Source organism: Heterodontus francisci, chromosome 30 (assembly GCF_036365525.1).
Source record: "Heterodontus francisci isolate sHetFra1 chromosome 30, sHetFra1.hap1, whole genome shotgun sequence".
Classification (NCBI taxonomy): domain Eukaryota; kingdom Metazoa; phylum Chordata; class Chondrichthyes; order Heterodontiformes; family Heterodontidae; genus Heterodontus; species Heterodontus francisci.
Window position 1 is genome coordinate 26,781,913 of NC_090400.1, and position 72,089 is coordinate 26,854,001.

General features: G+C 44.3%; 1 protein-coding gene across 1 annotated transcript; it reads left to right on the forward strand.

Moving 5' to 3' along the window:
- The first annotated feature begins 23,920 nt into the window (after positions 1-23,920).
- LOC137346639 (complement C1q tumor necrosis factor-related protein 2-like) lies at positions 23,921-39,762 on the forward strand. Its single transcript, XM_068010259.1, has 5 exons — positions 23,921-23,984; positions 24,676-24,754; positions 32,157-32,221; positions 34,605-34,763; positions 37,620-39,762. The coding sequence occupies exons 1-5, from the start codon at positions 23,927-23,929 to the stop codon at positions 38,369-38,371; spliced, it is 1,113 nt and encodes a 370-aa protein (XP_067866360.1). The 5' UTR covers positions 23,921-23,926; the 3' UTR covers positions 38,372-39,762.
- Positions 39,763-72,089: the final 32,327 nt, after the last annotated feature.

A 72,089-nucleotide genomic window follows, 5' to 3' on the forward strand; every position in this document is an offset into this window, starting at 1 on the left:
ACACATTCCCGCCACCAGGGCAGGTTCCCAGGGCTGGTCTGAGAAATGATTGGTTGCCTGCTAATTTGAGGGGTAGCTAATTTTCATACTTAAGGCCGCAATTAGGGGTGATTTTGAAGCACTACTGGCATTTAGAGCAGCCCCTTGCTGTGTGTGGAGGCTGCCAGCTCCATGGAGGCAGCCTCCCTACTGCAGGCCAGGAGGCTATTGGAACCGGAGGCTCCATGCCTCAAAAAGGGGACCACTGGCAGGAAAGACCACACTCACGGCCCCAACACTTCCGCCAGAGGAGATTCCCTTCCAATCTGAGGGGCCTAACGGCTTGGCCCCTCTGAAATTTTCATTTAAATTTTTGTCTCCAAGGGCGCCTGCTTCAGCAGTACATGCCTATCACTGTAGGGCTGTCGAGGCTTGAGAGCTGCTGGCCCTCTGATTGGGCCAGTAGCATTGGGAGAATGCCCACCATTCTTAATAGGGCAGCGAGCAAGGAAACGACCTATTAGGAAGTCGCCTTTGGGAATATTGCTCTGCTGGTCTTGCTCCCGACAAGGACAGGCTCAGATTGCCCATTTGGTCCCGACATCAGGGTACCGAAGTCCATGGGAAAATCCAGCCCTATATTTCAGTTATAAAGCAGTTAACATCTCTGTCAGATGTTTATACTGTTAAAAGTTTGGGTGAAGTCAGGTTAGAAGTAATTTCCTTTTTGAATTACCTGACTTCCTCCAACCCTACTAATAACAGGCAGACTACATAACACATAGAAGCACGTGCCAAACACTGTTTCTTTCAGCAAGATCAGGAACTAGTTTAACCTCCTTCAATTAAATTTCATAAAATGTCACAGGTCAGATGGTCCTTATCTATGGTGGCTTTAGATCTATGGTTTGCTTTGTGGTGCCACTCAGGCCAGTCCAGTGTGAGGTAGCTGTGCATTGTCTAAGGTTGCACTACATTTAGAGTTATCCCAAGCCATGATAGAGCTTCAGGAGATTATAAGTTACAATGAATTAAATCTACTTCACAGAATTGCATAGGCATCTACCAAAACATATTACATAATCAGTTTTATTGCAACTTGTGTTCATCGATCTGAGATTTTTTTTGGTCCAATCCCAGATTAGAGCAGTAGCTCATGGCACAAAAGTGATCTTAATTCACCAATGATTGGTTAGTCTGAGCTGTGGAAATATCATACTGTTACAGTAGGGCTAGGCTTCCCGTCCCAGCCTTGACTCACTATTGAACTGGCTGACCCCAGACAGCTAGTTCTACTGGCTCCTGGAGTTTTACATGGCAGCAGGGTGTCCATCTCTGGAGAAGGTGGGAGGGAGAAAGTCTTCAATATCTCGGCAGCAGAAATTCCTCTCCTTTTGATTGGTTTTATTAAGTATGCGTCAGTGATTGTGATATGCTGGGGTTCCCATTCTCCACAATACAGTCCCACCCTGAATCTAACACTGTTACTGTGAGTGTCACCATTTACAGACAACCATGTGTGAAAGCATGGTCATTGAGAGAAATACCTACTAGTCGTTCAGGAGTGATCTCCCCACTAGTCCAATGGTTTCATCAGATTCTACAGAGAGATTAGAAATAGGGCTTGTAAGACTCACAACACAAGATTCAGAGATGCAACAACCAGTTTGATGTCAGAGATTGTGTTTCCATTTCTTACCTTAAGTTATGGGAGATGGTTAAGGTGTAATGTTTCATCTAATTTAATCAATCAATTTGAAATTAAATCACTTATAATGTAACAGCACAGAGAAAAAGGAAATATAACTCACACAGGTCAACTCTTAAGTTGAACAGTCTCTGTGAATTGATTACTGAATCGTAACCCAACACTTTTTTCTGTAAGATTTCCCTCAATTGTCACTGCACTGACTCTACAGTAACCTCACCAGAGCTCACTGATGCTCAGTCTAGGTTCTGCGACGACCACTTGACTCCAGACCTCATTGCAGCCTTGGTCCAAACATGGAGAAATGAGTTTATTCAAGGTGAGGTGAGAGTGACTGTCCTTGACAACAAGGGCAAGATTTTATCCTGGCCTTGGAGACGGGTACGGAGGTGGCGGGGGGGGGGGGGGCAAACAAAATGGCACGGGGTGCTGTCTCTGATGTTGTTCTGGCCTACGACCATTTTGTCCGGGCCAGGCAAGGCCAAGGATGACTAACCCGCCCCAAGCCAATTGAAACCCTTAAATGGCCAAATAATGGCCCCTTAAGGGCATATTCTCATTTCCACTCCAATTTTGTGGAGGACGGAGAGGTCTTCCGCCACATGGAGGCGTTGCCAGATAAGACCTGGTGGCCTCCTAGTGGGGTCGGGGGATGGGCCACCTTTAGGGGCAATCCATGGGACCCCGGATTGCCCCCTTGGCAGAAACAGTCACTTCCCAGAAAGACACCCCCCACCCTCACCAACCATTCCCTGCCCACACAGTCACAGGCCCACTAAACCCCACTCCACTCATCTGTCCTGTGATCACTGACATCTTCTCCTTTGCAGGCCTCCTGCAGTACCGGTAGTGGCCACCGCTGCCAGTGGCATGTGGGTACTGCAGAGCTGCTGGCTCCCCGATTAGTTGGCAGCTCTGGAGGCGGGAGCTCATCCCTTCAAGGGACAGCATCCCCAACAACAGGCAGTTAATTGGCTGCCTGCTGTTAAATTGCATCAGGAGTCCAACAGAGGGCTGAGGTGGGTTCTCCCTTTGGCTCCTGGCCCGCCACTGGGACTCACATCGGCAGTATAAAATCTGACCCCAATGCAGCATTTGACGTCGATTGAAGTCAATGGGAAGCAGAGGGAAAACTCTCCACTGGCTGAAGTCCTACCTAGCACTAAGAAAGCTGGCTGCATAGGTTATATGGAAATACATAGGATGTATAACATCGACTGGTCTCTGCTGGTGTTTACCTTCATCTAAGTCTATTAGCATACCCTTCTATTCCTTTCTCCTTCATGGTTTATTTAGCTTCTCCTTAAATGCCTCTATACTATTCACTTCATCCACCTTACGTGGTAGAAATTTCCACATCTTGTGGTTGTTGGAGGCCAATCATCTCAGCCCAGGATTTTGCAGCAGGAGTTCCTCAGGGCAGTGTCCTAGCCCCAATTGTCATCAACTCTTTCATCAATGGTCTTCCCTCCATCATAAGTTCAGAATGGGGATGTTCGCTGATGATTGCACAGTGTTTAATTCCATTTGCAACTCATCAGATACTGAAGCAGTCTATGCCCGCAAGTAGCAAGACGTGGATAACATTCAGACTTGGGCTGGTTAGTGGAAAGTAACATTTATGCCGCCATCAACATCCTGGGGGGGTCACCATTTGCCAGAAACTTTGTTGGACCAGCCATATGAATACTGTGACTGTAAGTGCAAGTCAGAGTCTGGGTATTCTGCCAAGAGTGGCTCATTCTGATTCATTTTGTTAAGGCTTGGCATCTATAAGGCACAAATCTGTGACGGAGTGTTATGGAATATACCTCACCTGCCTGGATAAATGCAGCTCCATCAACACTCAAGAAGCTCGGCACCATCCATGTCAAAGCAGCTTGCTTGATCGGCACCCCATCCACCACTTTAAACAATCACTCCCGCCAACAGTGGTGTACTGTGGCAGCAGAGTGTACCATTTACAAGATGCACAGCCACAACTCACTAAGGTTTCTTCAGCAGCACCTCCCAAACCCTTGACCTATACTACCTAGAATGAATAAGGGCAACAGGCATATAGGATCACCACCAACTGCAAACAGTCAACATAAGGTAGAGTTTCTGATTCATTGATATGGAGTGAAGACACTCTCCCTATTTTTGATCAGATCCCAGAGAATGTGTTAACCAATGCTTAGAGACCCACAAGCCGAAACAGTATTGGAGTTTGACTGACTAAAACATGCTGAAGTACTGGAGTAGAGAAATGGTAACTTTCTCATTTGTTGTCCAGCTAGGATCATCCACTCACTAAACTACTAACTTTCAGGGGAATCTGAAGCATATTGGGAGGAATCTCTGTTCTCAGTGACGGTTCCAGTTTTCACTATTGAGTGGAGCATGCCAAAAAAACTGCAATTCATGAAAAAGATCCAATTGATACATGCTTTGCACAATGTAATTGTAGTCAGACTGTGTTGCCATGAAGGGATAAGGATCAGTACTCCTTTCATCCCTTCTCAGCACAATCCTGGAGAACCATGTCCAAGTCTCCAGCAGAGTCTGTATGTATTGACTTTCTTGTGCACACACATTCTGCTTTAAGCTGGTCTATATTTAAATAATCAATCATATCTGTAATGAGGTGTCAGCACAAAGATGTCATTCAATCTCTTTACTCCCAGAGGCTATACTCAGAAGAAGACAAATCTGAGGAGTTGGGCTTTGTCTCTTACCTGCTAGGGATGCATCACTCTGACATAGGGAAAACCCAGTGAGAAGCACACCCAGGAACCAAATAGGCGCCATGCTGAAAAAAGCAAAAACATTTAGTACATGAGTTAGGCTGAGAGTTCAGAAATGGAGCTGTGAATAATGGAAATGAGCTGATTTTGAAATTAAAATAATCAATTAAGGAACCTAAGAAAAATTGACTCTTCATTTCCAGTTCTAGGTGCCCTAATTCTAATTCTAAAATTCATCCCAAGTATGAAAATAGAATTTAGTTCTTCAAATTCTTGTTTCAAATGCCATTATCCCAGCTATCACCTTAAATTCTAATGTCAATATAGCAGGGCCTGCAGGTTGTCAGCGAGTGACTGACACAGCCCCCAGACTGGGAGGCAGAATGTCACTCACCTCAGGCTTTCAGAATCTCTCTGAACATGTTTCAGAAACTCAGTCTTTTAAATAGCTTAGCCCCTCCTACAATTTGCATAATATGGTACCTTTCTGGCTTGTCACTTTGCACAGTGAGTTATAAGGGTTTATACAATGCCAGACACTTAGCAGAATCAATCACGGTGTCAACAACTTTAAAGAGACCTTTCTTCTGATTTAAACCCTAGATTGAGTATTAGAGGCCAATTCCATTTAAGAAAACTTCTGTAAACAAAATGGTAAATGTGCTGCTGTCTATCCTACTGGTGTCAGCCCTTCATGATTCCTTGGGTTATCAGATAGTTTTAGTAACATGCCTGATACCTCGTAAATGTTGGGGGGTTGAGGGGGGAGTGGGGTGGGGGGTCACTATATTCCTGGTAATGAACTGCATGATGAAGGTTTCCTCCAATCAATGAAATGGATTAGGCCGCTGAATATGGAACAGAAGCAGGTGCTGAAGATAAAGCAATGAACTTGTTATATTGGGCGGATTGTGTCTGCATTTGCTCTGCAGTGCAATAGTTTTAAGAATCTGGTCATAGAACCATGGAATGATAGAAGGCTCCAACACTGAAACGGACCATTCGGCCCAATGAATCTGCACTGATATTTTTTTCCACATTAACTACCTAGTTTAATTTCACTCTTCTGCTCACTTCCCACATCATTTAATGTACCTCTTTTCCAACTAAATATTGGGAAAACTGAAGCCATTCATTTCGGTCCCCATCACAAACTCTGTTCTCTAGCCACTGATTCCCTCTCCCTGGCATGCTGTCTGAGAATGAAACCAGACTGTTTGCAACCTTGGAGTCATATTTAACCCCGAGGTGAGTATCTGATCAACCTTCTGTGCCATCACTAAGAACGCCTACTTCAGCCTCTGTAACATTGATCAACTCCTTCTTGTCTCAGCTCATCTGCTGCTGAAACAGTCAATCCTGCCTTTGGTACCTCTATACTTGTTTATTCAATGCACTTTTGGCATGTCCCCACATTCTGTCCTCTGTAAAATTAAGCAACACCTCAACATTAAAATTCTCATCCTTAACAATGATCTGCCTAATATAAAAACCCAAAAGGCATCTGTGTGCATATGAACTCCTTGTCACTGGGAATGATGGAAGTAAATATGGCACCGCAGGCCCCCTCAGCCTGGCTAATTTAACCTTACTAGGGTTAATGGCTTGTTAGAATGATCCCATACAGGATGGGATTTGCCTGTCACATGTAAACCAGATTGTCTCTGCCAATAAAATAAAAGCAAAATACTGCAGATGCTGGAAATCTGAAACAAAACAAAAAGTGCTGGAAATACTCAGCAGGTCTGGCAGCATCTGTGGAGCGAGAAGCAGAGTTAATGTTTCTGCCAATGCTAGCTCCTGACTAATATATTCATTTGTTCCTTTCTTTTTCTAACGTTTTCCCTATTTTTGGAATGCTTATCATTGTCATTGCTCTTATTTGGAGAAGTGCAACATTTTTTTCATTTTGGATATCAAGCATTCTCAGATCAAATGCAATAAGACAGATTCAAAGTTAAGGTGACTTCACTCTGCCCAAACAAAAGGTGTTGAGCACCAATGCTGCCTGTTCAAGTTCTTTTTATTTTTGCAGACAGCCATCTTCTTTGTGAGATTGATAATTTAGTGCAAACTGGGTTAAGCAATTTGCACTGTGAGCCAGATCGTTGAGGAACTGGGTACAGTTTTCCCAAAGTCATTTCAATTAGGCTTGTGCAGGCAGCACAGCATGGACACCTTCATAACATTATGGTCTGGGTTAGATTCAAAGTCATATCCCAAAGGACAAATGAGACTGCACAATCTTGCTGTGCACCAATACCCTTAAACCAATTTCTTTCAACTGCATAATAGCCATAGTTAGGATTATATGAATCTACACATTGCAAGGCTTTCTGGGCAGAAACTGTAAATTATGTCTGGAGGTGTTCTGAGAACAGTTGGAAGAACTGCTAGCTGACAGTCTGCAGACTACCTCCTGGCAGAGTGCTAAGTATACTACCAGTGATGCCACCAAATACTTCAAAATCTCAGACCTCACACAGGTGCAGACAAGAGTATTACCTTCTGTACCTTCTCAAGTTCTGGTACAATGCACCATTAGTAAACACATATCCCATAAAAAAGAATTAGAAAACTATAAACAATTACTTAAACCAGTACTTTCTCAAGCATTCAAAGGCTTGTTCTATTTGAGGATACAAAGTTGCATCAAGGGTGACAATTTGATCATAATGTACTGATTTCCAGAAAAGACTCATAGAACTGGGAGCACCCTACACTGCAGTGTACATGCAACATTCACAGGGCAAAGATACTTTGCTTCTTTCTAATGAACTAGTTTTTCAGAAAGTTAACTGATCACATTCACACTGAGAACAAGCAAATACAAAATTTCATGTGCCCCTCTGTCAAGATAAATGAGCCAAGCAGTAATAAACGACCAGCTATAATAATCAATCATTCAATCAGACTATGTCTAGTATCTATGGATGGTTTCTGGGATTGTCTGTATTTTGTGTTCCACCAGGCACATTATGTTGACTTCTAGCTGGTTATCATGCCCTCAATCAGACACAGATGTAACAGATTATATTCTGATTCTCCTGAAACATTGTGCAGAGGTTCCCAACCGAGACTTGTTCACTGGGCTTTATCGATGGTACAGTTTGTGACCTACAGGGGAAATTTCTTGCCCCAGTAAGCACATTATTATTGTATTTCATCCAATTATTCTGACCTCAGTCAGGCATAGTTATAGTAGTTCAGATTAATATGTACCTGTGGCATAATGTGCTGATTTATTGTTTTACCAGATGATTAAATAACTGCTGTACTGCTGAACACCAAAAAAAACTGGAGGCAAAATATTCTCCCATGAGATGTGGTCATTTTCCCAGGATGTGTAGTTTTCACTCTTTGCCACAGGAGGAGAATGTGCCTTACAATTCTCTGCCGTGTGCCTTTCTATTGGGATATTTACTGGTTTGTTACTGATCTGTATATGAGGAGATGGTTTCTTGATTATAGACTATTTCATCATCGCACTCTGTAACTATCTCAATAAAATGCTGCTCCCTCCTAAATAGTAGAGTGTTTTCCCATTGATCCCCTTTCCAAGGAGGCTGAGAAAAAGTGAACGTTTATAAGACATTTGGCGACCTAGTCAGGAACCTGGATAGCCAAGGCGGACACCAATTCTGCTGCTTGGCAAGCTAACACATGCTTCTCTTAGCTTACTGGGTGACTGATGACTCATCAAGCTGAAACGTAGAAATACCCACCCTGAGATTTGCTGCCACCCCAACCATACTATCTCATACACCCATGTCCGTGTTGGGACTAGGAAGCAGGGATTCGATTTCTAGCAAGGCTCCATGGAAACTGTTGGTGAAACCTTTATTGCAAAAGGATTTGAGTGCAGGAGTAAGGAAGTCTTGCTGCAATTGTGTAGTGTCTTGGTGAGACTGCATCTGGAGTATTGTGTACAGTTTTGGTCTCCTTACCTAAGGAAGGATATACTTGCCACAGAGGAAGTGCAACCAAGGTTCACCAGACTGATTCCTGGGATAGCAGGATTGTCCTATGAGGAGAGATTGAGGAGACTGGGCACTTATTCCCCAGACTTTAGAAGAATGAGAAGTGATCTAATTGAAACACACAAAATTCTTACAGGGCTCGACAGGGTTGTTGCAGGAAGGATATTTCCCCTGGCTGGGAAGTCTAGAACTGGGGGACACAGTCTTAGAATAAGAGGTAGGCCATTTAAAACTGAGATGAGGAAGAATTTCTTCACTCAGAGGGTGTTGTATCTGTGGAATTCTCTACCCCTGAGGGCTGTAGAGGCTCAGTCATTGAGTATGTTCAAGACAGAGATCGATAGATTTCCAGATATTAAAGATATCAAGGGATATGGGGTTGGTGTGGGAAAATGGTGCTGAGGTAGAAAATCAGCTATGATCTCACTGAATGGCTCGAGGGGTTGAATAGCCTAATCCTGCTCCTGTTTCCTATGTTCCTAGGTTCCCATGTTCCTTTCACCTCAGGGCTTGGAGGTTAGCACACTGAGAATTCTCCCCCTTTCTTCCATGCTCACCCAGGGCACCAGCTCACTTTTCACATTCTTAAAGCAACATTTCTATAACTAAACCTTCACATTCCACTCTGGTTATGGCCTGCTCTAACTCCTTATGCACTATGGTTACACTACTACCTTAACACCAATCACTTGCATAAATAAACCATAAACACCTCCTTCCACTTTAACATCCACATTCCCCCACATTTCTTACTTCACCATGGCACACATTTCTTAACTGCTAGCCTTAATTTTCATTTACTGGAGCTTGTAGGAAAAATTGGCACACAATACCTGCCAAAGGAATCTCCACTTTTCAATCTCGAACTGACTTTGAGGACAGTGCCATGGGCACTTAATTGGTTTTGATGTGGAAGATGGGAAGATTGGCAGCATCTTGTCAACATCGGGTTAGTAACTGAGCACCTACACATGCCCTAGCATCCCTCGAAAGCACCACAGAAACAGAGCCTTCCATCTCCTTTCTCTGTCTCCCTCATCCCAACGGGGTAATGCTCACTCATCCTTACCTTATTCTGTTGCTTGCAGATCCACCACGGCAATTGGGGTACAAGAGGAGGAAGGTGTGATGATGATTTTGATGATTTGTGAGGAAGAGGAGCTCGAGTTCTTTATCCCCCTCATCAATTACAACAATGGTGATGAAAAAGAGGAAGATGAGGACCAGGTTACCCACCAATTTGAGCAGCTTTATCCACCTGTCTTCCTCTGCTCCTGCCCTCCAATTGCTTAGCACAGTAGAATATGCATGTCTTTAGGCTTAAAATAACACTTCCAAGCAGAAGAAATCAGTGTCAACTTACCACCTGCGGCACTTCTTCCCTCTCTCCCAGGCATCAGCACAGGGACTTTCTCCTGGGCAAATTAGACTGTGGTAGTGAAGGTGTGGCATCACACGATTCACAGAGCATCAGGGAACCAAAGCAATGGGGGAAAGTGTGGGCATGTGCCACCCAGTGGCAACCAAGGAAAAGACTACAAATAGCTTTGCAGTTGTGTGACTCAGAACCTGAGGGTATTCACCTGGAAAGGAGGATGTCTGAGGAACATCATACCTGCATACAGGTTCTGAGATCAATCTCCAAGGATGGGCAGCAAGTGACACATATGATTCTTAAGTCTACAGCTGTCCTTTGTGTCAATATTACAGAAAGTTTGCCTTCCTTATAGGCAGCAGAGGCAAAAGGTTTTGTTCCCTAGGGGTGACAGGGCGCAAGTAAAGTAGAAGGTCAGAGGTTTGACAGAAGATTGAGATGCAGTCAATGAAAGCAGTGTTGTTTAGAAGACCTGGATATAGTGCAGGAAAAAATTCAATGCCATTACCAGAGGTGGCAGAGTAGAGGCATGCACTTCAATATTATAACTTCACCCATTGTGACTGAGCAGAGCTGCTCAATCCTGTCCATGGACTCCTCAAAAACATTTTTGCTTGCCATAAGTGACCATCACAGTACACATACATTCATTTCCAAAAGCTTACTTTTCCTGCACCATATCTTTCAATCCAAGAGTACAAATCTAGCCCTTTCAGTTCATTTCATGCATGCTGTATGATTCTGTCAGAGCATCCTGACTCATAAGGTACCCATGAGGACATGTCAGTAGTGGTAATTTTTTTATACGTATATTCAGTCACTGGATGTGGACATCGCTGTCAAGGCCAGCATTTGTTGCCCATTGTGAATTGCCCTTGAGAAGGTGGCACTGAGCTGCCTTCTTGAACCATTGTTGCCTGTGTGGTGTAGGTGCTCCTACAGTGCTATTAAGAAGTGAGTTTCAGGAATTTAACCCACTGATGATGAAGGAATGCTGCTTTATTTCCAAGTCAGGATGGTGTGTGACTTGGAGGGGTGATGGTGTTTCCAATTGCCTGCTGCCGTTGTCCTTCTAGGCGATAGAGGTTGTGGGTTTGACAGTTACTGTTGAAGTCTTGGTGAATTGCTGAAGTGCATCTTGTAGATGGTACACACTGCAATCATGATGCTCCAATAGTGGAGGGAGTTCATATCTAAGGTGGTTGGTAGGGTCCCAATCTTACAGGTTGCTTTTTCCTGGATGCTGTCGAACTTCTTGAATGTTGTAGCTATGTTCAACCAGGCAAGTGGAGAGTATTCCATCACACTCTTGACTTGTGCTTTGTAGATGATGGAAAGCCTTTGGGTAGTCTGGAGGTGAATAACTTGCCGCAGAATACACAGCTGCTGTATATTGTAGCTACAGTATGTATATATGTGACTGGTCTAGTTAAGTTTCTGGCCAATGGTGACCCCCAGAATATTGATGATGAAGGATTCGATGATGGTAATGCTGAAACAAGCAGCAAGTCTGCTCCATTTTCTGATGCTACTTTGGACATCATATTGCAGATTTTTCAAAAAAGGACGGTAATCCCCTTTTGCTTTCCAGAGCAACACTCCCACGCTAAGAATGCTCAGACTCCTTGGCAAGAGGTGGCAGACTGAGTTAATTAAAGCGACCAACATCTAGAAGAGCTAGATGCAGATGTGTATAAACATTTATTCCCTCAGGAAGTCTGCCAAGGCAAGACTAGCCAACATTGCACTATATCAAGTAGATAAGCAAATTTTCCAGCTCATTAACTGCTTCCTCTGACTGTGTTACATCCTGACTGAGGCTGCATTCCAAGTGATCAGAAATCAGCTCTTTTCATAGTTTCACATGTGCCCTCATACTGCAGCGGGGCACACTTTGTAGGGATTGTTAACTGGTTGCAGTTTTTGGAGAAATGGTAGGGGGAGTGCAGGCTAGCACCAAAGCTCAGGAGGATTCCTCAGTTCATAATCTCAGCTGGTACAAACAGGCTCCACTGGAGGTGTTTTTGGCAGAGAACATTGAAGATATGGGGGCCGGGGAGGGATGTGGCTGGATATCAAGGATTGCATTACCCTTCTTTTTATTATTTCTCTTCCCTAAAAACTCTTTCATTTATGTATTTACTTATTTACTTGTTTGCTCAATCACCCATTTGCTCACACACTTACCTACTCATGCATGCATTGCACCAAAGTGCTACATTATTAAGATTGCCAGCTCTAGTTCATTGGCTGCTTCTCAGTCACCATTGTAACTTATGGCTCTTGTGTTTCTCTAATGGTTTCTGAAGAAGAATTTGCAAGACGAGAGGCAGCACCGAAGCCAGCAATTCACAGCACTACCCAGCCTCAGAAAGAAGCAATGGATTTCAATTAACAAAATGAGCTAGGTCCAGTGGGTAAAATAGAAAGCATAAGTGAGCAAAAGCAGTTGTTGGAGGCAGAAAACATACTGGAACCTGCTGATCAGGAAGCCAAGGGCTTTGTGTTGCTGTGTTTAATAGAAGATTAGAGGGTACGCCAAGATCTGATGACTAGTGCTGAGGAGTCTACTAATCATATTTGTGCAGACATGTACAACTGCTATAGACAATGGAGTGCATGGCAACTTCAGGGCCATCTGCAGCACAGCTCCAGTGGCAGAGGTTCTTCATACAATGAGACAATCTCTTGTGAATGCTCCAAATGCTGTTAAGTAGGCCTTGTGTTTCAATCTCCAAGGCATTCTCTTCTCTGAGGATTGGATAGAGCTAACTGTTAAACAGGGTTTAAGTGTCTTAATTGGTGCCGTAGGTCTGCTTCTCTACTTGCTGAGGGAGTGCCAAACATCAGAGACCGTTGCCTCTCAGAGCAATGGAACATCAGGCCCTCCGGCCAATCTGCTCAATTGTTTGAAGATGTACCAGAATGCTAGGAGGATCAAGCAGCACCACAGCATTAGGAGCAGTGCAATTAGTTTTAGGATATGTCATGATCTAGGACAAGGAGGTAGAGGGACATTCACTCAGACCCAACATTCAGCCTCTCAACTTACTCCTGCCACTGAGTGGGTGCCAAGAAAGAGCAAGATGTTCACTTCTACAGTGCACAAATTCTAAATTGTCATAAGGGGGTGCCCCAAGTAAGAAAAAACTAGGCATATAGAATGCTGACATTTACAGAATTACATTTAATTACAATTTATTTGAACCAGGAAATTTTCTTGGGATGGTGCAGTATAAGGTTCTATAAATGAAAAGAATGTGATACTGTTTGTTACTACAGAGGTCTGTCATGAAGTGTGCTATGCTGAAAGATGATTTTAATTAACCTAGATTAAACTTTTAAAAAGGAAAAATGGAATCCTATATTCAACATTTAAAAAACTGGCAGCTAAGATGGCCACCACAATTTGCATTGAAATACCTCAAATTCCAAGGCATCAAAGTGGAGACGCATTCTAAATTGCTCTTGTCCAGAACAATGGCTTGAACAATTGAGTGAATTATTAGATATTGCTCTCATTAGCAAGACATTCAAATCCATCTTGGAGCATTCACACTTGTGGAGAAAAACCTTCAGGGAGTAAATATTTAAACAATAAGGCCTGAGCATGATTGGGATTCTGAGACTGGGATCTCATTAAAGTGAAAAATAGAATACACTGAAAGAATCATGTGACAGTGCCCCCAGTCTGTGTGAAAATGCAGAGTTTCTGTTACACACAGCAAACAATTGCTGAGAGCTAATCAGTGCAGGACCCCAGTGGAGCTCTCTCTCTCTCTCTCTCTCTCTCCAGGTAACACTGTAAGTTTTGAACCCTGTCCAAGTCTATCTTTGCTACAGGAAGATACCCTGGGGAGAAAACCATTTACATCACTGTCTCCAAGAAAACCCTGAATCAGGTGGACCAGCTGCAAGTGTACTTCTACCAGCCAGGAACTTCAGGATCACGACTTCATCTGGAAGACAACTGAATTACCAGACTCCACAGACTGTATATTGCTTTAATTTATTCTGGACTCTAATCCAACCAAACTATTCTTTATCACTCTGTAACATATTAGTGTGTGTGTGATTCTCGTGTATGCGTGTGTGTGTGTGTGTGTGAAGGTTGGAGCATAGTTTATTATTTTACTTAGATTGGGTTTTGATTTTAAGTACAGTAAACTAACCTCTTTCTTGTTTAAACTCAAGAAAACCTGTCCAATTTGTTCTTTTATGATCATAGCACATAAAGGGTTAAACACACAATGAATTGGTAAGCATATCCACTGTTTAAAAAGGAATAAACCCTGTTGCTGTCAAACAAGGAGAGGGACAAGAGGGGAGCCTTTTGACCCCTCCTCACCTAATCGTAACAGGTCACTGTTGGGGCATTTGGCCAAAGCAGAGTGCAGATTTGATGAGAATTGTTAATGCATCGGGAAGATGGGTCTATGAGAGCTTGTTGTATGGCTCTATTTGCTTGCAACAGCAGGAATCTTTTCTTAATTTTTGCCTTCATTTTGTTTGGCTCCTGGTTGTTACATGGTATTCTCCTCTGTCAGCGCCATAGTTATACCTCTTTGGATGGTAAAATTGTATAGCGTGCAGTGCACAAGGATGGTCTTGGTGGAGTTGTATTGTATGGCATTCCTGATCTTGCCAAGGGTCTGAAGCAATATTTCAAGAATTCGACTATGCATGGATTTGCATGACTCGCATTGGGTGGAATCTTACCGCCTTAAATTTTAAAAGAGGGAGGGGACCATTTCCTGCCCACCTGCCCAATCTTACTGGAGGCAAACAATTAAGAGGTTGTCTCCGGGAACCCTATCCAATTAAGGTTGGCAGGCGGCTGCTCAGGTGGGTGGGCCAATGGGAGCACACAAGGTTGTGGGGCGAGGTGGGCACTGCTGATGTAGGTGGGGAATCAAGAGGGCGCTCAAGGTGGAGATGCCCTCTGAAAGCTGCAAAAAAAGATTAAATAAACTGTGGCCACCGCTGCCAGGCCATCATTGTGGACGGGGAACCCCTCCACAGATTAGCATGCAGGCGCAGCTCTGGCCCTCTGGCACCCGCGGTTCTGGAGGAGGGGGGAATTAAAGCAGGTGTTGCCGCCACCCACAGCCTGCCACCAGGAGGCTGCCCCCGGGCACCTGATGGGCTACTACCTCAGCAGGGGGCCCATCTGCCACTGGTAAGATCAGAGTGGCGTCCCCAATCTGCCCCTAAATGGCATCTTAATTGTCATTAATTGGCTACTTGTTGCTGTTGGGTGGGTAGCTGGTGCCAGTAACCCCCTGCTTTTGGCAACATTGCTCAGAGGTGGGGTTGTGTGGGTTAGATGACCTGATGCGCATATTTCTGATTCCCCTCCAAATCCCGCCTCCAATCCCACCTCCACATATCTCATAAGATTCCAACCATTGCATGTGCACTCTGCTGCTGTGTGTGACTGCTTCAGAGTTGCCATGAACGGTGCTCAAGAGGGGAGCCTTCAGTTTCTAGGAGCCAACTTTGTACCCTTCTTCATAGGTCAAATAATCCTGGCACCATGGACAGGCTTAACAAAAGGACATTAAGACGCTGCCTAGGAAGCGGGCATTCACTTGTATGACACTATTTAGATTGACTCATATTTCTGGAGCCATTTGTGACAGCTTAGACTTGTCAGAGGCATAAAAGCTTAGGGCTGTGGTGATTGACTGAACCATTCCTCTGGCAGAGGTTGGCTGGAGATCCATTTCTAAGAGATAGCTGCTTTATTTCTTGTGAACTACGCCTGTCCTCAGCCATATCAGGGTAGGTGTGCTGTAACAGTGCTGCTGGCAATCCAGAGTAAACTACTTGGCATCACTCTTGTTGTCCCCTTCTTATTTCAGCAATTACAAAAAAAAGATATTTCCACTGAATGCAAACTTTGTAAATTATAATTGCAGCAACTGATAATGTGTTAACCAAAATTCCTGACCCAAAACAGGAAATAAAGCAGCAATGAAAAAACCTTATCATAAATCTTAATTTCCTTCATCCTATTCTCACACTTCTAACTGCAAACTGAGGACTGCTGAGTCTCAGCTTAGTTCTGTGACCATCTGCTTCTCTAGGCTTGGAATCTCTGCAGACTTGACACACCCATCTATGAAGGCATCTAAGGTGAATAAGAACAGAACTCTTTGGTACTGCTGTCTTGAGGGAAAGCAGAATCCTTGGATCCATTTTCTGCCTTCTCACTAAGCATAGATCAAGATATTGGTTGTCACCAGATCTAAGGGAAAGCAGACCATATCAATTATTAGTATCTCTTAATTCTCAAGAGAAAGCATGCTGACTACTCTGTAAATTCTCTGAAATGGTGCCTTTAAGATCTTGCAAACAACGAGATGAAAATTGACCCCTCGATGCTTTGAGGACTGAACAAACTCAAACGGATATATATATATAAAGCTTTCAAAGTCATTCGCATGTTTCTTACCTATTGCTAGCTGGGCTACCATTATTTTGAACTTGACAGTATATTCTACTTGTATTGAAGTCTGCCATTAGTTCCTACTAAATGTGCTGGAGTCAATACGGGTGAATACTTTTGTTACAGTTCTTCCTTATCAAGAAGCCTTGGTAACCTCATAGAACACTAGCAATGAATTTACTTTAAGAGGGTTCTTCTGTGTAAAACAGTCCATTCTCAAACTCCAAACAATCCCAAACTATAACAGTACCAGGAAATCTTCTGGTGACTGACCTTGGAATTGAAGGTATTTATTTAACACGGGAGCAGAGATGCCCTAGAACACATTAGATCTATCCCTGCACAATGTTCTACCAAGGAAATAGAGTCAATTTATTGGGAGGGGGCACAGATACTGGCTCAGCAGAAATAAACATAGGAACAGGATTAAGTCATTCAGCCCCTTGAGACTGCTCCACCATTCAATTAAATTCCATCTATCCACCTTGATTCTGTAATGTTTGCTAAATCAGTCACTCTCAGTTCTAAAATTTTTAATTGACAGCCTCAAAAACGTTTTGTGGTGAGACTTCCACTATCCTTTGTGTGATGAAGTGCTTAGCTCGAATATTAAGGTTATCCCTGGACTTCCCACCTGAGGAAATAGTTTTTCTCAACTACCCTATCAAATCTTTAAATCATCTTAAATACTTCAATTAGATCACCCATTAATCTTCTATACTCAAAAGAATACAAGCTTGGTTGATGCAAATTGTCCTTGTAATGTAATCCTTTATCCCTGGTATCATTCTGATGAATCTTCTCTGCACATCCTTCAAGGTGATCTAACTAAAGCTCTACGTAACTGCAGCAACCTTCCACCCCTTTGTATTCTGCCTCCTTCAGATAAAGGATAAGATTCCATTAGACTTTTAATCAATTTTTAAACCTGTCCTCTAGTTTTCAGTGATTTCTGTACATGAACCCCTAAATTTTTCTGCTCAACCATAGTTCCTAACTTATCACCATTTAGAAAATACTCTAATGTATCTTAGATCAAGTTATTTAGATCCAAAGTGGATGATCTCACACTGCACGACACTGAATTCCATATGCCACAGTTCTGCCCACTCAGTTAATCTATCAATATCCTATTACAGCTTTCTGCTTCCATCTGCACTATTAACTGTGCCATCAATTTGGGGTCGTCAGTAAACTTGGATATACAGTTCTCTATTGCTTCATCTAAGTCACTGAAAAATATAGTGCAAAACTGGTCACATCCCACCAGGTCTTTTGGGAGACCAGATCATTCCCCTGCTTTTCAAAGGAATAATTTAAAAACACATGGGCCAGAAAATTCATCGGAACTGCCCCAGCTGCACAGCCATAACTTAGAGCATAACTGTGGCTGAAACTATCATTTACATGTGCAAACTGGGTTTGCACCACACTCATGGAGAAGTTACAGTGCCAAAGCCAGAGTAACTCTGAAGAACTTCCTGGCTGTAATTTAGAAGGCTAAAAAATGTACACAACATAAATGAAAAACAACTAAGAATAAAGAAAAAAGCTGAACAGGTGAGAAAATGGGGCAAAGAGTAAACATGAAAAAAAGACTTGCATTTATACGGTGCTTTTCACCACCACCGGATGTCTCAAAGTACTTTACAGCCAAAGAAATACTTCTGAATTGTAGTCACTGTTATAATGTAATGAAAGGTGAAAACATTTATTCAAAGTGTTTGCCAAATATTTACATTTATAGTTTAAGGTTCAAATTAAAGTAGTCAATCTGTACCTTATATTCAAGTAACCTTATTACAGTCATATTAGTGTGTATTTCAGAGGCTCAGTGTGGGAAAGTTTTGAAATAAAAACAGAAAATGCTGGAAATGCTCAGCAGTCAGGCAGCATCAATGGAGCATGAAACAGAGTTTAACAGGCGAAAATTTCCCGCCCCCATGGAGACGGGTTGGAGGCAGCTGCGGGGGGACTGGGAAAATAATGGGGAGGCATGTCAGGACCACTCCCCAACTCATTCCTGCCTCCGGGGAAACTTTCCCAAGGACAGACTGGGAACCATGTCAGCCGCCCACTCCATGGAGGCGAGCAGCCAATTAAGGCAATACAGAGCAGTGGAGCAACAGGGCACAAGCATATTGGTCTTATCCCTCTGTGAATGAGTACACATAGCAATAATTGCATGTCATGGGAGAAATGTCCTGCCACAATTATTGGACATCACTGTAATGTACAGATTATTGCATTCAGTCTTGTAAGCTTTTGAATAAAATGATAAAGTACTGTTTAATTTCATTGACACAAAAGTAGCCGATTCAGCATATGATAATTCATTGGCACCTGGTCCACAGTTCACTAAAGTGCTTATGGAATCTAGAAATATTCCTCCAAGTCACAGACTGTACTATTAATAGAGCCCAGTGAACTAGTCTCAGTTGGGAGACTCTGTACAATGTCCCAGGAGAATCAGAATCTAATCTGCTACATCTCTGTCTGATTGAGGGCATGATAACCAGCTAGAAGCTAACATAATGTGAAACACAGTGACTGGTGAAGCACAAACACAGACCTTCCCTGCCAGAAAATGCCCATGAAAACTAGTCATCGTCTGACTGAATGATTGATTGATTATATTTGGATCAAGTCACTGTTTGGCTTGTTATATCTGGACTGATGGGCACATGAAATGTTTATTGCTTGTCATCAGTGTGAACATGATTAGTTTAGCTTCTGTAAAACTATTTCATTAGAAAGGAGCAAAGTGTTGTTGCCCTGTGAATGTTCTATGTATTTTACAGTACTGCATGTGTCAGTTCCATGCATATTGCAACACTGGATGCTCTCAGTTCAATGCGTGTTACACCACCGGATTCTGTTAATGCCATTTTTAATACATTATAGGATGCTTTCAATTCCAGCTATATTACAGCACTGGATGCTCTCAGTTCCATATATATTACTCCACTAGATGCTGTCAGTTCCATGCATATTACACCTCTGGGTACAGTCAGTTGCATGAATATTACAACACTGGATGTTGTCAGTTTCATAAGTTTTTCCTAGTAAACTGATTGCTGCATTTGTTTCTAAAGATTGCCATCTTTAGTACAAACTTAGCAGCCAACTTCAGCAGTCTTTATATGATTAAAACCACTGGGGTTAATTTTCACCTTCACCGCTTGGGCGATAAACTGCCCACTTGTTATAGAACCTGCCAATTTACCAATACGCCAGCTTAATGCCCAAGCAGTGAAGTTGAAAGTATAACTGGTCCCTTGTACTCTAACATGAGACATTGCTTTAGACTGCAGACAATTTGTCAGCCTTTGACTTCTGCTGCAAGTCTTCTGCAGTCTCTAGAGCTGGCTTAGCAGAATTCATCCATCTATTTGTGTTGTACAAAGATGTGTATAACTCTTCCAATTATACTTCTATTATCTCTGTTCTGTAATAGCTGATGAATTAAGTTCATAACAGTCACAAAGAGAATTGATCCATGTATGAAATGAAATCATTGACCAACATATTGTTTCTTCAGTCTCCTCACCAGCACCATATTTGATAAGCCATCAATGACATAGAAGAACCAATGCCCATGGAAAATCCCCATTGACCTTGGCTCACTGGTTCAATGGTAAAAACAAAGGGCTGAATTTTCCCATGGGTCCCAACCCCACAGGTTTCAGATACGCATGTGATGGCCTTATTTTACAGAGGCAGCCAATTAACAGATCTTCTCCATGTTTGCAGAGATTAGGGACAGTGGGTGGGTCCCAGGGGTGGGAGCACAGGACATTGCAGGACTCTGCAATGGAGTCCACTGCCCTCATTGTGAGACTAGTGGGAATGATGCTGAGGGGCAGGCAGATGGAGCGGCAGGGAAGCATTGCAGGGCCATCAGTATCAGTGGAGTGATGAAAAGTAAAATGCATATGGCTATCAGAGACATCTGTCTCCACAATTTCATTACTCAATGGTAAGGCTGCGATATGGTCAGACTGCAGGCTTGTCATTTGCTGCCAGTGAGCTCGTCAAAAGACTCAAAAGTAATGAGGCTGTGACCTCTGGCTGTGAAGCCACCTCCTCTCGCCTGCTAGGGGGCAGATACATTAGGGCCGGCCGTGCATTGCTCAAATAAATTTCAACTGTGTCCGAACATAGGGGCTAATTCCCTTTTTAAGTGCCTTAATTAGCTACCCACCAGTGCCATGAAGGTAGCTGCTGTCGATGGGGGCCCACCTCCGAGAAAGGTGCATGGAGGTGGGAAGACATTGTGGAACTGACCTGATATGTGGCATTCCAAATTTCCACACCCACCCCACCCAGCCTCCAAAACCGTCCCTGTGGGCCTGGGAATATTCAACCCAAATAGAGCTTAACTCCTTTGACTTTGGAATCAGATAACCCAAGACAATGTCCAGGATGTAAATATTAACTGGAGGTCAATAACTCATTAAGTCTTTAACTCCAGTATTCTTCAATCTCTTACCTTTTCTGTCTTACAGATTCTGATTGAAATTTCTGTTTTTGTGCTTGCCAGTCTGTAATTTTCCATCAGTCCACTTTAATGGGTGGAAAGCTGCTGCCTGGTGAACATGGAAATGGAAAACCTGAGCCTGTGAGACATGCTGGGGTATGGATCAGAGGTGCCAACCATCATTGTGTTGCTGCAACTGGAGATGAGTAGCACCCAAAGATTGGAGATCAATTCAGCAGATCCATTGTTCCATGACCTGAACTGTGCTTCACAGATTTTCCCAATGTTACAAGATTAATTTGATCAATTGACTATTCACATTGTTCTTTTATGAAGGAATGTGAAGCCTCCTCATGATTATATTGTAGTAAATGATGCATATAATCTATAAGTGTTACAGTCACCTTTTTCACACTTCTGGCTGATCCTTCAGGTATAAATGTAGAAATCTTTAATAGCTGTCTCTGTTGTCCATGCACAGAAGACTTGCATCAGATGATCGTATCAATAATATGTTTTTTAAAATGATTAATCTCACTGAAAATCATGCAGAACTCTATAAATAATTCCTCCTCAGTCAATGCTTCCATGACAGGTCCATCTTGTTTCATATTATAAGAATTCCCACCTTATCTATGTTACAAGGAGTTTGTAACTTGCCAGCATTATAACAGCTTTAATATGGTTGCTGCAGCATGCATGCAGTGAATGGTTCTCTGTGGTTTTCATTTCTCTGTATTGAAACAGGTGTATAAGTTCATGTCCTGTATTGTGTAAATGTCATTCCTAAAGAGAAAACATTATCTTTTCCTAAGTTTCAAGATATTAAGGGGAACAGATAGTGTAGATTGGGAGAAATTCTTTCTGCTATTTGGGAAGTCTAGGACTAAGGGCATAGTCAAAAAGTTAGAACCAGACCTTTCAGAGTGAAATTAGAAAACACCTTTTCATGAGTAGAATGGTAGGAGCTTGGAACTCATCCACAGATGGCAACTGATGCTAGAGAAGGAGCTAAATGACCTACTCCTGTTCTTATGTCCCTAAGTGGATTTCCTCTTGGATGATAGCTACTGGTTCACTTAAGCCCTTAGAAATAATTCAAATTTATCAATAGGTTATCATGGGTTATTAGATATTTATGTTTTCCAAAGACATTTGCAATTTCCTTACCAGCAATATTTGGATATATGCTTAAAGATGGAAATTGCTTATCTGATTTTTAGGAAAGCACCCTGATATATTCGAACACCATTAGATTGAATGTTTTGATTACTTGTGAAAATAAGCATTTCATCTTCCTTTGTATCAGTTTAACTTCAAAGGGAAAGAGTAAGTTAATTCAGGATAGCAGCCTTTGTTTTTAAGGTCTCTCTTCTCTACTGTTGTATGGATGGAGACTAAAGCGAAACGTGGATACAAGCTATTTCTGAGCAAGGCTTTTTGACTATTGATATTTTTTTTAAAACATTGAGTTATGTGAGGGTTTATAATCTAGCTAAAATGTAATGTTCATTTTAATTTTGCTTTGTCCGTTTTATTTTTTTAATAAACTCAATTTGCATTTTTTCCTATTTTTACAGTGTTATTTGTCCATCTGTTCATAGATCAGGAATGTTTGTTGAGATCCTGTACCATTACTTAGTGCATGCCTGAATGGTAAAAGGGTTTATGGTTCACCCAGATTAATTCACATATAAGGTTATCTTTTGGTCCATAGGACATTGTACCATTCAGGTAGAAACAGACTTTTCTATTGGCTGTAAGGAAAAAGCAGCTGGAATGACCTTGAATTGTAACAAACTCTTGGACACTACTCCATATTGCCCAAGATACCCAACTTTCCATCACACAAGCCAGAGTCCTCAACTTGTATCTGAGAGATTTATATCTGAAAGTTTCATGACGGGCTGTATGCAATCCAAAAAAGCAGGCACAGTGGCGCAGTGGTTAGCACCGCAGCCTCACAGCTCCAGTGATCCGGGTTCAATTCTGGGTACTACCTGTGTAGAGTTAGCAAGTTCTCCCTGTGTCTGCGTGGGTTTCCTCCGGGTGCTCCGGTTTCCTCCCACATACCAAAGACTTGCAGGTTGATAGGTAAATTGGTCATTATAAATTGCCCCTAGTATAGGTAGATGGTAGGAAAATATAGGGACAGGTGGGGATGTGGTAGGAATATGGATTTAGTGTAGGATTAGTATAAATGGGTGGTTGTTCGTCGGCACAGACTCGGTGGGCCGGAGGGCCTGTTTCAGTGCTGTATCTCTAAATAAAAATAAAAAATAAAAAAATTTCCATTTCATGTACTGTCAAGTTTAAAGAGTGAACAAGCAGAACATTCCATCAAAAACCAACTAACAAAGTAGTAACATATAGAGAGGTGTTTGGAACAATTCCATTAGTTCATTTAACTGTATCATCAGTCTCATTACGTTCTTTCTTACAAAGTATGAAGTGTTCAGCTGACACATAGATCTTCTGATTGGAATTTTGAGTCGGTATAGCTTGCAACACACTTTTGACTAGGATTACTATTTCATTCATTCACTATTAATGTCATGGTATCTTCAGTTAGAATTACTCGGATCTGCCTTTAATTAGATAACATGTATTTTAAAAGGAAATGGTCCTTTAAAGTTAGTGACACTGAATGATTGATTCCATCAGTGCCTGGCATTGTATAAGCACATAAAACTCACTGTGCAAAGTGACAAGCCAGAAAAGAGCCACATTATGCAAATTGTGGGAGGGATTAAGCTATTTAAAAGGCTGAGATGCAGAAACATGTTCAGAGAGATTCTGAAAGCCTGAGGTGAGTGACAGTCTGCCTCCCAATCTAGGGGTTATGTAGGTCACTCATTGACAACCTGCAGGGCCTTGTTATATCAATATTAGAATTTAGGATGACAGCTGGGATAATGGCATTTGAAACAAGAATTCTGAAAGGATAGATGTGGTTGGGATAAAGGAGGGAGAGCTTTGATGAGAATCTGAAACCAATGAGCTTCACGTTCAGACTTGAGATTAGTTAATGATTTAGAATAAGGATAGTTTTAATATAAAGCTGCATGTCTTGACAAGTGTTGAGAGTTTGGCCCTATACATCTCCTTACATCATTTATTAATTTACATTCTGAAAGTCTGGTTGAGTTTTTTGTTATTTCTGAGACTGTCACTGAACTGTGAGCCCTGACTCATGTACTGAATGTGTTTCTTTCAGAATGGTGCCCATGTGGTTCTTGTGCCTCGCTGGGCTTTTCCTCCCTCAGACTTATGGAGTTCTGACAGGTAGGGGACTGAACCCAATTCTCTAGATCTGTGTCATGCAATCGTACAGGATGAGAGAGACTGTATTTGACTTCCCAGATCTGTAGTTGCTTGGAGTGGGTGACAGGTAGAACTTAGACAGCACAGCGAGACCATGGGGTGACAGAGAGCATTGAGAATGAAAGTCAGAGCTTAGAGCCACACTGAGAGGATGTCGAATTACAGCCATAGCTTACAGCAAGACTGAGACACTGCAGAATGACAGTTAGGGCTTAGTGCTGCACTGGGAATAGTTTTATCACTTTTATCACGTGGCTTGTCTCTTCATCTGGGAATACTGTTCATAAGTACAGATCATTCATTTTTGCTGATTCTTGAAGGAAGTATATTTCAGTGTGTTAAAATGTGCTTTATTACCATAGGCAGAGTGGAGCCACATTATAGTGTAGTTTTACTTGTTATTTGCATACAGTAAACCACTACTTTCTCAGTTGCCTGTATTCAGTGTTCCATCCAGACACAGTAAAAGTAGGCCAAATTGAGTCATGTCTTTGAGGCTGGGACTCGCAGAATGTGAACACACACTCCATTACAAATCTAGTCAGCTAAATTCTACATTCAAATCTAAAAATTCCTGAACAACTATTAAATTGCTGATAAGGATAACAAAGCTGTGTCACTAATATATGTTATATCTCTATTACATTTATAGAGGCTGCAGTTGTCCTGGCAGATATTGCTGTACAGAATCCCATTGGTCTAGTGGAAAAAGACTACCTCTATGGTGACAAGTAGGTATTACTCTCAATAGTATTGCTTTTACATTGGGCAGTCAGCAAATGTTGACAACCACAGTAACAGTATTAGATTCTAGATTCAGGGTGGGAGTGTACTGTGCAGAGTGGGAACCTTAGGATATCACAATCACTGACACACATTCAATGGAATCAATCAAAAGCAGAGGAAATCCCACTGCTGAGATGCTGAGTATTTTTTTTCCCTCTCCCCTGGGATGGACACCTTGTTGCCATATGAACCTTCTTCTAGTAGGCGAATCGAGATTGGGACTGGAAGACTAGTCACACTGTACCAGTGTGACATTTCCACTGCCCACACCAACTATTCTCACAGCTCTGGGACTAGAGGCTGGCCAATCAGTGATGAGTTATGATCGCTTTTGTGCTGTGGGCTGCTCTTCTTCGGGATCTCAGTATTAGACCAAACAAAACCTTTTTTAAAATATTCTTTCATAAGATGTGGCACCTGGCAAGGCCAGCATTTATTGCCCATCCCTGATTGCCCTTGAGAAGATGGTAATGAGCCACCTTCTATGAACACAGTTTGAAGCAAACTGATTGTGTAATAAATATGTTTTGGTAAATGCCTATACAATTCTGTGAAGTAGATTTAATTCAGTGCAGCTGAGAATCTCCTGCAGTTCTGTGTCATGGTTTGGGATAACTCTAAATATGGTGCAACCTTAGACAATTCACAGCAACCCACACTGAGACGTGGCCTGAGTGACACTACAGAGAGTTCTAAATCCATCACAGATAAGGACCTGTGGCTCTGTGACATCTTATGTTCAATGCATTATGACACTTTTGTGCACAAAATTAAGATAATAGTGAAGTGAGTTTTGCTGTGCTATTTATGAAACTATCTGAAAAGCATGAATCAATATTTGTCTCAGCTACTCAATGATTACTTTTGATGTGTTCTGTTATTTCAATGGATATAAATGCTTGAGACATCTGATACTCGTGATGGCCCTGTGGTTGTAGTAGTAAGTGAATAATAGAAATTCCTATTCTGATACTTTATAATCCCAAAAATGCCAAACACATGAGGATTAAACATGAAATTCTCTAATTACTAGTCAACTTTTGTAAAGGTATCATACTGTCAGGTCATGACAAAGGTTAGGGCATGTGAATTCAGGGGCCAAATAGCTGAATGGATAGCAAATTGGCTAAAAGAGAGAAAGTGGAAAGTAAGGGTAAAGGGTAGTCATTCAGGTTGAAGGAAGGTAGAAAGCGGTGTTCCACAGGATCATGATGGGGCCACAGTTATTCATAATACTGGGCTGTTTCTGTGTTGTGCTTTCTATGTGATTGGATGTAATTTCCTGTGACATTGTACACAGATGCAGTATTGAGGTCAAGTAGGATTAGAGGATGGGGAGATAAGTACATCCAGGTGATGAGTAAGAAGGAAAAGTGGAGATGGAGATAGATAGGTTAGAAAATGGACATAAGCTACCAATGAGTAGACAAGTGGAAGATGGAATTTAATACAGAAAAGTGTAAATTGTTGCATTTTGGCAGAAGGGATAGGTTGAGGCAATATAGACTTAATGGCACAATTCTAAAGAGTGTACGGGGACAGAGGGATCTGGGGGTTCATGTGCATAAATCTTTGAGCAAGGATTTTGATAATATAGTTAGTAAAGCATATGGGACTTTGGGCTTCATAAATGGAGGCATAGAGTAAAAAAGCAGGAAAGTTATGCTGAACCTTTATAGAGCTTTGGTTAGGCCACTACTAGAGTATTGCATCCAGTTCTGGCCACCACACTTCAGGAAGGATGAGGGTCCTTGAGAGGTTGCCGAAGAGATTTACCAGAATGGTTCCAGGGATGAGGGATTTTAGCTACAAGATTAGGTTGGAGAAGCTGGGGCCATTTTCCTTGGAGCAAAGGAGATTGAGGGGAGATTTGATAGAGGTGTACAAGATTATGAAAGGTTCAGATAAGGTAGACAACGAAAAGCTGTTCCCATTAGCAGATGGTACAAGGACTAGGGTACACAGATTGAAGGTTTTGGGCGAAAGATGCAGGGGAGAAGTGTGCAAGAACTTTTTTACACAGTGAGTGATAATGACCTGGAACTCGCTGCCTGCGAGGATGATGGAAGCAGATACACTGAATGATTTCAAAAGGAAATTCAATGGCCACTTGGGGGTTGGAGCAGGGGAATGGGACTGACTGGATTGCTCTACAGAAAGCTTGCATGGTCTCAGTGGGCCAAATGACCTCCTTCTGTGCTGTAATGACTCAATGACTGTATGATTGGAAGGGGAGAGGAGGAGGAAAATAGAGCAAGAAAGACAGGTGAATGAGTGGGCGTACCTAGGTGTTGTCCCGAAATCAAATGAACAGTAGAGGGAGCAGAGATAATTAAGGGTCTGGTATGCTGGACTGGTAAGGTATTGGTTAAGATAGAAAAATTTGCTCAGCGGACAAAGGGGCAAGTGGTTGGAGGTTGTCCAAACCGTTCCATCTCCTATGTGGAACTGGGAGGTGGGTGTGGGGGTGGGGGGGGGGTAGTGGGGGGTGGGGTGCTAAATTGTTCAATATTCAGAACAGGCAAGAGAGTAGTAAGTAGTAAATATTGGTCATTGGTCAAGGGAGATTGTTCTTCCATTACCAAGATTAGGGACTGCATTTACATGATTTGCTACTTTTAACTTAGGGTAAGGAACCATTCTGGAGGCTGGATCCGTACAAGAGACCTCTTTGGGATTCCTTCCAGAAGTTCCATTTATGTAGTTCACTGGAATAGTGCGGGAGGGGAATTGCAACTGTTAGATTTTTGCAGGCTGTACAAATAGATTAAACCAACAAATAACAATTCTGAAAGAGGGTCGTTCTTACAATTCAGTCAAATGAAACATCTTGTTATAGAGATAAACAGTGGTCAAGAGGAGGATTACAGCAATACTTGGACAGTATAAATCAGTAAATTGCCATGTAATGGCTTCTAATATATTGTTGAAATTACCCATCACAGCACCACCAACAATTGTAACCAGTACTGCAGTGAATTCCCTGACACAGCTAACATTTTTCTCATGATCTCTTATGGTGTTCCACATGAGGAAGTCCAAGCACAGTACTGAGGTCAACCAAGCGTGAGTAGATAACTGGATCTAGTTCAGGAGGGGAAAGGGGAGAGGGTGCAGATGGAGAGAAGGGGCAAGGGGAGAGGAGTGGAATAGATGGTGAGGGTGGCAGATAGGAAGGAGGAGGGGTGAGGGAAGAGGGAAAGGAGGTGAAGGAGGAGAAAGAAAGGGGATATGGGTGGGAAGAGAAAGGGCATGGGGCTGAAGGGAGGTGGTGGAGGGGAAGAGAGAGAGAGACCAGAGAGGGAATGTGGACAACGGTACAAAGGCAAAGAAACTACCTCAATTGAGGAGGTTTGGTAAGGTAAGCAAGCCATCCTCCTTGAGGGCAGCAATTAGATCTCATTGAGGAGGAAACTGAGTTCCCTCCACAAGGGCTGTTCTTTATAGCTGATGCACGGAGAGTTGCAGTGAGATAGCTTTGCCTCTTCCAAGCTTAGATTTTTTCCTTGTAGGGAGTGGAAGATTCTGCCTTTGCCTATCAAAATGCAAGAATCATTAGAAATTTTAGCAAGGGTTAAGGGTTACTTCAAGGAACAACAGGTCGACCTCGGTGTAATGGCTGAATGCTGATGGTGGACAATACTTAGGATAGCCACCAAAAAATAGAATACCATTAGAAAAAGGAATTATTGAGCAGGAAATATTTAATATAGAACATGATCATACTTCACAAAACAGTTACGTTTTGCTGAGAACCTGAGATTAGAGCAACATCTTACTGTACTGGACCTAGTGCCTCTATAATGGAAATGTATGCAAACTCACAAAACACAGCAGAACTGAAAAAATAGAAATAGAAATTGCTGGAAATATTCAGCAGGTCCAGCAGCATCTGTGGAGAAAGAAACAGTTAACGGGCTGGACTTTGTGGAGGAGGTGGTGCTGCCAGTCCCAGACCAAAAAAGCAGGGGAAACCCCATCTCAGCGGGGGTGGGGCAGGGGGGTGGTCCATGTGATTGTAGGCTTTGTGGACAGAGGTCCTCTGTGGGTCACAGACCCCCAACCCCCGGTTAGATTCCAACGATGGCGGTAAGAGGCCAATAGGTGGCTGTTAATAGGCCACTTACGGGCTTCAATTGGCCTCTGGGTGCAAAGGCCTTTGTTAGCCCATTGCGCCCCAGCAAAATCGCTTAGCAACAGGGAGGTGACGGGCCCTCCATCACCCCACCCCCCCACCCCCCCCCCCCCCCCCCCCCCCCACCATCTGTCGTAATTCTCTGGGCACCCTAGCCTCTGACCCCACCTCAGGGGGACCCATAAAATCCAGCCCAACATTTCAGGTCAGAACTGAAAAATGTTAGAGTTAGGCCACATTGTGAGCAGAGAATACTGTATACTAAATTGAAAGACGTACATGTAATTCGCTGTTTCACCTGGAAGGAGAGTTTGGTGCCATGGACGGTGAGGAGAGAGGAGGTAAAAGGGCAGGTGTTGCATCTCCTGCACATGCATGGAAAGGTGCCGTGGGAAGGGGCAGGGGTGATTGAGGAGTAAACCAGGGTATCACGAAGGGAACAGTCCCTTTGGAATGTCCTGGGAGGGAGGGAAGGGGGTGAGAGCAGAAATGTGAGATATGGGACGGACACGGTCGAGGTCCCTGTCAATGACAGTGGGGGGTTGGTGGGGGGGAGTTCTTGTTTGAGGCAAAAGGAAGACATATCAGAAGCGCTGGTGTGGAAGGTTGCATCATCAGAACAAATGCAGCAGTGTCGGAGAAACTGAGTGAATGGAATGGAGTCCTTACAGGAAACAGGGTGGGAGGAGATGAAGTGGAGATAGCTTTGGGTGCCACTACAGCCTATCCCCAAAAATAGAGACAGAAAAGTCGAGGAAGGGAAGGGAAGAGTTGGAGATGGACCATGTTCTTTTTATTCGTTTCATGGGATGTGGGCGTTGCTGGCCAGGCCAGCATTTATTGCCCATCCCTAATTGCCCTTGAGAAGGTGGTGCTGAGAAGCCTTCTTGAACCGCTGCAGTCCATGTGGGGTAGGTACACCCACAGTGCTGTTAGGAAGGGAGTTCCAGGATTTTAACCCAGCGATAGTGAAGGAATGGCAATATAGTTCCATGTCAGGATGGTGTGAGGCTTGGATGGGGAACTTGCAGATGGTGGTTTCCCATATATCTGCTGCCCTTGTCCTTCCAGGTGTTAGAGGTCACGGGTTTGGAAGATGCTGCCTGAGTAGCCTTGTGCGTTGCTGCAGATGGTACACACTGCTGCCACTGTGTGTCGGTGATGGAGGAAGTGAATGTTTGTGGACAGGGTGCCAATCAAGCGGGCTGCTTTGTCCTGGATGGTATTGAGCTTCTTGAGTGTTGTTGGAGCTGTACACATCCAGGCAAGTGGAGAGTATTCCATCACGCTCCTGACTTGTGTCTTGTAGATGGTGCATAGGCTTTGGGGAGTCAGGAGCTGAGTTACTCACCGCAGGATTTCTAGCCTCTGACCTGCTCTTGTAACCATGGTATTTATATGGCTACTCCAGTTCAGTTTCTAGTCAATGGTGACCCCCAGGATGTTGATAGTGGGGGATTCAGCGATCGTATTGCTGTGAATGTCAAGGGGAGATGGTTAGATTCTCTCTTGTTGGAAATGGTCACTTGTGAGGCGCAAATGTTACTTGCCACTTATCAGCCCAAGCCTGGATATTGTCTAGATCTTGCTGCATTTCTACACAGACTGCTTCAGTATCTGAAGAGTCACGAATGGTGCTGAACATTGTGCAATCATCAGCGAACATCCCCACTTCTGACCTTATGATTGAAGGAAGGTCATTGATGAAGTATCTGAAGATGGTTGGGCTTAGGACACTACCCTGAGGAACTCCTCCAGTGAGGTTCTGGAGCTGAGATGATTGACCTCCAACAACCACAACCATCTTCCTTTGCGCTAGGTACAATTCCAACCAGCGGAGAGTTTTCCCCCGATTCCCATTGACTCCAGTTTTGCTAGGGCTCCTTGATGCCATACTCGGTCAAATGCTGTCTTGATGTCAAGGGATGTCAGTGGCAATCTAACTTCACCTCTTGAGTTCAGCTCTTTTGTCCATGTTTGAACCAATGCTATAATGAGGTCAGGAGCTGAGTGTGAAGGTGAGAGAAGGATGGAAACTGGAAACAAAGTTGATAGAATTTTCAACTTCAGGATAAGAGCAGGAAATGGTCTCGATACAGTCAACAACGCACTGGAAAAATAGTTGAGGGAAAGGGCCTGAGTAAGACTGAAGCAAGGAATGTTCCACATATCCCAGAAAATGCAAGCTGTATGCGTACCCATAGTAAGAACTTTTTATTTGGAGGATGTGAGTGGAGTTAAAGGAGGAGTTATTTAATGTGAGAACAAGTTTAGTCAGGCAGAGGAGGGTTCTGATGGATGGGGAATGGTTGGGCTTCCCTTCAAGGAAGAATCAGAGAGCCCTCAGATTGTCCTGGTGGGGGATTGAGGGGTACAGAGATTGGACATCCATGGTGAAGAACAGACAGTTAGGGCCAAGAAATTGGAAACTGTTAGTGATAGAGGACAAAGAAAGAGTCCTGGATGTAAATGGAAAGAGACTGGACAAGGGTAAAAACCACAATTGATGTGTTTTGGTTGTAAGATCGCTGATAATTTACATTGAAAAGATTTATCACAACATTTGCAGAATTTTGTGACCCATCTGCCATTTTTAATATATTATAGATGGATAATTAACCATCAGTGTGACTTTCAACTGATGGCTCCAAAGTAAAACTATTTTATACACAGTACAAGCCTGCTTCTGCCTTGCATCAACTTACACTGTTATGAGGAAGAGTATTTTTACTCAAACAGTGATAAATGTTGGAAATAGTTTGCCAAGTAGGGAACAGAGGCAAAAAGACCAGAAATATCTAAAGCATAGTGGGATGTTGCAGTTGGGAGGATTGGAATATGAGGGGGAAAGGGCTTAAATAGGAAAGTTAATGTACTATAGAGAGATGGGCTTTGTTGGAAGATTTAGGGGACCACTCATGGGAGTTAGGTACCAGATGCTGGACTATGCTGAGGCACTGAATGTACTCGAAAGCTGGCTTCAATAGAAAATGTAAAGAACTAGAGGAATGAGCTTCAATAGGCTGAATGGCCTTTTATTTTCTGACTTTGGGTTTTATCTTGTTGAACAGACAAATTGGTTCATTTTGGAGAATCTGTGTTGCTATATTATCAAAAGTGCAGTCTAGAATAATCTTGCATACCAAGAGTTCTTGCACAATGGTTTTCCATTTGTTAGGTCACTTCATCTGGCTCCTTCTTTATTTTCCCAGCTCTGACATCCAAAATGCTGAGGACCTTGATGTTGAAGTTGACGGTCTCCAAAAACGTGTTCAGTGTGAGTTGAAAAACTACTCTATCCACAATCAAAAAAATCGTGAGGGGCAAGAGGGTACAATGTAGAAAGAGAAGGCCCAAGCCTATTGCGCATAGAACTGTTCTGAGATGGCAACAGCATTAATACAGCACCTACAACACTGCAATTTAGATAACTGACTCTTAACTCTAACTCTAGCCAACCCTACCGAAAGCATGCTGGAACTAGTAGAGATTGACAACTTTATTCCACTGCAATCAGGGAAACAATAAGCCTCCAACGTCCGGAGCACAAATGTAGCTTTTAGTTAACTATGTAACAGGCACCAGAGCAAACAATATAAACTCAGCAGTTTTTCCCACTAACTATGTAACAGCTTTACGAATTCTAGCACATTTATTTATTTGCGAGACTTAATCTATTTTTCACAAAATCTGCTGGGTCCAGCTCAATTGCAAGGGGCAAATATATTTGCACAAAGGTTGATGAAAACCTCAGAGAAGGGAAAGAAAATTAGGGAAAAAATTAGGCAATGAGTTTGTTTAATATTTGCAGAAACGGGAGATGCCGAGAGTTTAATATTCACAGGAACAGGAGATACAGAGAGCTTAATTAGTAGTATTAGTAGAGAAATGGTGTTGGGGAAATTGGTGGGATTGAAGGCCAATAAATCCCCAGGGCTTGATAATCTACATCCCAGAGTACTTGAGGAAGTGGCCCTAGAAATAGTGGATGCATTGGTGGTCATCTTTCAAGATTCTATCGACTCTGGAACAGTTCCTACAGATTGGAGGGTAGCTAATGTAACCCCACTATTTAAAAAATGAGGTAGAGAGAAAACAGGGAATTTTCGACCAGTCAGCCTGACATCGGTAGTGGGGAAAATTCAAGAGTCATTATCAGAGATTTTATAGCAGAGCACTTGGAGAACAGTGGTAGAATCGGACAGAGTCAGCATGGATTTACGAAAGGGGAATCATGCTTGACAAATCTACTAGAATTCTTCAAGGATGAAGCTAGTAGAGTTGATGAGGGGGAGCCGGTGGATGTGGTTTATTTGGACTTTCAGAAGGCTTTCAACAAAGTCCCAAATAAGAGGTTAGTGTGTAAAATTAAAGTGCATGGGATTGGGGGTAGTGTATTGCGATGGATAGAAAATTGGTTGGCAGACAGGAAACAAAGAGTAGGGATAAACGGATCTTTTTCCAAATGGCAGGCAATGACTAGTGGGGTACCGCAGGGATCGGTGCTAGGACCCCAGCTATTCACAATATACATTCATGATTTAGATGAGGGAACTAAATGTAATATTTCCAAATTTGCAGATGACACAATATTGGGAGGGAGGGTGAGTTGTGAGGAGGATGCAGAGAGGCTTCAGGGTGATTTGGACAAGTTGAGTGAGTGGACAAATGCATGGCAGATGCAGTATAATGTGGATAAATGTGAGGTTATCCACTTTGGTAGCAAAAACAGGAAGGCAAATTATTATTTGAACGGCTATAAACTGAGAGAGGGGAATATGCAGCGAGACCTGGGTGTTCTCGTACACCAGTCGCTGAAGGTAAGCATGCAGGTGCAACAGGCGATAAAAAGAGCAAATGGTATGTTGGCCTTCATAGCGAGAGGATTCGAATACAGGAGCAGGGATGTCCTGCTGCAATTATCCAGAGCCTTGGTGAGGTCACACCTGGAATATTGTGTGCAGTTTTGGTCTCCTTATCTGAGGAAGGATGTTCTTGCTATAGAGGGAGTGCAGTGAAGGTTTACCAGACTGATTCCTGGGATGGCGGGACTGACGTATGAAGAGAGATTGAGTCAGTTAGGATTATATTCACTGGAGTTCGGAAGAGTGAGTTGGGATCTCATAGAAACCTACAAAATCCTTACAGAACTTGACAGGGTAGATGCAGAAAGGATGTTCCCGATGGTGGGGGAGTCCAGAACCAGAGGTCATAGTCTAAGGATACAGGGTAAACCTTTCAGGACTGAGATGAGGAGAAATTTCTTCACCCAGAGAGTGGTGAGCATGTGTAATTCGTTACCACAGAAAGCAGTTGAGGCCAAAACATTGTATGTTTTCAAAAAGGAGTTAGATATAGCTCTTGGGTCTAAAGGGATCAGAGGATATGGGGGGAAAGCGGGAACAGGTTACTGAATTGGATGATCAGCCATGATCAGAATGAATGGCGGAGCAGGCTCGAAGGGCTGAATGGCCTACTCCTGCTCCTATTTTCTGTGTTTCTATGTGAATGTTCACAGGAATAGGAGATACAGAGAGTTTAATATTCACAGGAACAGGAGATACAGAGAGTTTAATAATCACAGGAACAGGAGATATGGAATTTAATATTCATGGTATAAATGTTTTATTCCCTATTGCTCATTGTACATTTGACCTCAGTTTCCACTTGCGGCAATGTTCCTGTGATTAAATATGGAATCTGCAAGGTACACAGCAGAAAAGCTATAGTCACTTGTCAGAAGGGATACGAACTTCTGGGAAATAACGTGATCATCTGTAACGAAAATGGTTTTTGGAGCTCTGCACCAGTGTGTATACGTAAGTACATTAATGTTCCAACTTCACATAAGCTGGTGTTTAACATTCAAATTGAATAGACAGTACTGTTAATACCTTCATAATATCAACAGTCGGGATCACAGAATGTTTCAGTACCAAACAGGCGATTCATCCCATCAAGTCTGTGTCAGTGTTTTTCTCCATATTAGATATGAAAACAGAAATTCCTAGGGTGCGATAGGATGAAGTTGGGGTAAGTTGCATTTGGAAGGCTAAAAGGTTGGCGTACAATCCATATCCCCCGGGTTTCCGCCCCAGTGAGAATGCATTTTGAAGTGCTGATTGGCAGTGGAGATTGGGAGGGTCACGCGGTGGGGTGTTGCAGTTGCAAGTATTATGCTTGCTCCCATTTTGTCTAAAGAGAATGCTGTTCCTTCATGTCCCTTAATTTCCCCTCTTTCAATCAGGCACCTAACTCCCTTCTGAAATAATTATTGGACTCTGCTTCAAAGCATTTTGAGACATCCACTTGCCAGCCACACTCTGCATAGTTTGCTTTTAATTCATTTTGAGATTTATTTAAATTTGTACCCCCTCTTGCTAACCAATGGAAACAATCTATGTTATCTATTTTTATCATAACCCTTCCTAACTCTTTCAGGTTATCCAATCTTTCTTCATAACTTATCTATCACATATTTCACCTGCTAACTACTATAGCTGAAAACGTTCACATGTTTTGTTACTAAGTCTCCATGGCTCAAGCTATTCTGATCCCTTCACGCCAGCTGGAATGAGCCTGGTCATTGGCATCTTCCTTGTGTTACATCCAAATGCTACAAACATCCATTTGCTCGTCATTTAAAGGAGAAGTCTGCCAAAATCATCAAGAGACATTAATACAAAAGTAAAATATTGTGGATGCTGGAAATCTGAGAGAAAAACAGAAAATGCTGGAAATACTCAGCAGGTCAGACAACATCTGTGGAGAGAGAAACCAAGCTAACGTTTCAAGTTAACCTTTCATCAGATGCTGCCTGACCTGAGTATTTCCAGCATTTTCTGTTTTTGCATCGAGAGATTGTAGTGCTTGTGACAGACTGGCCCATCTGTGGCACCTCACCCATCTTGAGGAGCTCACCGCTCAAATTATTTTAAGTGGAGACCTTAGAGGGACTTGGCAAGGGAAAGCTTGTTTGATAGACCAACAAAGTAAGTCTGTCTGTGCAATTCTTCCACTTTCTATCTCTTAGAGCTCATTCAGTGCCCATCAGCTGCCATTTCCTGCAAACCACATGCTAACACATGTTCCCTTTCAGGATGATGTATCATGTGATGTGAGAAACACCCACAAAGCACTCTTCAGTAATCATAAAGCAGCACAAAAAAAATTCCAATTCAGTGGACAGAAACAGATGGAAACTTGGAGAAGCACCCAGCACTACTGAGGACGAGCAAGTGAAGTTGGTACCAGATGGAAGACAGCATGTGGAAGGCAGGGCTAGGGACAAAAGTGCTGCTTCTGCATAATCAATGGAATTGTACATTTCAGGGGGCTGTATACTGAGACAAAAGTATTAATTACAGGAAGATCTTCATACAGTTCTTTGAGAATCTGCACAAAATAGCAGAAGATAGAGCATTGCAATTCCAGTATGTGGGTAGGTATGTGAGAGCATTTTGGAACTTGCAGAGCATCAATGGAGCAAGTGGAAACTGGAGGAGAATCCAGAGAATAGAGTACCCAAATACAGAGGAAGCTTGGCTGATCAACACTATAGCTGACCTTTCTCTTTGGATGCTAATGCACTACACCTGTGGAGAGCAAGCTGTATGCATTTTACTCCTCTAGCTACCTAATTCATCTCATTTGCTGACTTAATACGTTAAATATTATTCATTGGTCTTGAAGGAATTTGGGATGTCCTGACAATATGAAACATGCTGGCTCTTCCTTTCTTGGTTTTCCACCCTCAACCTCACTTAAGTTTCTGATGGATTTGCTGCAGGCAAGGGCAGAAAGCTGCCACCTGAGGCACCTCCCCACTTTCCTTGCATTTTCCAGAGGCAGGCCTAATTGGCACAGATTATATTATGGATGTGTATAATTTGGTGCTGATGAGCAAAACAAAGCTTCCATCATGTTTCCCACATTTACCCAAGTTTTATTACTGATGCTGTGGCCACCTATTAGTGTTAAGCATTCTATGACCATTGAAAGAGAGCTAAGGCCATCAGAAGACCAATTGGAACAGCCTGCACAGGACTAACCAGAAAAGTAAACCATTTTCAGGCCCAATTTTTTTTCACCAGACGTCATAGTAGCCACCTCTTCCTGATGCTGTGGCAGGTCCCTGGGCAAGTTTTTGCTTCAGTCTGGTGCAGAGAGCTGGTGGGGCTGCACCCGATGTCTAAAGTATCCATGCTGGACATGCAATAGAGATGAGAAGACATCTCTAGGATGAACAGAAGCCTGGGCTTGTACCAGTTGAGATATTAAAAATGCTACTTTTTGGACTCTAAGACGCATTATTATATTCCTGATAAGTCTCCATCATACAACTCCTGGTTAGCTTTTCTTGTGCTCAGACTAGACTGCAGAGAAATCTACCCTGACTCACCTGTCAGAGACCTGTATGTATTCCCAATAAATATCTGATAACTTGACTTAAAACCAAAGTATAATTTTTTAAAAATTGTATAGCACCTCTGTTAAAATATCATCTTAAGTAATTTCACGCACAATATGTCACTGCACAATTACTTGTCAGTAATTATCTGTTTTTCCTTCTAAGAATCTGAATTTTACACTTCAATTTTATGAAAGAAAATAGAGTGCTTTATCAAATGATAACTGTCAGGGTTTGTAACTAAACACCGTGATTTTTTTTTTAGCAAGACCAAGATTCTATATAGGACCAAAGGGTGAAACAGGTGATCCGGGAATTATGGGACCGAAAGGTGAACCAGGTGATGCTGGACAGCTTGGACCAATGGGGCTTTCAGGCCAACCTGGAAGAAAGGGCCCGAGGGGTCCTCGAGGTCCCCGTGGGGCTATAGGAATAAGAGGATCACAAGGTTTCCAGGGAACACAAGGAACAGCAGGTGCAAATGGCATGAATGGACGCAATGGGGAAAGAGGAGCTGATGGTGACCCTGGAGCACCTGGAGCACCTGGTCCTCAAGGTGGCCAAGGAGAACAAGGATTCAGAGGACAACCAGGTGACCCAGGACCAATAGGCGCTCCAGGAAACTTCATTCTGTGGAGAAGGTCTGCCTTTTGTGTCAAACTAGGCGGTGGCAGAGTAATCTCTGGGCAACCAATTGCCTTCCAAGAAGTACTATATAATGAAGATGGTGATTATAATATGGCCTTAAGAACATTTGTTTGCCGTATTAATGGTGTGTATGCCTTTCACGCTTACTTTGAAGTGAATACAAGAAGTGCACTTATTTCATTGATTGTAAATGGTCAGGTAATTTATCGCAATTACCAAACATATTCTTCATTTGCTGAATTGTCAACTGTGGGTACAATTGTGAAATTGAATGTAGGTGATAAAGTTTGGGTACAAACTGAAGATTCCGAAAATGGTGTTTGTCGTAACTCTTATTTCATGGGGTATTTAATTTATGAATGTAAATAGAAAAACATTATTTGCAGACATAAGTTCATATTTCATGTGTATCTAATTCTAATATTGATCTTAGCTATCGTATCTCTTCATCATTCCACTGCCCCACAACTATTATGTTTTCACAGAACATCCATTAAATAATCTCCGAAAAAAAAATCAAAATGTGCTTAATTTAGTTTTATAGATGCAAAAGTCTGGAACAAATCTTATTTTATTTGTGGACTTAATGATCATTTTGTACTTGTTTGCATGTAAAGAAAACCTAAATATGCTTCATGAGAGCCAGTTGCAGGGCTGAGAGGATAAATTCCATGTTTATCTTCCATTGGCTCTAGTGATGGATCAGGCCCAGACTGTGTGAAAGATCACCCCTCAAATCCCAGGTTCACACCAGCAATTTGATCTACAGACCACAAGTGAGGCTAGGTGGTGCATTAAGACAGGCCAGACACCAAAATAACCTCTTAATAAAACAAGATCACATTGGGATATTTTCAAATCTTCATCATTGAATTATTTTATTCAGGAGATCCTAATTTCAATGGATGCAATTGGAAAAGCAATAAACAAGTTTTATTGCGCCTTTAAGCAGTTTAGACAACTCTCTGTGATAATTTGTACAAATTTAGATATGTCCCATCATGAAATGTGATTATGAGGAATATCAGCAGCAGATCATTTGAGATGAACTGAGACCTTAATATCAATGATGGTCAATCATTGTAACTGCCATAATCAGACATTCTGTATCCACAGGACATCCAGTGTCAATCATGAACATTGTGAGCAAGTAATGAATCTTGAGAGGTTTAACACACCAGCATCTGTTTAACAATCGAAAGTTAAAGGCTCTTATTTAAGTTCATTACTCTCATGGGGCTATGGATTTGCACATTTTAATGTCTTTTCCGCTGTGACCTGTCATCGTACCACAGCAGCAGCTCTGATAGAGGTTGCTTTAAACTAAGTGACACTTCTCAGCTATTGAGAACTCTCCTTTGTGCCCACCCATAATCCATAAGCCCTTTTTTTTATGGATGTACAAAGTCTACTGTTGCAGCATGACAAATACCACACCGACATGTTAACAGAATTTGCAATCTAGATCAATGGTTGCAGGTAGCTGTGGGCCTGCCCTTCATTGCCTGGGCCCCCAGTATCTGCAGCTTACTGCTCAGTGTTACTGGTAAATTGTAGAAAAGCTAGAATACGAAGGAAAGGTTCTCCTCTTTGTATTCATTTCATGTCTGGGTTTGTTTCACTTAGAACATCTCACTTGACCTGTCACTCACAATTTTGATTGGGGCCCAGATTTAATGTGGGTATAATGGGACTGATCAATAATTGCTAAATTACAAAATGTGTCTGTAATTTACTCTCAATGTTATGAATGACCTATTGTAACATCATGGCTGGATCAGCAGCATAATAAAAACACAGTAGATTAGTCGGACTGAAATCAGATTTCCTTCAATGTTCTTTCTGAATGTTCTCCTCTGTGATATTGTGATTCTATTGATATTTTCAGTGATATGCAATAAAGTAAATCCTACTTTCACATGCAAGGTGGCTTCAAATGGATTTTACACATTTTGTATTGTTGCAAGTTTTGTATCTTGCCTTCGATATTCTCTTCGATACAGCAGTGCGAGTCACTTCCATTAGTAGCCTCACATTTAGTGGTGTGCTCCAACTGCCCAACAACCGAGGAGTAACGATACCATCCCCTTGTAACGGGAACTGGATTTTCATGTATTTTACACGTGTACTTCTTTAATCTTTTCAAAGAAGGGACCAAGAAACATTTGGTGAGGTGGGGCCCGATATAGATCATTGAGTTGCTTCATTTCACAGCAAGTGACCATGCAGAGTAAGAGTTGTGATCAGATTCATTTAACACAATCAGTGGAAGTTGTCTTTATGTTCTAATACCAACAGTGAACACACTAATCTTGCCCACAAAACTAACATGACTTACTTGGCTATGGGTGCTTTGCACAGGAATAATGAGTGCACATAATTTGCCTCTATTTTGTTCCAGAATAGCGCTGCCACTGAATTACCTAAATAGCTGTGCCTGAAGAAGATTCCTGCAAGTGAATGCCTCAAATCTATGCATTCAGACTTTTCTGCTCCAGCACCTGGTGTAGTTCAGAAAAAAATCCCTGGCCTCCAGAGCTACAAGTTTAGGTGTTGTCAATCTTAAGAGGACAAACTGCCCTTGACAAGGAAGGTCTATTGTTGGGGTTCTGAATAGGAAAATGCATTTTAGTTTCAGAAATTGTTGCAGATGTCTGTAACTCTCTCCAGCTATGGCATGCTTGGTATAGCTGTTCCCTCTTTTTATGAGATAGTGTATTTAGACACAGATGAAGAGCATCAATTTTAAGCCTCTTTGACAACTGATGAAGGTAGGTGCACGGCCCTCTCCAGAGCCTCCATCAACTGCTTCATTAGCAGGAATCCTCCTTCTATATTTCCATACAATAACTCCATCCCATAATTCATACTACAGAATCCTCCCAGTCAAGCTGTCGCTCTCGTCCAATTCCCAAATTTTCAGTTGACACATCCACACTTGTTTTCTCTGTCCCTGTAGGTACAAAGACACAAATATAATAGTGATCAAGTTCCAACTTTGATTTATTAAAATATGGTGCGTGTGTGCACCTGCTCTTTATCACCATGGTACTTCCCTCAAACCAATTTTTTCCATATTAATGTTCAAGGTTCATTGCTTCCTATCCTCCTCCTTGTGTAAGGGAGCTAAGCTGTGATTCCAGAACATGGTGCTGGGAAATAGATGATCCTTAATCTCCTTAAGCATGCCAATGGTTCCAGTACAGGCTGTGACTTCTGTGCACATGCTGTGACATCCCAGGCCATCCTGCTTCTGGCTCTTGGACCCCATCCATGTTATTTCTGGGCTTCTCTAACCACCATTTGTTGGAAACTTCAGGGCAACTCCACTAATGACTCCAACAACCTAGCATGCTCAGAAATTATCTTCCTTATTTTTGAGGGAAATTTCAACAGGCAAACTATACAAGTGCTCATTTTTGCTTTGGGGGAAAGAGGGACCGACTGAAAGAAACAGATAGAGGATGAAAGAGACAAACTAGCAGAGAGAAAGTCAGAGAGGGAAAGGAAGGGACAGAGTGAGACAGAATCGAATCAAAACTTTATATTTTCTAATGTACTGTAAGTGGATATAACACTTGAGGTTTTTATGTTGAGAATTCATAAACAATAATCGTTCATATAACAGATTTCTGGAATTAGTTTTCTAACTGCAGTGGATAAGGAAGACATTTTTTTCAGGTATCAATCAGAAAATACCTGCCTCATTATCACTTGGGATAACTCTTACAAACATCTTTCCAAATCATTTCATTTGAGATATCCACATCTTCCCTTGGTACAGTGTGACCTCTTACTTGTCTAATATAAATGCAAGGAATATTATTGAAGTAGTGAACAAATCCCAAAATAACACAAATGTACATCTGCAGAAAACACCACAAGGCAGCATGCAGCATTCTTATTATGTCCCTACTGCAGTCATAGCAGCTTTCCAACTTTACTCCCTACAGTCAATTCTGCACTCCCTTTCCCCCAGTGGAGATTGGTTTTTGTAGCGAGCACATCTCAAGAAATTGTCATCGCCCTGCTGGTGACTTTGCATTCATTCATTTTAATAGGTAGAAAATCACAGCTGTGCACCCCAATTTCCATGATACATTCACTGCGAGTCCTTCTCCCTGCTGAGTGGATAAATTTCCCATCAGCCCATTTATTAATATCAGAAAATAAGAAAGTGTGGCATTTGGAAAAGGTCATTCACCCCAGTCCATTACAGCCCTTGCAAAATTTGTTTGGCCATGAACTCCATCTCACTCCACTCTACGTTTTGATGAAGGCAACAAGCCAGAAGCAAAAACTCCAGCAAGAAATATTGAAATTTACTTGTATCCCAAGAGTAATTAATGGTACATTTGTGAAATGTTTCATTACTGTAGATGTGCTGGGAAGGTGGCAAGGCCAGGATATTAAAAGAACACAAAACGTAGCTGACTCAAATGTTTGTCACCAGTGCATAGAGGACTCCTATGATAATATCACACAGTATCATCATGACAGTTTCATCATCATTGACTGGTTAGCTTCCATTTCTGATAAATCAGGTTTTACAAAATAACTTTCAGAGGAAACGCTTAAGAGAACATCTGGTAGAGTGTTCAAAATTATGAAGGGTTTTGATAAGTCAGGAAAAACTATTCCTACTAGTATTGAAGTAAATGTAGAGAAGTTATGCTAAACTTGTTGGACCACAATTGGAATATTGTGTATAATTCTGTTTGCCACATTATTATAGAGGCACTGGAGAGGATTAAAAAAAGATTTGCAAGGATGATACCAGAACTGCGAGGCTATACCTATCAGGAAAAGATGAACAGGCTCAGTCTCTTTTTCTCTTGAAAAGAGAAGGCTGAGGCTCGAGTGCAGCATAACTGCTGGTATAGACTAATTGGGCTGAATGGCCTGTTTCTGAGCAATATATTCTATGTAACTCAATGTAGTCAAAGTGTTGGTCAGCAGAGAGCATAAATTTAAGATTATCACAAGAAAAGGGAAGTGAGAGATTACGAAAGTTTTTTTTACACAGCAGGTTGTTAAGTACAGTATAGCCAACTAGTGGTGGAAACAGAACCCATGACGGCTTTTAAAATGGAACTGCAAAAGCATTTGTAAAACAAAAACGAATAGCACTTGGGAAGGGGCGCAGAAATGGGATGAAGGAAATAGCTCTTTCAAAGAGGCGACACAAGTGGGATGGGATGAATAGCCTCCTCCTGTACTGCACCGATTCAGTGGTAAAGATAGAAACAATTTTTACCATTCCAGCACTTCATGTGTAACAGGTTTAAGGGTGAGGTGGGCTGGAAAGATGGAGGAGTTGCTTCAGATAAAAGTGACATGGCAGTGTTCTGGGAAGTGAGCATTCACATGCTTGCTAGTATATATTGCTGGTCATAAACAAGCTGCATATTGAGAGAATGGTGTCCTCTGCTGTTCACATTTATATAGTCAGTAAGACGTTCTTGTATTTATACTCGACAAATGAATCTCCTGGCCTCCTCCTGATGTCACCAGCATTACAGATGCCAGACTTCAGCCAATTCGATTCACTCCGCGTGATATCAAGAAACGACTGAAGGTACTGGATACTGCAAAGGCTATGGGCCCTGACAATATTTCGGCAATAGTACTGAAGACCTGTGTTCCAGAACTTGCCGCGCCCCTAGCCAAACTGTTCCAGTACAGCTACAACACTAGCATCTACCCGGCAATGTGCAAAATTGCCCAGGTATGTCCTGTACACAAAAAGCAGGACAAGTCCAACCTGGCCAGTTACCACCCCAAAAGCCTACTCTCAATCATCAGTGAAGTGATGGAAGGTGTCATCAACAGTGCCATCAAGCGGCACTTGCTTAGCAATAACCTGCTCAGTGACGCTCAGTTTGGGTTCCGCCAGGGCCACTCAGCTCCTGACCTCATTACAGCCTTGGTTCAAACATGGACAAAAGAGCTGAACTCAAGAGGTGAGGTGAGAGTGACTGCCCTTGACATCAAGGCAGCATTTGACAGAGTATGGCATCAAGGAGCCCTGGCAAAACTGAGGTCAACGGGAATCAGGGGGAAAACCCTCCGCTGGCTGGAGTCATACCTAGCGCAAAGGAAGATGGTTGTGGTTGTTGGAGGTCAATCATCTGAGCTCCAGGACATCACTGCAGGAGTTCCTCAGGTAGTGTCCTAGGCCCAACCATCTTCAGCTGCTTCATCAATGACCTTCCTTCAATCATAAGGTCAGAAGTGGGGATGTTCGCTGATGATTGCACAATGTTCAACACCATTCGTGACTCCTCAGATACTGAAGCAGTCCGTTAGAAATGCAGCAAGACCTGGACAATATCCAGGCTTGGGCTGATGAGTGGCAAGTAACATTCGCGCCACACAAGTGCCAGGCAATGACCATCTCCAACAAGAGAGAATCTAACCATCTCCCTTGACATTCAAAGGCATTACCATCGCTGAATCCCTCACTATCAACATCCTCGGGGCTACCATTGACCAGAAACTGAACTGGAGTAGCCATATAAATGCCATGGCTATAAGAGCAGGTCAGAGGCTAGGAGTCCTGAGGCGAGAAACTCACCTCCTGACTCCCCAAAGCCTGCCCACCATCTACGAGGCACATGTCAAGAATGTGATGGAAAACTCTCCACTTGCCTGGATGGGTGCAGCTCCAACAACACTCAAGAAGCTCGACACCATCCAGGACAAAGCAGCCCGCTTGATTGGTACCCCATCTACAAACATTCACTCCCTCCACCACCGACGCACAGTGGCAGCAGTGTGTACCATCTGCAAGATGCACTGCAGCAATGCACCAAGGCTCCTTAGACAGCACCTTCCAAACCCGCAACCTCTACCAACTAGAAGGACAAGGGCAGCAAATACATGGGAACACCACCACCTGCAAGTTCCCCTTCAAGTCACACACCATCCTGCCTTGGAACTATATCGCTGTTCCTTCACTGTTGCTGGATCAAAATCCTGGAACTCCCTTCCTAACAGCACTGTGGGTATACCTACCCCAAATGGACTGCAGTGGTTCAAGAAGGCAGCTCATCACCACCTTCTCAAGGGCAATTAGGGATGGGCAATAAATGCTGGCCTGGCCTGTGACGCCCAATTCCCATGAATGAATAAAAACAAAGTAAGACTGTAGTCAGTAAGATGAAGTGAACATGTATGATCACTTTCATGTACACCATGACTCCTTCAACAATCCCACACCAGAATATACAGCCAGAGGTGCTCTGACTGAGGAGCAGAGTCTACAAAGGCTTTTTGGAAAAAGGATGTTATTATTGATTTGTGCGAGATGCTGCAAATGGACGCGTGACCCAACGTCACCAGACAGCAGCCTAATAGTGGCTCTGAAAGGTTACACTGCCTTTAACTCATACGCCACAGAGTCATTCCATATTTTCACTGAAGACATCTGTAACTTAACCCAAACAGCTGTGAATAGATGCATTAGCAAATCATGGGTGTATTGTTCTCTTGAATTTGCAATTTCATCAGCTTCCTCACACATTTCCAACAAGACCGACCAATGAAACTTTACTGAGTGGAAGAATTCCCCAAGTTCCAAGGAGCCATAGCCTACAACAATATGGAAGTTCAAGCTCCGTTCATCAGCACCTTTTGCACATCAACAGCAAAGGATACCATTCTCTCAAAGTGCAGCTTATTTGCAATAAGCAGCATACCATCAAGCAAGTGATGCTCACTTTCTGGAAGCCTCCATGATGCCTTTTATGTGAAGGAATACCACTGTCCCTCCAATCTTTACCACAGGAAGGAAGATAGTGGATCATCAGACACTGAGACCATATTGAAGATGCATCTCTGGTGGCTGGATTGATATGGGAGGATCCTACCAAATAGTTTGATTCTCAAGGATAGTGATGTTGTGCTGCATGCCACAAAATTATGCCTTACAAAGAAATCATATCTTGGAGGCCCTGGCAGAGGAAGCATCACATGAGGATTATGGGCATGAGCAAGAAGAGCAGAGGAGAAGGCTAAAAGGAAAGTAAAGAGATAAAGAAGCCCCTGCAAGAGACATCCGCTGTACTCTAGGTCTGATGAAAGGTCATGGACCTGAAATGTTAACTCTGTTTCTCTCTCCACAGCAATAACCTGCTCACTGACTCTCAGTTTGGGTTCTGCCAGGGCCGCTCAGCTCCTGACCACATTACAACCTTGGTCCAAACATGGACAAAAGAGCTGAACTCAAAAGGTGAGGTGAGAGTGACTGCCCTTGACATCAAGGCAGTATTTGACTAAGTATGGCATCAAGGAGCCCAAACAAAACTAGAGTCAATGGGTATCGAAAAACTCTCCACTGGTTGGAGTCATACCTATCACAAAGGAAGATGGTTGTGGTTGTTGGAGGTCAATCATCAGTCCCAGGACATCACTGCAGGAGTTCCTCAGGGTAGTGTCCTAGGCCCAACTATCTTCAGCTGCTTCATCAATGACTTTCCCTTCATCCCAAGATCAGAAGTAGGGATACTAAATGCAAAATACTGCAGATGCAGGAAATCTGAAACAAAACAAAACGTGCTGGAAATACACAGCGGGTCTTGCAGCATCTGTGCAGAGAGAAGCAAAGTTAACTTTTCAGGTCAGTTCCCCCTCCCTATCGCTTCTGAAAACCCTGTAACCAGGAATGTTGAGCTGCCATTCTTGAACCATGTTTCTGCATGACATCATACTGTCACGTGTCTATCTGTAGCCTCAGCTCAACTGCTTTATTTGCTATACTCCTTGCATTGAAATAGATACCCTTGAGCACTGCCAAACTTATTTTTATTTTCTAACCTTTGTTTCCTCTGTCTTTCAGACTCATCCATTAATTTTCTGCCTTCCATTTTCATTTCTGATTTTGTCCCTACTAAGTCTACCTTCAAGTCCCCATCCCCCTGCCAAACTAGTTTAAACCCTCCCTAACAGCACTAGCAAAACTTCCCGCAAGGAACTCAGTCCCGGCTCTGTTCAAGTGTAACCTGTCCGGCCTGTACAGGTCCCATCTCCCCCAGAGCCGGTTCCAATGTCCCAGGAATCTAAAGCCCTCCCTCCTGCACCATCTTTCCAGCCACGCATTCATCTGTCTTATCCTTCTAGTTCCATACTCACTTGCACGTGGCACTGGGAGTAATCCAGAGATTACTACTTTTGAGGTCCTGCTTGCTAATTTCTTACCTAGCTCCCTAAATTCTGACTGCAGGACCACATCCCTCTTTCTACCTATGTCGTTGATTCCAATGTGGACCATGACTGCTGGCTGTTCACCTTCCCCTTGACCTTTCATCAGAAGAAGGATCACTGACCTGAAACGTTAACTCTGCGTCTCTCTCCACAGATGCTGCCAGACCTGCTGAGTATTTCCAGTATTTCTTGTTTTTATTTCAGAATTCCAACTTCTGCAGTATTTTGCTTTTATTTTAGTACTTAATAGGTAACAAATACACTAAATTACAAAAAAAGTTATTTTCCATTAACTTATTAAACACTTGAAAACCCCAGACTACATTTATATGTCACACAGCGATCTCATCGAAATGGTATCTTTGCAGTTATAAGTCCCAACCTCCTCCCAGTTGGAATGAGTTGGGTCTCCCAGTGTCCTTCTCAAAAAACCAATGTCCTCTTTGTTCACTCCTTCCAAGCACATTTGCCTGTTCTTCCGTTAATAAAGCAATCTCTGGTGACCCCGCTGGTCTTTTCTCCTCTGCAAACCTTAACATTCGAATCGGATTCAAGTTTTGCATGCTTTTTGCTGTATCTGTGATCTGTGAACAATTGTTTCTCTCTCTCTTTCTCTCTCTCTTTTAAGGCTGCCACTGCTGGTCTTTGTGACTTCCTTTCAGCCTCCCAAACCAAGGAAATCCTGTTGAATTTATCCAAAACAAAAGTCAATAGTCATTTGCCTTTTACAATATCCAGAGTCCATATGTCTGACCAGAACACAACCACCTGGGCCTTCTTTTGTTTCCAGGTGTTAAAGAATGCAACCCAACTTTGCATCTTCAGAGCTCCTTTCTCCCTGTTTATGATCTGAGAATCTGGAAGAACAAAACCTATTATCCTTTAGCTGTGACAACCTTGCACCCTGCTTTCAAAAGAGTCTTTGATCTGGGTTTCTTGTGTTCATGGTAACCAAGATCCTGGCTTGTCTCTGTGCAGAATTGGTGTGAGGTCACATGTCTCCTCTGAATCCCTTTTATATTGCATTAAAGATCACAGTTTTTAAAACATAACTATACTACAAAGTTCAGCTGGTGGCCAGTGAGAGGGATGAAGCCTATGGCGAAGGAATGGAGTCCATGGCAGGGAGTGAAGAAAATAGCTTTGGTTTTCCCAATATTTAGTTGAAGGAAATTTCTGTTCATCTAGGACTGGAGGTCGGACAAGCAGCTTAACAAATCAGAGACAGTGGAGGGGTTGACAGAGGTGATAGTGAGGTAGAGTTGGGTGTTGTTGGTGAACATGTAGAACCTAAGGTTGTGTTTTCGGATGATGTGGCTGAAGGGCAGCATGTAGCTCAGATATAGGAGGAACCAAGGATAGATCCTTCCTAGACTCCATATGTAATACGGGAGCAGGAAGAGAAGCCATTGCAAGTGAATTTCTGGCTACAATGGGATAGATAAGAACGGAACTAGGTGAGGGCAATCCCACCCAGCTGGATGATGGGGGAAAGGCTTTGGAGTGGATGGTGTGGTCAACTCTGTCAAAGACTTCTAGGCTGTTCCTGCTTATTTTCCAGCCTCAAAGTCAGGCCTGCCGGAACTCCCATGACTGCAGTAAAACTGTTGCGAAGGCAGGCGAATGCAGTCCAGCACCAGCAAAACATTGGGCTGAATTTAGTGAACCCATCGCAGGACCCAGCAGCAGACCCAGAAGTGGACACCAGTGCCGCTTATCACATGTGCGGTCGACCCACTGAACTCACGTGGCAGCCGACCAGCTATAGTAATGGAGGCATGGGGCCTGTCCAATCACATGATGCGGATACTGTCAGATGACTCTGGGGCAGATGTGGCACCATAATTAAAGCCCTGCCAGCTCTGCTTGTGTTGCTGCCTTAGAATCATTTGCTGTGTTTTCTCTGCTGAAATCACTGAATACCCCCTAACCCCTGGAGAAGAATGCCACAGAATGGCAAAGGAAAGACACAGGGTAGCCCCACACTTCAGTGATGCCTTCTTGAAGATTCTGCTCCAAACTGCAAGGGAAAGGCAGGAGGTCCTATTCCCCAGCAATGTCAAGAAGAGATCCTCCCGCCTAGCCAAGGAAGCCTGAATGGGAATAGCTGAAGAGGTCAGCAACCGTAGGGTCACCCACTGAACATAGGTGCAGTGCCGCAAGAGGGTCAATGACTGCCTGCATTCTGGCAAGGTGAATGCTCCACACCTCTCTCCTTTTAGTGATTGTGAGTGGCTATGCAGGAGGAAGCGGGACAATGGGAGGGAGGCACAACAACCGTGCTGGCAGAGGGGGTTAGGCATTGCCTCATCATGACAGCTGCATGGCTGCATCTCAGCCACAGGCTACCTTCTTTCACAGCTCACCCCACTAACTCTCCTGAGAGCTGACATAAGGATGAGCTATGTAGGAAACCCCAGGAGGGGATGAGGGGCTGACACTAGCAGAACTGTCATGTTGATCTCTCTGCGAAGTATGACTATCTCCCTCTTTCCACTTGAAGGACAAAAGGACCTATAACAGCAGGCGGACTGGCGGAAGCATCTCAGACATGCAGCCAATCTCAACAGCTGAGGAGGAGGCACTTTAGTTAGTGGGGCCCCAGGGCAGCCGCTCAACAGCTGATAGTGAGAATGGAATCTCCATGCAAGAGAGTGAGGATTGTCTTCAAATGACATACATTTCACTTCTGGAGATTGATCTCAAACATGTTTGGAATGATGAGATCTGCACAGCCTAACCCACACATTTGTGTTCTCTCATGCAGGTCGTTGTCCGAGGAGAATACAGCTGAAGGAAGACAGCAATCAACCTCTGAGGAGGAGTAGTCAGAGGATGCACCGTCCCATGGCTCTCCTGCACCTTCCACCAGAGCAGATACTTTCACCTCAGTGGGTTTGCACTCGGCTTTAGAATCAGGGTCACAAGCTGATGAGAGCACCACACACATGACCAAGCAGCTGGCTGAAGCTGAGACAGCCGAGGCCTCTGACAGTTGGAGGAATGTTGGTGGCCAGGCCCTAGCTGAGCCCCAGGCTGATGACGAGACTCTGGTGTTGACAGCAGAGGGCATGCTGGAGTTGTCGGGAAAGATAAGGCAAAATTTGGCGGAGATGTCAGAGGCCATGCGCAGCCATGAGCAGACAATGGAGGAGTCCGTCCATGTCATGAGTGCTGCCATGTCTCAGGCATGTGAGTGCATGGCTTCCTCCATCGAGAGATTGGTGACCCTCATGGAGAGCCAGATCACACAGATACGCGTAAACCAGCACATCGTCACCTTGGCCATGAGCTCAACACAGCAGTGCAAGGCGAGAGAAGGACGAGGTCCCTGGAGTCTTCTCCAGCTTCTCGTCCTTCTCTGGTCAGCAGGGAGGTTTAAGTGAGTCTTGAAAAGGAGGAGGAGAGGCTGACCTCCACAGCTGGGGGGCTCCCCTAAGGGCACTCCAAGTGTGGACAGCGGCTCCTCAACCCCTCCGCTAGTGAGCTCAGCTCCAGTACCTGTGACACCTGAGGAGAATCCTGCACCAGTGCAGGACACGTCAGGCAGCCAGGTCCCGCCAAGACTCAGGCAGCCAGAGGACAGCCACCAAAGTCATCCTAGGCCCAGGGGCAGAATGATCAGCAGCCTGGCTCCAGCCCAGCTGCTGGCAAAGGGGTCACACCTCAGAAAAGCATTTGAAAATGTATAAAGAAAACCACTTGGGGTTTCACGGGTGTTTGGCATTTGTTTTGTCTTATAAATTTTTTCGTTATTGAAGATAACTTTCATTGTGCAAAATGCTTATTCTTTCATGCCTTAATTGTGAGATTCTGACTTCGTCCTTCCCACTTACTGGCTGCCTGTGTAGGTACACCCCTCCTTTGGTAAGCGCCTCACATGGGCCACAGCTGAATCCAAATAGAAGTACAGCGACAGACTGAATGCATTGAGGTGAGTCTTTATTGATTTCACTCTGAGAGGCCATCATGGTGGCTGGAAGTGGCTAAGTATGAGACTGTCTCTTGCATCCTTGGCCCGTCGCTCAATCTGCCTGGCCTCTGGTGCAAAGGCTTCAACATCCAGTGCTGCCTGCTCATCACCCTCCTCCGCCCCCTCCTCATCTGTTGAGGAGTGGTGATCAATCATGTCCTCGTGATGCAATGCCCCCCCCCCCCCCACTCTGCAGTGCTAGATTGTGCAGAGCACAACAGAGCACCACGATACGTGAGACCCTGACTGGGGCATGCCACAGGGCCCACCGGATCAATCCATGAACCGGAATCTCATCTTCAGCAGCCCAATGGCCTGCTCGATGGTCGCTTGGGGGGAGCTGTGGCAAGTGTTGTACCTCTCCTCTGCTGCAGTGCATCAGTAACCATGTCTTCAATGGGTAGTCCTTGTCCCCGAGAATCCATTCTTGAAGGCGAGCAGGGGGCTGGAAAAGCTGCGGCATCTTGGACTGTTGAAGTATGTAGGCATCATGGCTGCTTCTCAGGAAGTGGGCACACACCTGCAGAAAATGCTTTTGGTGGTCGCATACCAGTTGAACATTGATGGAATGGAAGCCCTTCCTGTTGATGAAGGCGGTTGGCTGCTCCGTTGGAGCCTTGATGGCCACATGCATGCAATCTATCACACCTTGCACCTGGGGGAAATCCAGTGATAGCCCCGAATCCAATGGCCCTCTCAACCTGACTGTCAGGGTTGATCAGTAGTGCAATTAGTCGCCGGCCCTTTTGAACACGGCATTGGTCACCTCCTTGATGCAGCTGCTGCCTGGGAGATGTTACACATGATCCCAGTGGATCCTTTGAGTGATCCAGCCACATAACAGTTAAGTGCCACGGTGATCTTCAAGGCCATGGGCATAGGGTGACCACTGAATCCCTTCGGTCGCAACTTGTCCTGCAGCATGGCATGAAGGTCAGTGACGTCCTCCCTGGAGAGCCTTAGTCTTCGCTGACAATGCTACTCAGACATTTGGAGGCAGCTGATTCACATCTGGTACACTCTCTGGCGCAGGTGGGCCCTTCTTGGCATGGCCAATTGCTGTTGTTCTCATTGTGGAGCTTCATGGGCAGGTGCAGATGCCTCTTGGCCCTCCCTCCACTCCCTCGGAGACACTGCATCACACCACAGGGGCCCAAAAAGGCAGGGTGTATGAGAACCATGTAAGGTGATCAGTAGGCCTCCAGAGATCTGCCCCTGCAGAGATGAAGTTGCCTTGGCAGCTTTGCCTTTGCTAGTCCTTTTGGCTTCCTCGCTAATGGTCCTCAGTGCCCACCCTTGCTGATAGCCAATGCTGTCACCTAGTAGTATGGCCACCCATGCAGTCCACCCAAGTAAAGGCCTGCTACTCTACCTGAACCCGACGGGACCTTTGGGCCGGACCCCTCTTCCGGGAGTGGCTTTCGGGTTCGGGTTGGGTCGGGCTGGGCAGGACACACACGGCAAGTGCTCTGCCGATAAGTAGTGGGCAAGTGATATCACTATGACATCATCATGCATGTGCTGCAGCTTCGTGGAGCTTCCCAGTCGGAGGGTAAGTAAAGGGATGGTCGGGTCGGGCTTAGGTCAAAATCGGAGGGACTCGGGACAGGTCAGGCTCGAGTTTGCTGTGGATCCGTCGGGTTCGGGTCGGGTTCCTTTTCCCGACTGGAGCAGGCCTTTACACCCAAAACCAAGCCCAACAGTCAATGCCACCTGAAACCAAGTCCCCCCCCCCCCGCAAAACACCTGAGATCAAGCCCACCCATACATAGCACACAGCACTGTAGGCTGACAATAACCTCTGGTCCCTCCTCTTCCCCTCTTCAGTGCTGGTCATGACTGCCTACCCATTGCGGCATTGAGGCCTTGCCTCAGTGGCCCACTTAATTCCTCTCAACAGCATGCCAGTGATGTACATCTGTTTCCCTTCACATCCAGATGATATCTCTGTAACCGGAGTAACATCCTTTGCAGACGGTTTGGAGCAGATAGTAGTGGTTTGAGGAAAATTCTTTAGAGTGGCTTGTGGTCGGACTCGACTGTCACTTTGTCTCTTCCAAGTAGGTATTGATGAAAATGTTCACAAGCAAAAAAAAGACAATGGTCAGACTCTCTTTCTCGATCTGAGCATAGCGTCATTCAGTTTGTGTTAATGCCCCAGATACAAACGCGACCGGTTGTTCTTACTGCATTAGGGTTGCTCCAAGTCCTGTCTCACTGATGTCACACTGCAGGGTAACTTCATCATTTACATCATCGTATTTCAGCATTGGCGTTGCCGTCACTAGTTGCTTGATTTTAGTGAATGCTGCTTCTTGTTCTGTGCCCCCATACCACTGCATGTCCACACATTCTTGGCAGTGAGTTGGCGTAATGGTTCACACTCCAACAACAAATTGGGCAAGAATTTTGCTAAAGAGTTGACGAATCGTTGCACTGCTTTTACATCTGTTGGTCTCCAAATCGCTGCTACTGCTCTCACCTTTTCGGGATCTGGGCGAAGACCTTTTGCTGTCTGTACATGACCTACATACTTGACTTCGGGCATCTTTAATTGCAATTTTTTCTTGTTCAGCTTCGAGTTCATCTGGTGAGTTCTGTCTAGCAGTCCCATGAGATTTTGATCGTGATCAGCAATGGCTACTTCCATTGTATCTCTGCATCCATAAACTCACAGATCATCCACTACAGCTTCCACTCTGGGACGATCACTAACTATCTCATGCTGTCTGCGTTGATACCCCTTTGGAGCTGTGGAAATGCCAAAGGGCATGTACAACCATCTGTATCTCTCAAATGGCATTCATACAGCTCTTCAACACTCAATCTCAGCTCCACTCTGACACCATGTTATGAGCTCACACAACAGTCTTGCTTGCACTGTGTCTTTATTGAACTGAACTTGTGATGGCTGCCTGCAGTGAGTGCCTCATGATAGAGTTCACATGACTAGGGCAAGCCAGGAGGCACATTAGTGCAGTATTGCAATTCTATCCCAAACACAGTACAGGTACAACACTGGCATTTTTTATTTTTATTTATTTTTTTATTTTATAGATACAGCACTGAAACAGGCCCTTCGGCTCACCGAGTCTGTGCCGACCAACAACCACCCATTTATACTAACCCTACAGTAATCCCCATATTACCTACCACCTACCTACACTACCTACACAGGGGCAATTTACAAAGCCAATTTACCTATCACCTGCAAGTCTTTGGTTGTGGGAGGAAACCGGAGCACCCGGCGAAAACCCATGCGGTCACAGGGAGAACTTGCAAACTCCGCACAGGCAGTACCCAGAATCGAACCCGGGTCCCTGGAGCTATGAGGCTGCGGTGCTAACCACTGCGCCACTGTGCCACCCCATCTATCCAACAAAGTGGAAAATTACCGAAAAAGCAGGCCAAATCCAATCTCACAGATTACTGCCCTATCAGTTCACTCTGAATTATCAGCAAAGTGATGGAAGGTGTCGTCAACAGTGCTATCAAGCGGCAGTTACCCATCAATAACCTGCTCACCGATGCTCAGTTTGGATCCTGCCAGGGCCACTTGGATCCAGACCTCATTACAGCCTTGGTCCAAACATGGATGAAAGAGCTAAATTCCCGAGGCGAGGTGAGTGTGACTGCCCTTGACATCAAGGCAGCATTTGACTGAGTGTGGTATCAAAGAGCCCTAGTAAAATTGAAGTCAATGGGAATCAGGGAAAACTCTCCACTGGTTGGAGTCATACCTAACACAAAGGACAATTGTTGTGGTTGTTGGATGCCAATCATCTCAGCTCCAGGACATTGCAGCAGGAGTTCCTCAGTCTAGTGTCTTAGGCCCAACCATCTTCAGCTACTTCATCAATGACTTTCCCTCCATCATAAGGTCAGAAGTGGGGACATTCACTGATGATTGTCCAGTGTCCAGTACCATTATCAGATAATGAGGCAGTCCGTGCCTGCAAGCAGGAAATCCTGGACAGCTTTCAGACTTCAGCTGATAAGTGGCAAGTAGCGTTCACACCACACAAGTACCAGGCAATAACCATCTCCAACAAGAGAGAATCTAACCAACTCCCCTTGACATTCAGCAGCATTACCATTGCTGAATCCCACACTATCAACATCCTGGGGGATTACCATTGACCAGCAACTTAACTGAACCAGCCACAGCAGGTCAGATGCTAGGAATTCTGCAATGAGTAACTCATCTCCTAACTCCCCAATGCTTTTCCACAATCTAGAAGCCACAAGTCAGGAGTGTGATGGAATACTCTCCAGTTGCCTGGATGAGTGAAGCTCCAACAACACTCAAGAAGCTCGACACCATCCAGGACAAAGTGGCCCGTTTGACTGGCACCACATCCACCACGTTAAAATTCACTCCCTCCACCACCAGCGCACCTTAGCAACTCACCAAGGATCCTTCAACAACACCTTCTAAACACACTACCTCTACCTGTGCATAGGAACACCATACCTGCAAGGCCCCCTCCACTCACACACTGACCTGAGTTGGAACTATATCACCATTCCTTTATCATTGCTGGGTCAGAATCCTGGAACTGCCTCCCTAACAGCACTCTGGGTGTACCTACACCACATGGACTGCATGGATTCAAGAAGCTGTCTCACCACCAACTTCTCAAGGGCTATTAGGATGGGCAACAGGCACTGTCCTTGCCAGCAACGCCCGCATCCCATGAATAATTTTTTTAAAATGACAACACATAACTGAGCTGGTACATGCCACAAGCGATGTGAGTGGCACCAAGTGATGAGTCATTGAGCCAAGATACTGGGGATCATCGTTTTCCTCCTCAATCTTCTGCTGCTCCTCCTAGGCTTGATTTCTTTCTGAGGAAATAAAAAAGCAGCTCAATACAAGCATAAGGGCATTGGTCAGAAATCACAGTGCCTAATGATTTTTAGTTTTAGCACTCCAGGAACCCATTTTGGAAGATTCAACACACCATACCAGTGTTTTCTGCTCATTAAAATTAATGGAATTTTTAATGACAACACTGGGTGACAATAGGGGAAGGTAAATATTCCTCAGCACTGATGTACATCATCAATTAGCATAACAATGAAACGAAACAAGAAATAGTTGCAACACCCTTGATAGAACAACTGCAGATATAATGGGAATACAGAACAAAGTAGCATTCTTAAAAAAACTTTCACACATTGAACCATTGGCAGCTGTGCCTTTAGCTTCCCAGGCCCTTAACTCTGGAATTCCCTCCCTAAACCTCTCTGCCACTCTACCTCTCTTTCTTCCTTGAAGACACTCCTTAAAACCTATCTCTTTGATCAAGTTTTTTCGTCATCAGCCCAAATATCTCCTTATGTGGCTCAGTGTCAAATCTTGTTAGATAATGTTCCTGTGAAGTGCCTTGGGGAAGTCTTACAATGTTAAAGGTGCTATGTAAATTACAAGTTGTAGTTGTTAAGTGTTGGAATGTAAGATTCTTCCAAATACATTTTTCCTTATGGTCAATGTGTAAATTAATTTCCATGGGACCAGTTTATGATCAACCAAAATCTGTGTGAACTGAGACAGAATGCCTCAAGAAAAACATGAAACCTTTTAGCATTGAGCTTTCAGAGAATTTTTCAATTCGGGTGACAATGAGGTCAATGGGAGGTCTGAGTAATTCTCGTGGTTGGCCCTGATCAACATTGAATCAGCAAGCTGCCAGTGTTAATTGCACCCCTTACAGGCAACTTGTTTATTGCAAGGGCAAGAAATTGGACAGGGTGGCTGATCTTGACAGCAACACTTTAAAAGGAAATGGTGAAAGCATCAAGAGTAAAAGTGACCTGCAGTTTAAAGTGGCTGGGAAAACATTTTCAGCATCTACTGCAGGAAAGAGATCAATTATTGGAAACCTTCTGAAGATCAAAATATGCAATAGGCTACAGTAAAATTGAGTTTTAAACCTGCTTCCAGCTTTCTCTCCCTACAGCTGGGTGCCCCTTTAAATACCACTGGAAATTGTCATTTCCCAAGCTGCATTACCCATGGTTTCCATGCTGGTTGAGGAACAGGGTAGAGACAAATATAGCAGTGGGGTCTTAGCTGAGTCTTTTGACTTTTGCTGCTATTCTTGTGTAACAGTCCTCATTAATCAAGCCCTCACAAATTCATTTTCCATGAAAAAGATTTTTTTTTAAATGCAATCTCTAAGATAAGTGATCAAGCTGAATAATATTGGGGAATCCCCCTGGGAATTGAATAATTTTCCCTCCACACATCTTAGGCTGGATTTTACCAGCCCTCTGGGGACAAGCTGGGAGGCCGGTGCGGTGTGGTGAGGCAGGCGGTGGGGGGAGCCAGTAAAATGGCAAGGGAAGGCATGGATTACCCATCTTCCTCCCACTTCCAAGCCATCTTGCCAGCAGTGGGGAAGGTGGCGGACAGCCCTCCGACCAGAGGTCAATTGAGCCACTTAAGTGGCCAATTAAGGGCCTCTTCTGGCCACTGCCAGCATTTTACCAGCAGTCAGGAGGTGAAGGGACCCTCTGCCATATAGAGAAACTGCCAGGTAAACCCCAGGTTACCTCCCAATGAGCTCGGAGGGGGGCACTCTTTGGCCCACAGGGGAGCTGTGCCAGCAGCAATGGCTGCCCCTGTGGCAATGGCACTACCTGCCCTCACCAACCACCACACCCCTCGCCGAGGCCTGCCTGACGGGCCCCGGTACCCACGGACCCCACTTACCTGGTTGAAAGGGCAGTGTCCTTCCATGGTGTCCTCTTCTTCCAGGTGCAGCCCCAGCACTGGTCACTGCTTCAGGTGGTGCTGCTGAGACTGCTGAGCTGCTGGCCCTCCAATTGGCCAGCAGCTCCTGGGGAAGAGCGACCGTTCTTACTAGGGATGGCCACCCTGGCCACCCTGAGGGGAAGCTGAGGGTCTGGGGCAGGAAGACCTGTGAACGGCCTTCCAGCCCCCACCACCGATTGAAGCCCTTAAGTGGGCAATTACTGTCCAAAAGGGCCTCTTCCCACTGCCTCCCCAATTAGCCCAACAGTGGGTGGGCCTGCGCCGCACAGGAAGTACGACAAGAAAACCCATACTAGTTGCTTGCCAGCTCCAGTTGTTGGGGGGGTGGTCCTTTGTTCAAAGGCGTTTAGTGCCTGAATGAGGGACCCAGTCACCCTCTGCCCTTGCTGCCAACCCCCCTCCCCCGCAACCCCCACCCATGAGACCCCTCCCACTGTGATCTACCTATGTCCTGGGTCCACTGCTGCTCCTAGGCCTAGGCCTCAGGTGGGTGCTCCGGCTTTGGCCGGCAGCTGTCAGAGGACAGGACTTCTGTCGCTAGGGTCCTTGATCCCGTGGAAGGCCTGTCGCCATCCAGTTACTGTCTAATTGGCACTTGATTTGGAGGGCCTCCCACACAAAGGATGAAGCGGGGTTCACGCCGGTGGTTTTGTCGGAGGTCGAGATCCCCGTTGGCCAGATAAAATCCCGGCTTACATCTATCTCAGTTATATTTGAACTCTCATCTTAGAGTGGAAGAGTAACATCTAACCTATTACACCATTCTGTGGCTGATCAGGATTATCTCATTATCTGCCTTGAAGCTTGCCCCTCCAGGACAACAGCTACCCCAAGACATGTATCTCCTCAGTTCTCTAAGACTCCAGGGGAATCATCCCATCCCCCCCAGCCCCCCAACTACTAAATATCTTTCGACACAGGGAGCACTTTATAGGAGTATTACATCAGGAGCTAGTGTAAAAATATGAACAATGTTCTGATTTATTTATCCATGCACATGTATCAATCAAGTGTATTTTGAAATCTTGCTGCCATATTTTTATAGATCATATTTTTATATACATTGTTATACATCCTAGTTGCCACATGGACTAGCTTTTAGTTTTGTTTTAGTTTTGAGATTATGTAACTTTTGTCATTGTTGAAAACATTATTCGTCCTTAATAATTTCATTTACACGACAATATAAGATGTACAGACCCTTTCCTGGAAATCATGTGCTCTCCTCAGTTTGCAGTGGTAAAGCAGTATTCCTGGAAATCACACAATCCTAATTCCATTAAAACTTGTGACTCCTTATCTCCAGAGAACAAAGGGACTGTGTAATGGATAGTGCTGCCTTCGGTGCCTGTCACTTTAAGAAACCAATAAGAAAGAGATCATATACATCTGAGACCAAAAGAACTAGGGAGGATCATTCAGTTAGGGGTGCAAACTCCAAGAAAGGGTTAAACAACTATGCTGGTAGCCTTTGACACACAGCTTTACTGAAGAAAGAAAAGAAAAAAGTAAGAAGAGGCCAGAGCTAGCACAATCTGTGTCTAAGTGCTGTGTAGAGTAAAGGCCATCTGTGACTTGTAAACTATTGCCTGGTTATTAAGTATAATTTTGTTGCACCGGAACTACTGTCTGCAACTGTTTTGACTTGCCCAAGAACCAAAATAAGGTTCAGAACTGTCCAGAACCTTTAGACTAGAGTAAATAAGTTACATAGCACAAAGAGTCGTCACAGTGCTAAGAGATAGTTGTAGAAAGGGAGCAATAATTTTTGTGGTACTTGCTGGAGAATGCAACTTGGTCACATAGAGTTGTGAGTTCATTAGTGTCTGTTTTCAACTTTTGTGAGTTTTATGATGGCAGAAAAAATGTAGATTTATGTCTAGTAATGGACTTGACAAACATCTTGGAAAGTGAAAGATTTTGTGAAGGAATAGGAACAGAAAAAATAGGGGGTGAAGTGACTTTATTTGGTGAGTCAAATTGTACTTTTTGAAAGGTCTAGGCTACTATTTGTGCTGTCCTTGCTTTTGCAGCTGGCCGTTGGATCATTTCTACTCCCTTCGGTGCATCTTCTTAATGTTGTGGGAAGCCCAGTAAGACTGTCTTAGTGAGTAGACCCTGTCGAGTGAGTCTCCACATGATTTTTTTTATTCATTCGTGGGATGTGGGCATTGCTAGCTAGGCGAGCATTTATTACCCATCTCTAATTGCCCTTGAGAAGGTGGTGGTGAGCTGCTTTCTTGAACTGCTGCAATCCTTGGGGTATAGGTACACCCACATTGCTGTTAGGAAGGGAGTTCCAGGATTTTGACCCAGTGACAGTGAAGGAATGGTGATATAGTTCCAAGTCAGGATGGTGTGTGGCTGAGAGGGGAACTTGCAGGTTGTGGTGTTCCCATGTATCTGCTACCCTTGTCCTTCTAGGTTGTAGAGGTCGCGGGTTTGGAAGGTGCTGTCGAAGGAGCCTTGGTGAGTTGCTGCAGTGCATCTTTTAGATGGTATACACTGCTGCAACTGTGCGTCAGCGTTGAAGGGAGTGAATGTTGAAGGTGGTGGATGGGGTGCCAATCAAGTGGGTTGCTTTGTCCTGGACGGTGTCAAGCTTCTTGAGTGTTCTTGGAGCTGCACCCATACTGGCAAATGGCCCATCCCTAATTGCTGTTGAACTGAATGGCTTGCTAGGCCATTTCAGAGGGCATTTAAGATTCAACCACATTGCTGTGGGTCTGCAGTTCATTTGCATTATTTGATCCAAGACTGCCTGCGTACTAATGGCAGCATTTCTTATTTGTATAAGCAATGGGGTTGTTGCTCCCTCAAAGGTGCTCTGCATTTTTGGGAAAACTGCCACCTGGTATAAGTGCCATTAGCTCTTGTACTGCTGTCTCCTTTCCACAAGGAAAGTGATGAAAATGTTTCCTCTGGCAAACAAGGCCTGTGAAAGTGGTTTGATACATTGGTCTACAGAAAACTGGCTGATCTGGCAAAAGTCCGTGGTGGTGCCTTGGAAGTACAAATGAATTATTGTGATCAACTTTACTGCCACAGGCTGAACTGCCCTGTTATAGAAACTGCTTGGACAGCATGCTTGACCAAACTGTGGAAATCTGTGATTGTTTCTTTTGTGAATGGCACATGATGAAGGTGGATGCCTTTAACTAACCCAGATAGGTATGATTAGCCATGAAATGTGGCTTGTGGATAAACAGTGTGTCATGGCAAACACCTTTGATGCAATTTCACCTGTCTCCACAAAACTCTTCTTCCTTCTCCAAATCTAGTGCTGCCATAGAAGGTCTAAAGGGCCTGAGGCTTCTGCTTTCGGACCTGAAAAGTGCCCGGCCTATCTCAAATTACCCAGGAAGCCTAAGGTATCTCAAAAATTTGAGCAACAGGTAAAGCTAGCCATCTCACGCTGCTTCTATACAGTAGCAACATGAGTGGCATTTTCCACTAGCAGGATGCTGCATTCAAGCCAAACAGATGTTCTTCCTACCACACAAATGAGTAATGCGGTATATGAATATGCCGGTGCAATGCCAGGTACATAGGCCATACATCCCAACAACTGGCTGATCATATCAAACAGCACATCCCTTTGGCTGTTCGCAATAGGCAGAGTACTGACTGAACTCAACCAGCTTGTACTTGCAAAACTCAGAACACAATGTCTAACATTCGATGTGATTCTGCAATTGGACAGCACCTGCTGAACAATCCCGAGTGTGCTAAGAATTACGCTAACAACCAATTTAAGATTATCAGTCAGGCTCACAATGTGGCTGACTTACGCTTGCTGGAAGCTACATATACAGGGGCCTGTCCTCTGCAGGCAAAAGGAACATATCCAGACTTTGCACCTTTTTTGAATTAAACAATAGCATGGGGGACAATAGTTCCCTGGTACATTCTCCATGGCAATGCCTCGACCAATCAGAGTCGACTTGTCAACCAATCAGCATCCTTTTCTCATGCAATATAAGTTGTTGCTCTCTTTGAAATTTGGCATTCTTACATCTGTCCTAATGAGTGCAAGACAAAAAGTTTTGATAGCATATCTCTTTTTTCTGCAATATTCTAAAGGAATTCCTAAATTCCTATGCTGAACACTTTGCTTGCTACAAGTAAAATAGCATCTGCGAGCAAGACCTTTTTGAGGAAAAGGACATGGGGAAAACAGTCATGCATACTTCATGACAGGTCAAACACCAGCGCTAAGTGTAACTCACAAAGGAGAATGCAAATAAAAATATCCAAAAGGCGAAATGCCCATTTGTGGCATGGAAATTTTGCAATCTGAAGAGGACTTACTGCTGAGCTCCCAATTCGGCAGCCAGACACATTGGACTTCTCTCTCCCCAATATATATTCCACCAGGCAATTTATTTATTTGTTCTTGGGATGTGGCTAGACAACATTCATTATCCGTCCCTAGTTACCCAAAACAGGAGTTGGTGAGATTGTTCTTAAACTATTACAGTCCTTGTAGTGATGGTGCTCCCAAAATGATGTTAGGTAGGAAATTACAAGACATTGGTCCAATCATAATTAAGCAACAGTGATACATGTCTTGAAGAGGAATGTGGAGATGTTTGCCTTCCAGTGATATTACTGCTCTTATATTTTTTGTGGTAGAGTTTGAAGGACTGAGACGTGCTGTCAAAGTAACTTTGGTGAGTGTAGTGACCCTTCATCAGAACTGCCACATCACATCACCAGTTCTGATGAAGGGTCACTGACCTGAAACGTTAACTCTGCTTCTCTCTCTCTCCACAGATGCTCCCAGACCTGCTGAGTATTTCCAGCATTTCTTGATTTTATTTCAGATTTCCAGCATCTACAGTATTTTGCTTTTATTATCTTTGGTGAGTTGCTGAGAGCATCCTATAGATAGTAAATATTGCTTTCGCAGTGTTTCAGTGATGGGGATTGGGGGAGGGGGTGGTGGTGTGAAAAATGAGTCCAGTGGCAGAGGCACCAATTGAGTGAAATTCTGTCTCCTGCAAGATGTCAAGCAGTTTGAGTGACAGCTTGGCAGTTCTCTATATTTGTTAAAGAGGTGGTGTAGTAGAATGGAATATTTTTTCTCATTTAGAAGCCCTGAAATTAAAGGTTTGAATGAAACACATAGCTGATAGACACCTAAATTATAATGATGGTCAAAACATTTCCACTTGCAATATTCTAGCAGGTACCAAGATTTCATTGTAATAAACAAGCCAAAGCCTTGAAATAATATTAAAGCAAAATTTATATCAAGGCACAAATTCTGAAACAAGGATGCGAGCTAAACGAGCTTACTTTGGCTTGCTTTGATATTCGACTAAAAGGAGGCGGAATGTCTAATGTCCTTTAGGGAAGGAGATCTGCCATTCTTACCCGATCTGGCTCACATGTGACTCCAAATCTAAAGCAATGTGGTTGACTCTTAACTGCCCCTTCAAATGGTACCAAACTGCTGCACAAAAGTCAAATAAGAATAAAACCAGATGAACCACCCAGCTTCGACCGAGGCATCGGAAATGACAATGGCACAACCTGCCAAGTGGACCCTGCAAAGTCCATTTTACGAATATCGAGGGACTTGTGCCAAAATTGGGAGAGCTGTTCCACAGACTAGTAAAGCATAGTCATATTCACAGAATCATACCTTACAGCCAATATCCCAGACTCCTCCATCCTTAGTTATGTCCTGTCCCACTGGCAGGTCAGACCCACCAGAGGTGGCGGCACAGTGGTATACACTCAGGAGGGAGTTGCCCTGGGAGTCCTCAACATTGACTCTTGATCTCATAAAGTCTCATGACATCAGCTCAAAAATGGACAAAGAAACCTGCTGATTACCATCTATCACCCTCCGTCAGCTGATGATTAATACTCCTCCATGTTGAACACCACTTGGAGGAAGCACTGAGGGTAGCAAAGGCACATAATGCACTCTGGGTGGGGGACTTCAATGCACATCACCAACAGTGGCTCAGTAGCACCACCACTGACCGAGCTGGCCAAGTCCTGAAGGACATATCTGTCAGACTCGGCCAGCGGCAGGTGGTGAGGGAATGAACAAGACGGAAAAATATGCTTGACCTCATCCTCACCAATCCACTTGTTGCATATTTATCTGTCCATGACAGAGTTGGTATGAGTGACCACCACACAGTCCATGTGGAGATGAAGTCACGTCTTCACACTAGGGATGTGCTCCATTGTGTTGTGTGGCACTATCACTGTGGTAAATGGTATAGATTTTGAGCAGATCTAGCAGTTCGAAACTGGACATTCATGAGGCGCTGTTCAGCAGCAGCAGAATTGTTTTCAACCACAATCTGTAACCACATTGCCCAGCATATCCCTTACTCTACAATTAATATCAAATCAGGCGATCAACCCTGGTTCAATGAGAAATGCAGGAGAGCATGCCAGGAACAGCAGCAGGCCTACCTAAAAGTGTGCATAGTTAGATAGATTGAGCTTCACCTCAAACACACTTGTTACAGGATAAGCATTATGTTTCCAAATGGTCTCACTGTTGTCTCTCCTTCTGTTTCCCTTACTGACATCACCATAGAGTTCTGATATTTTAAATATTGATAAAATATTTTAGTGGAACTGACTGCCAGTTAGGAAGTGAACTCTGCTAAAATAGAGGCTATGTTGCAAAATACTCTCAAAATATTTCTCAGATTTAAAATTGCTGTTGACAGTTTCAACTTATTTATAGTCTTTACAAGACAAGTGGTGATCTCCAACTGCATGAGATCACTGTGACAACTTAGCTTCCCACACCACACCAGTCCAGGAGAGATTGGGCTAAACATTGGGCTGCACCTCTTTATGAACATGGGGCCGTGATTTGTGATCAGTCCATGCTCTGTCCCATTGACACAGGCAGCATGCAAACTTTGAGCTGCCTGCCTCATTTCCATGATTACAGCAACCAGCTGAGTGTGACCCATACTGCTGACTGGCTGAATGGTCAACAGGGGCCTAACAGTGTGCAAGGCAAGCATGTGTTCCAGTTAACCTCCAGCTCTTAAAGGCAGCCCGCTCCTCTTAACAGGGAGTTACACTGACTGAAAGGGAGCTGCTGCTGATTGCCACAATGGCAATTGGCTACAAGAAGAAACAAAACAAATGTAGCACCAAGGAAGAGATAGGGCTTTCAGATTCACAGATTCGACACTGGAGGCCTTAGTGATGAGGTCAACAAGAGGAGTCAACAAGACCATGTGGTGGGGAGTGAGGGGATGGTGGTGGGCAGGAAACCCTCAAGGAACACCCTATAAAGGTGAATGGGAGCAGGTGGCTAGGGAGGTCAATGCAAGGAGTCTGTCCTTGAGAACCCGGCAGCAGTACCACAAAATGATTAGCATAAATCACAAATTGAATGTACAGATAGGGAATGTTCTCCACGTGCATAAGTATACAGTTAAGTAGTGCTTTCCTTAGCCACATACACTTGTATAACACCTGGCCTCAGGACGTCCCAAAGCGCTTACAGCCAAATAAGTACTTTTGAAGCGCAGTCACTGCTGTAGTGTAGGAAACATTATACAAATGCATTACTATAAACATTTCTTAACACATATAAAGTTAGGAATTTCCCTCCCTGTCAGTATGTGTATAGTTTAATAGTGCCCTCACTACCTAAGTGAGGTGGTCAAGGTTAGTAAATGCATTTCCACATCACATTTCCTACCCACCATACCACCAACCTCTCATGCTGTTCAATGTACCCAAAGCCGCATACTCACCCCCATTAGCAGTCCCTAGCCATCAGGACTCAAGTCTAACATTTAGATGTGCCACTTCACTTTCACACACCCATCAATACCAGCCTCACAACCACCTCACGCAGCCTACACAGCCCCCTAGCTATTCAGCTACGGCAGGCACATCAACCAAACACAGTGCAACACTATCACTGACATTCTTCCCTCTCTCGAAGGACAAGGTGGTACACAAGAAGGGAGCAGAGATGAACTAGTGGGGGACAGCCAATTCTGCAACACTTAGACCTATGGAGGAGATGGTGCTCCACATCATAGGGCCAGCTGGGAGTGAGCCTTTCGCTTCTGGTGTTATCGAGAACAGCGACGATGACAATCTGTTCCTGCCATATGCCCCTAGTCAACATCCACCTCACCCTTATATAAAAGCAAAATACTGCGGATGCTAGAAATCTGAAATAAAAGCAAGAAATACTGGAACCACTCAGCAGGTCTGGCAGCATCAGTGAAAAGAGAAGCAGAGATAACGTTTCGGGTCAGTGACCCTAGTTCCGAAGAAGGGTCACTGACCCGAAACGTTAACTCTGCTTCTCTTTTCACAGATGCTGCCAGACCTGCTGAGTGGTTCCAGCATTTCTTGTTTCCACCTCACCCTTATCCTGCTATCTGGCATCAAGTGCAAGCTACTGATGATGTGATTATGAACACGTCACTTTCCATCTCACCCACCCCCCCACCCAACCTTCCATTTCTGACACCCAAGAACTGCCACTGTCTAGCCAAAGCAGCCTCAGAAGGAAGAGTGAGAGCAATAAGAGCAATAGCACAGCACCGTCACTTGATCTGAAAATCACAGGCACCAAATACTGGCACTGCATCGTTTTTTCATTCATATGGGGGATGTGAGCATCGCTGGCTACACCAGCATTTATTGCCCATCCCCAATTGCCCTTGAGAAGGTGGTGGTGAGTTGCTTTCTTGAACTGTTGCACTCCATGGGGTGTAAGTATACCAACAGTGCCGTCAGGAACGAAGTTCCAGGATTTTGACCCAGTGACACTGAAGGAACAGCGATATAGTTCCAAGCCAGGATGGTGTGTGGCTTGGAGGGGAACCTGCAGGTGGTGGTGTTCCCATGCATCTGTGGCCCTTGTCCTTCTAGGTGGTAGAGGTCACGGGTTTGGAAGGTGCTGTCGAAGGAGCTATGGTGAGTTGCTGCAGTGCATCTTGCATATGGTACACACTGCTAACAGTGTGCGTTGGTGGTGAAGGGAGTGAATGTTGAAGGTGGTGGAAGGGGTGCCAATCAAGTGGCTGCTTTGTCCTGGATGGTTCGAGTTTCTTGTGTGTTGTTGGAGCTGCACCCAGGCAAGTGGACAGTATTCCATCACACTCCTGACTTGTGACTTGCAGATGGTGGACAGTCTTTGGGGAGACGGGAGATGAACTACTCGCCACAGAACTCCCAGCCTCTGACGTGCTTTTGTAGCCACAGTATTTATGTAGCTACTCCAGTTCAGTTTCTGGTCAATGGTAACCCCCAAGATGTTGATAGTAGGGGATTCAGTGATGATAATGCCATTGAATGTCAAGGGAAGGTGGTTAGATTCTGTCTTGTTTCAGATGGCCATTGCCCGGCACTTGTGTGGCGTGAATGTTACTTACCATTTATCAGTTCAAGCCTGGATCTTGTCCAGGTCTTGCTGCATATGAACATGGACTGCTTCAGTATCTGAGGAATCACAAATGGTGCTAAACATTGTGCAATCATCAGCGAACATCCCCACTTCTGACCTTTTGCTTAAAGGAAGGTCACTGATGAAGCAGCTGAAGGTGGTTGGACCTAGGACACTCCCTTGAAGAACCCTTGCAGTGATGCCCTGGGACTGAGATGATTGGCCTCCAACAACCACAACCATCTTCATTTGTGCTAGATATGACTCCAATCAGTGAAGAGTTTTCCCATGATTCCCACTGACTCCAGTTTTGCTAGGGCTCCTTGATGCCATACTTGGTCAAATGCTGCCTTGATGTCAAGGGCAGTCACTCTCATGTCACCTCTGGAGTTCAGCTATTTTGTCCATATTTGGACCAAGGCTGTAATGCGGTCAGGAGCTGAGTGGCCCTGGCAGAACCCAAACTGAGCGTCACTGAGCAAGTTATTGCTGAGCAAGCACCACTTGATAGCACTGTCGATGATCCCTTCTATCACTTTGCTGATGATTGAGAGTAGACGATAGGGCGGTAATTGGCCGGGTTGGATTTGCTCTGCTTTTTGTGTACAGGACATACCTGGACAATTTTCCACATTGCCGGGTAGATGCCAGTGTTGTAGCTGTAGTGGAACAGCTTGGCTAGGGGTGCAGCAAGTTCTGGAGCACAAGTCCTCAGTACTATTGCTGGAATGTTGTCAGGGCCCTGTATCCAGTGCCTTCAGTTGTTTTTTGAAATTATGTGGAGCGAATAGGATTGGCTGAAGACTGGCATCTGTGCTGCTGGGAACATCAGGAGGAGGGTAAGATGGATCATCAACTCGGCACCTTTGGCTGAAGATGGATGCAAATGATTCATCTGTGTCTTTTGCACTGATGTGCTGGGCTCCCCCATCATTGAGGATGGGGATATTTGTGGCGCCTTCTCCTCCTATCAGTTGTTTAATTATCCACCACCATTCACAACTGGATGTGGCAGGACTGCAGAGTTTAGATCTGATCTGTTGGCTGTGGGATCGCTTAGTCCTATTGCATGCTGCATACACTGTTCGGCAAGTAAGTCGTCCTGGGCTGTAGCCTGACCCCTCATTTTTAGATATGCCGGGTGTTGCTCCTGGCATGCCATTCTGCACTCTTCATTGAACCAGGGTTGGTCCCTTGGATTTCGGGTAATGGTAGGGGTCGGGGATATGCCAGGCCATGAGGTTACAGATAGGGGTTGAATACAATACATACTTTAGAGGCTAGTATAGAGTTGGGATTAGCACATGGTGAGTCACTAGGCATGAGTGGGCTGCAATCTGGCCAGGGGGAAAGGATAGCTCATTTGACAGCTCATTAGAGGACGACCTTGCAGACATGTTCTGCTGCAGTGGACTCAGATGAGGATTTTGATGGGACAGAATACAGGAGAACACTGTTGAGGATGCACACCAAGATGCTTGGTGCATTGGCTCACCTGCTAGACAACCTTCTGCCACTGTCAAGGAACATGGAGGAGTCCAGCTCCAGTGTGGCACAGGGTATCCTGCAGAGCTTGAAGCCCATCCTTTTCCATCATGGAAGCAGTGGCCAACCCCATGACAGCACTTGCAAATCATACCATGATTCAGCATCTGGTGGTCGCTGTCTCAGCTTCCAGTTCAGCACAGTGTTATGACCCAGTGAGAAAGAGGTCTAGGGTTCCCTTTCAGTCTTCACCTGGTCTTACTGTAACAGGGTTTAATTTTAAACACACTGTGTTTTTAGTTCCCCTTTGGTGTATCCTTGTTCACCACTTTCCAATTATAAGGCAAAGAAACCAGCACAACAAGCTTTCTCAGGTTCAAAGAAGAAAAATGAAATTTTATTAAACTTAAATTAAACTCTAATTCGGTTAACGCCTATGGATACAAGACGCGCCCAAGCTAGCATGCACATGCGATACAGATAGTGACAGAAAAGAACAGAAGAAAATAAAGTGGAAAGGTTTGAGGCAATATCTGAAGAGTTTTTGTTGTGGTTCTTCGAGCTCACTGTAGAGTCCTTGATTGTAGGTAGATCTTGCTTTTCGTTGGGGCCGAGCATTCTTTTTAAACCTTGTTCACTGTAGGAGACGTTTCTCTCTTGGGGCTCATGTGCCTTCAATGGGTTTTGGAGTTCCATGAGAAACAAATGGGAGCAGACAGGCAGACAGGTGGTCTTCTTCAGTCCAGGAGCATTCTGCTTTCTGAGTTCAAAACTCTTGGCAAGTTCAAAAAAACTGCAACAGCCAATTAGTCATGTGACCAGCTGGTATAACCACTTTTGGCTTTGTGGATTGTCTTAGACTAACAGACCCTGGAATGTCTCCTCTCCACACAATACCTGGTGATCAGAGGTCCATTGTGGGTTAAATTGGAGCAGGGAATAACCCCTTTGTCCTTTCAAGCACTGTCGGTTAACATGCAAAACTGTCTTTCCAGCCAGGGGCTTGGCAACCCCTTGTCATAGGCCTTCTCTTCTTCCTAGCACCAATTTTAAATTTAATGTGCATCTGGCAAAATTAATATGCCTCATTCTTGGCAGGTGGGGGCTGCATGACAACAGGCGGAAGCCATGCAATGTCTCAGTGCTGCAGTGGAAGCTTAGACAGAGGTCATAAGATCCTTGGCTGCTGCCATGTAGGGTCAGATTGCTACCATCATGACTGCAGATTTCAGTACTCAAAGGGACATGCAGGCTCTCGTGGCAGCCAGAATCTGTTTCCCAACAGGATTGGAGAGGTGCCTACTGAATGGGAGTGGCAGTGGCACCATGGAGCACAAACCTCCTGCTCTCTCTCAGCATTTGTGCTCCCAACACTGCCACTTACTGTTACCTGTAAGCCAGCCACCCATGCTGAGGTGGTGCAATCTGAAGTCAGGCCCTGAAGGCACAGAGCTGCTCAACGACCCCCTGCGAGCCTGTCTTCAATATCCCCCATGGAAAACAGCAGCCTTCCACCAGCCATGCTGCAGCCACTGAGGTAGCACTGCATAGGAGCACTAGGTGAGGCTTTGGCACCCACAAGACAGTCACTTAGGGAATACACAAGGGTGAATAGTTGATTTCAGTTTGTATAACTGGATGTGCTGTTGGATAAAAATGTTATGGAATGGTTTTTGTTGGTGCATTTTAGTGCAGAATCTTGGCCAAGAGGACACTGTGATGGGGTATCTTGGATGGATGGGAAGATGGGGAATAATGGAGCCAAGGTGGTGAAGGGATGTTCTCCTAAGGGAAGCGGAGTCTGAGCAGGCACTCCTGGACAGCCCATCCAGATCAAAAGGGTCCCAGAAGCCTCATCCCTGCCCTTCCTCTTCCTTTTTATTGAGGTGGCCTCAAGATGCCTGGTGGAAATAGCGATGTTGTACAGGATGCGGCAGACCACCACTAACTTTGACACAGGCTCTCGTGAGTAATGGAGGGCTCCAGGCAGTGGAAGTGGTGCTTAAGAATGCTGATGGTCTGTTCCTCAAAATTCCTCGTAGCTGCATGGCTTTCATTGTAGGCCCTTTGTGCTTACATGTTTGGGTGACAAACTGGGTTCATCAACCATGTGTAGAAGGGGTTGCCCACGTCTCCAAACAGCCACCCTCTGGTTCTTCTTACTGGCCTGATGATGGTGGGAGTTGCAGACTGTCTCATGATGAAGGCATTGTGGCTGATGCCAGGTTTGTGGGAATTCACTGTCATGATGAATTTTGCTTGGGCGCACACCAGCTGCACATTAATGGAGTGGAACACCTTGCAGTTCCTGCTCCTCTCCCTGTTGGCATGTGGGGCCCACGGAACCACATACATGCTGTCGATGGCTCCCTGCAAAATTAGGAATCCAATGTCTTGGCAAAGCCACATGCCCACTCATCCTGCTTCTCTCTGCTTAGAGAAAAGCAATGAAATCGCTTCGCCTTGCATAGAAGGCCTATGTCACCTCTCGCATGCAGCAATGGATGGTGGACGAGGAGATATTCACTCTGTTACCAGCTCCCACCAGGAATAATCCTGAGGCTTAGAAATTGAAGGACTCCAGTATCTTGATGGCCATTGGCAGCACTGTCCTCGCCCTGCTGTGCGGTTGCAGGTCCCGTTGAAGGAGGTGGCACAGTTCTGTGACCACCTCCTTGGTGAATCTCAGCACCTCAGGTATTGCTCCTGGCTGAAGTGGAGGTAGGGGGAATGCTCCCTGAAAACCCATGGTGGACAGGGCCTTCCGTGGAAAGCCCTTCTCCTCCTCCTTCTGTGCAGATCTCTCCCTCTATGCAACCTCTGCTCTATTTCTATGCCATGTTGCAGACCCCGAGGCACAGGCATCCTGCAGAGCTTGAAGCCCATCCTTTGCAGGCTTCCAAGACTTCTTATAGTTTTGGAGTGGACAGGTGACCAAATCTTCAGCCCACCCAAATGGATGAATCAACTGACCAGAACACCTTCAAAAGTAAGACACAATACTTTCAAAATCTTTGCAAGAGTAGAAGCAAAGCATCTCACCTGAAAGTTGGATGGCTGGCCCTTTATATAGCACTGGTGGCGGGAGGGGGGTTGGTGGTGGCTGGTGGTTATGGGCAGGGGTGGGACCCTCGTACAACTGAACACACTGGCATCCAGTGGTCCTGTGCAGGTCCAAGTTTTCAGAACTTGCCTCAAATCAGCCAGAATGGCCAATTGAAGTCATGATCTGCTC

Excerpts from the sequence above, each read along its gene's own strand:
- LOC137346639 (XM_068010259.1), top strand. The coding sequence starts at position 23,927 with ATGTGGTTCTTGTGCCTCGCTGGGCTTTTCCTCCCTCAGACTTATGGA. Across the intron at positions 24,755-32,156 it reads GACTACCTCTATGGTGACAA|CTCTGACATCCAAAATGCTG; the intron begins GTAGGTATTACT and ends TTATTTTCCCAG. Across the intron at positions 32,222-34,604 it reads TCTCCAAAAACGTGTTCAGT|TTTCCACTTGCGGCAATGTT; the intron begins GTGAGTTGAAAA and ends ATTTGACCTCAG.